Source organism: Populus nigra, chromosome 11, assembly GCF_951802175.1.
Source record: "Populus nigra chromosome 11, ddPopNigr1.1, whole genome shotgun sequence".
Classification (NCBI taxonomy): Eukaryota; Viridiplantae; Streptophyta; class Magnoliopsida; order Malpighiales; family Salicaceae; genus Populus; species Populus nigra.
In genome coordinates, this window is record NC_084862.1 from 10,283,998 (window position 1) to 10,355,648 (window position 71,651).

Genomic DNA, 71,651 nt, shown 5'->3' on the forward strand with positions numbered 1-71,651 from the left:
TTATATCTTTAACTCTATTTTATGTTCTTTTTCTTATTTCATTGCATTACACCTTAATTTTTATTATATTATTATTTTCAATTTATCTTAGGGTTTACAGTGTAAATAAAAAATACAGTTCTCAAGCTATAAGGTACAAACCTAAGCTAAAGAGAAATCTAGAGAAAACACTCTAATATGTTATGAAATCTAAATAATAGTCTTTTTTTCTTAAAATAAACTACACGTCCCTATTTAAATTAGTTCTAAGATCCGTTATAGAAAATGATTCCTAATTAAAACCCACCTAATTAATAGAATTCATCTAGAATTAGAAATTCTAAATAGTAAAATATTAATTAGATTAAAAGTTCTAATCTAAATAAAAAAAAGAATCCAAATACAATAAGGTAAACAAAGACAACTCCACATAATAACTTTCAAGCCTTATTTGAAGGCCTTTTGATCTCTGATCATCATGAAATTATAATTCAATAGTAAACAAGGCCTTCAAAGTTTTTTTTATCAAACTTTCAACTCGACTTAATAATTGGATTAAAAGTTATACTTGATTTACCAAACTGCACTAGGACTCTTCTAAAACTCTTTAAAACCTAGAAATATTAACTATTAATAAAATAATACAATAAACATTATTATGCCAAGAATATGGAAGAAATTTTCCTATGTCAGCATCAAATAGCTTAGAACAGATTTGAAGGCTAATAATACAAAAAACAATTAAAGAAAGTAGTTCATAATTTCTTCACAATCACACAAAATAATATAGATTTTAGAAAATAAAGAGTAAAAGCAATGAAATAAAAAAAGTCCCTAATCCATACAATCCAAAAGAATCATTTTAAAAAAAATCTAGTAGAAAACTAACAAAAATAAAAGAGAGAGAAAAAGTAAAACATGGGAAAGTAAAATAAAAAAAGAACTTAAGACTTAGATAAATCTTGAAATCTAACATTTTTATTACTTTTGATAGTATGTTGTTATTGTTTCAAAAAGGATTTGCCTAAAATATTATTATTCTTCTAAGTTATTTTAATATGAGATTTAAAATTAAATTGCTTACCTGAAATCAAAACTCTTAGTGAAAAAAGTTTTCCTATAGCATAACAATTGTTATCTTAGCAACACTATAATGCAAAAGTTACAAGAAAAATGCTAAAAACTCTTGGAATCGTATAAAAGAGAGGGGCCTGAAAAGATGTATGAACCAAGAAAAGGATGAAGATACAAAATAAACCTGTATTTTTTAAATTCTCATAATCAACTAAAAACAACAACAAAATTTGACACAATAATATCAAACACAATAAAATGATATATAGTAAAAATATATATGTTATAAAATAAATAAAAATAATATAAAACCTAAAAAAAAGTTATAGGTCACCCTTTACCTCGGTTGTATGGGTAGAATCACCTGCATGTGAAAAATTATAATTCTACCTTATAACTTTCTTTCTTGTTATTGATAACGGGCACCCTACTCACCATTAGAGTAGCCATTGCAATGATAGCCATAGTTGTTGTTGTGTTTTGCCCCTTTTAGTATCAAAAAATTATGACATTACCATAATTAGAAGGCTTAGATAGAGAAATATAAAAAAATTAACCTTGAATCCTTTTTTTTTTTATTCTTTTCAAGTATCCATAACTTTATCACTATAAACTCCCTTACAACTTATTTTTTCCAGACTCTTCTATTATCTCTTTCTTCATCGCTAGTTTAAGAAAATAGAAACATCTCTCTCCTCTAATTTTTGTGTCCCTTTACATTTCTAACTCCTCTAATCTTCAATTTTCACATTCCCTCTTATTTTTTTAGACCTTTATCTCTCATACACTCTTTATCCTTATCCCATTTAAGAGAGAAGGTTGAAAAAGTGGCAACCTTATCTCTATGTTACAAAAAAAATCTAATCCATCATTTTTCATTATCCAACATTATAATATTAGTTTCTTTTCTCTTAGTTTTTTTTATAATTATAATTTGTGATTTCAATTTAATTATAACTCCTACCATATTGCATACATGAGAGCAAACACACTATCCCCACAACAAAACAACACCCCTCTAAATCAATTAAAAAAGATAATTCGAAGTGTTAAAGGATGATATAGAAAAAGAAAAAAAAATTATGGGCCAAAATAAAATAAAATCACAACATTGGATGAATAATGAACTGTGAGCGAGTGAACATTAACATATAGTAAACAACCATCATTTTTTTTTTGTTTTTTAGTTTTTTTAGTAATTTGTATAATTGGTAATGATAATGTTGATGGTAATGGTAACTAAACCATTATCATAATCCAAGAATAATGATATCACCAATAGGATAGGACAACAACACATGCAAAAAATATTATGAAATAACTACTCAAAATTGTTGGGATTCCCAAAACATATAGATGTAGTAGTAACAATAATTTTTTTAAATATTAGGAGCCTAATAGATCTTGTTAGACAATCTAAGGTTGTTTAGGTTTGTGAAAAGATTACCCAAAAATCATATCTTCTTTTCAAGGCTTGATTAACTCTTTAATGTTGAATTATCATAAATTACAAGTCATTTAATTGTTTGACCTTTAACAATAATTCAAATGAACCACTATTGAGAAATATCTTAAAATCTTTTTAAGAGAGATGAATTGATATGCTTTGAGTGCTAACTCTCTCTTTTTTTATCCACTCTACCTATTTGTATAAGTGTACCTGATATATATAGTGTGTAAAGTACATTTATCGAGAAAGATATGAAACATAACATTCTATTTATAGGAAAAATCTAATAACTCTATTAATGATAAAATATAATTTTACCCCCTAAAAAATACACATATAAGATAATTTTAGAAATTTATACAATCAAGTCTCTACTTGATTTTTCCAAGTTTAGAATTGTAATCCTTTGTAATAATTATACTTTAGTCCTTAATTTTTAAAACTTATTTAAAATCAAGTTTCCCTTGATTAATCATCATAGGTTAATTCCTTACCTTTGGTTTTTAATGTGTTTGACCTATAATATGTTGGCCCAGGTATAAATCATAATCTTAATAAAAAAAAATAGGATTAAATAAGTTCAATAATTTATCTTATTATGAATTTAAATTTTGTTTGATTTGTATTTAAAGACCAAGTGTAACATTTAGCAATATATTATGATCCCTCAAATATTAAAAAGTTATATATAATTTGATTTAACCTTTAGTGATAAGTTTCTCGGTGTAATTAATATTATTTCATCAAGAATATTTCGGTGTAGTTATTGGAGTATGAAATGTGTTTACTCTATCAAATCATATTTATTCTCAAGACTATTGTCATTAATTTCTTTAATAAAATTTAAAACTCTTTTCAAATTTCATTCCGCATTGCACATGGATTTCACAATCAATATTATTAGAGAATAAGTGGAATTTTTTTTAATTCACTTAAAATGATGAGTCATCTTTTAATCACTCAAATACATTCATATAGTTCATATTGTAGTCAATACATGCATATGTTGTTACCCTTAATTAAGATAATGTATGGTCAATATTAAAGTATAACATTTTCTATATAAAGATACCTTAGTGATCTCAAGTCTAATGATTATTTACACAAATGTTATGTGAGACTTTTCACAGATACAAATGATTTCTTCATATAAAATCATCTGTAGGTCCATTAAGTATATATATCACTAGACAAACATCTTATATGCATAAATATTAAACAATAAAAACAAAATAAAAATCCTCTAAAATCTAAATGAAGCACGTAACCTATCATCTAAAAGAAAAAGAAGAAGAAGCAATATCTAAAAAAAAGAAATTATGAGTAAATTATCTTTAGTCCCTGGTTTAACGCAATTATAACTTGGTTTATTATATTTTAAAAGCTATGATTTAGTCCATCAGTGGTGGTTTGTTGGATGAAACATGTATTCAAATAATTAAATGATAGATTTAAGATTAAGAAAAAACTAACATATGATATAATATGAGAATGACCACCAAAGATTAAGGAGTTAAATTATAGATTTATAAACATGAAGGACTGCATTATAATAATATTAAGAATGTAAAAGTCAAAACTTATTTCCGGGAAAAATGCGGAGAGAGAAAAAGGGAAAAAAATAACAGAGAGAAAATCTAGAGAGAGGAAGAAAGATAACTTCAGTCCTTGTGTGTGTAAGAAAAAGATCAATAGAACACAGACACGTAGAGAGAGAAGCAATCAGGTTTAGAGAGAGAGAGAGAGGAGGTTGATTATGGATTTAATTAGTATTTATTTAAACCGACCATTTCAATATTTTCTTTCCAGATCATAGAGAGAGAGAGAGAGAGAGGGGTTTTAATAAATTAAAATAATAATAAGTAAATAAATAAATAGCAGATATTCGTGTGTATTAATTAGATCCTCTTGTATGATTAGATATATATAATCTGATTGTCGTAGTTATGTTCTGTGTGTTTATTATTAAAAATAAAGTCAGAAGAGAGAAATAATAATAATAATAATAATAGGTGAGAATTATTGTGAAATTTGGAGGGAAAAATTAGGGATTGATGGTGTTCGATTGTGGTGGATTGTGTTAGTGAAGAAGGGGATGACAGCCAAGCGAAGAGGATGAAACGTTCAAGAGCTATAAAATGCGACGGACATAATTGGGGAACCAAAGGCATGTATGTTATTTTAATTTTAGGGCTTCTTTTCTTTTTCTCTATTAATTTTTGTTTAATCGATTGTTTCTTATTGATTTTGGATTGTTTGGGGTTACTTAGTCGATTAGTTTTTTTTTCTTTTGCTCTATTGGTGTTTTTGGCGTATGTTTGGAAAGTCTTAGTTTTTGCTGATTCGATTGTGGTTTCGATGGTGCTTTTTCGTAGGCGAGGGCCATTAGACGAAACTCAGAAGAAGTGCATGGTGAGGAGAAAGGGTAATTTACGTTCTGTTTTTCTTTATCTTGTTTGCTCATTTCTTCACTCCTTTTCCCCATAGAGTTTACTTTAATTGGGAGCACCTTCCATTGAATGAAAATATGTATATGTATAGCATAACTAGATGAAATTGAATTCCGCAATTTGGTATCTCATCTGGATCGGTAGAATTTAAGATGCATTGATTCTTTTCTTTCATTGAAGTTATTCTAACGGAGTGTTTGGATAATAATCTAGCTATAAGTGTTATTTATATATTTCCTTGAGCCATGGTGTTTTTGTTTTATTTTATTTCTTTTTATTATCTTGAATGTGGACTCTCATTACCATTGATGGAACATAGTTAATCTATCAAATGCTGTATTCTGAATCAACTTTGAATTCAACCATTATTCTGAAGTCCTACAAGATTCCATATATTGCTGTCTCTCATATACTCGCCAATGAACTTGTTCAAATGATGAGCACCATTGCTAAACTAAGCTTTTGGAGACGTCTTGGGGCTAAGGAGAGAACACCTGTAGTAATATTGCTTGGGGTGCATTTACTTTACAGTGAAAGTTTTACATTTTTCAATTTTGTTCTTTCTTTGCTATTGTCTACATAACAATTTATTTTCTTGTTGATTCCTTTTACAACCTTCTTAGGTTAGGAGTTATGGGTTGCTTGATCTATTTTTTTTATTCTTTTTTTTTCCTGTCACATCAATACGTCTTGTTGGTAAGCTTATCCTTGATAGGAAGCGGGTTTCTAAAAGGAATGATCTTATCAAGCACAATGTCTTTTGTCTGTTTCTGGTGATCAAGCAAGCACAACATTGTATTTTCCAGTTCCATCTTATTATTTCTATAGATATAAAGGTGGTAGTTGCAAAACCTCTCACTACTAGAGCTAACCAATATATGTGTGTGTGTGTGTGTGTGTGATCAAGCAAGTCTTTTGTCTGTTTCTGGTGATCAAGCAAGCACAACATTGTATTTTCCAGTTCCATCTTATTATTTCTATAGATATAAAGGTGGTAGTTGCAAAACCTCTCACTACTAGAGCTAACCAATATGTATGGGTTGCACTCCTAGAGAAGATTGAAGGTGCTTTCAGAATGGGTTGCACTTTTGATAATCAAGGCATACTCAGAATGTGTGTGTATGGCATACATTTTGTTTTCTGTGTGTTGCTCCCTTCCTTGAGCATTGTAAAAGAGCAGTCGGCATTTGATAGGAGCTTGCTTATCATTGTTAAATGATTGAAGGTACTCTCAGAATTGGTTGCACTTTTGATAATCAAGGCATACATTTTGTTTTCTGTGGTACTCCCTTCTTTGGGCATTGTAGAAGAGCAGTCGGCATATGATAGGAGCTTGCTTATCATTGTTACCTTCACGAGGGTGTAAAAATAAGCTGTCATGGAATATTCTCTGTCATAGGAATACTGTCTTAGTTTTAATTAGGTACAAGTTGGTTTTCAACAGAGAAAACTTGTGATGTTGTATAGTTCTCCCTTGGTTTCAACCTAAAGACACAGTGATAGTTGATGCTCCTTGGCTATTTTAAACTCAGATAATTGAATTCTACCTTCTTTTTGTCTTTTTGAATAAATGTTTCCAATATGCTTGAAGTGCATAATCTTGAACTCTCTTAGGGGCCAATGGGAGAAGTCTTCTAGTTTGATTAAGGAGACAGTGAGCATTCCAGTTGAAGAAATATTCACTCTTGGACTGGTTGAAGCTTCCCACAATTACCTTTTTGCTTGCCATTCTTTTGTCTTCTGTTGTCTTAATACAAAACAGGGATTGGATGTATATGATTTTTGAGGAAATATGAATGTGTGGAAAAACTTTTGTTCTTTTGTTTCTCATGGAAGATAGGTGTTCAAAATGTTTCCTGGGGAGGATAAAGCAATTAGACCATCTGTTAACAAAAGGATTTTTGAAATGCATATTGGATGAGTTGTTGTCTTATGAAGAAGTGTTTCATTATGGAAGGACGCATCCTAATAGCACAATGGCTTACCACTCAACAAATATAAATAATTCCATGCTTTAAGCAGCACTGTCACAATTCAGTTGCTTTTGTTGTATCAGCAAGGCTTGATTGCTGATAAAGATGATTATGACAGCACGATCAGCCACAGGCAGCATGCAAGTAAATTAGTTCCCGCCCTTACATATGATAAGAAAACCACAGAAAAAGTGCTTATTAGCTTAAATGCAAACCTTATATAGTCTGGTTTTGTTTTTAAATGTATGCGCATGGAAATTTACTATTTGAGGGATAGTTAAAGTGCCCTTTTTTGGTTTCTTCATTAAAAAGGTGTGAATCCCCACCCTTGCTTTGTTTTTCTTATCTGATTACTCATATTCTGCTTTATTTTTACTAGGAATCATCAGAGGTTGAAAAAGGATTAGGCAAACCTTCCATGAGACGGAAAGTTCGTACCAGCGCTGAGTCTGGGACCTGTAATGTGTGCTCTGCTCCCTGTTCATCTTGTATGCATCTTAAGCTAGCCTGTATGGGATCAAAGGGTGATGAGTTTTCTGATGAAACCTGTCGTGTAACTGCATCAAGTCATTATTCTAATCATGATGGTGATGGTTTAGTCTCGTTTAAAAGTAGAGCACGTGACAGCTTACAGCATACCACCAGTGAAGCAAGCAACCTGCTCAGTGTCAGTTCAAGTCATGATTCTCTGTCTGAAAATGCAGAAAGTAAAGTAAACAGAAAGTCATCTGATGCTGATGCGTCAGCTGAGTCTCAGATGAGTCCGAAGATGTCCTCTGGTAGAGCTGTTGCAGAGGATCAGTTTTCTCCAAAAGCAGAGAGTTTTCCAGATCAGAAAACTTTCTCAAAGAACAATGTGGATTCTAAATCTGAAGAGGGCCATGATGATAACATGTCATGTGTTAGTAGAGCTAATGATGCAAGCAAAGTGGTTAGTTATTATAACAAGAATTTAGACATGAAAAATTGTTTGCACAGTTCAGCTTTAGAAGTGGAAGGATCTGGAAAGGCACCATTTTCTCATAAATCAGGTTCATTTGAGACTCCTTCAAATGATGTTGATGCTTGCACTAGCTCACCAAAGGTCCAGACTAAGTGCCTTTCCTCTAATTCAAATGGTAAACATTTAGATGAAGATCCAGCTTTACATGACCATGGAAAACGGTTTGAATGTCCAACAGAACAAGTCAATCTGTCATTGTCAAAAGAAGCATCAGCTAGTATTGATTGTGTTGGCAACTTGGCTGCACACAACATTGCTGATAACAATGCAAATGGTAAAAGTACCCTCAATGCAGATAGTTCCAAGGTTTCATGTAAAATCAATTCAAAATTAGAATTAGAGGCAGACGAAGATAGTGGGGACCAAGCAGATGAGGGTTTTAAATGTTCTGACCAAGTTGAACGAAAAGAGAAGTTGAATGAGTCAGATGAGTTAGCAGATATGCAGGAGCCTATGTTGCAATCTGCATCTGGGGATGAGAGTGACGAGTCTGAAATTCTGGAACATGATGTGAGTAATTTTTATATATTTGTTTAGGAAGAAGGATTGTACATGCATCTGCTTAATGAGTGCTTGATGAATGTTTACAGAACTTGTTTTTGCATTCTCTTTTCAATTTACACATCTTGCATTCTGGTGGTCTGAAAGTATTTTCTCCCATCCAGTTTATGTCTCTGGATCTCATATATGTGTGTGTTGCCTTCTTTCTGTTTTTTCTATTCTCTGTGGTATGCTCCTTAATTTCTGCCCTTGCAGTTTCTCCTTTGTCCTCTTCTGAACTATTTGCTTCCATGAAACAGGTAAAAGTGTGTGATATTTGCGGGGATGCAGGCCGGGAGGATTTTCTTGCTATATGTAGTAGGTGCACAGATGGTGCAGAACACATGTAAGAATATACAACTTTTGTCTATATATTCAGCTGGCAACCCAAACTGGTTATTTTTGCTTTTATCCTATCAATTGTTACATCACATTTTAACATGGCTATTGCTACTAATCAGCTATTGTATGCGAGAGATGCTTCAGAAACTTCCTGAAGGTGACTGGTTGTGTGAAGAATGCAAGTTGGCTGAGGAAGCTGAAAATCAAAAGCAAGGTAAAGCTGAAGTAGCAGTTCAAATTGTCATTTATTTTGGTGATAAAAAACCACTTCCTGGACACAAGCATTTTCATACTAGTATCCTTTCAAAATTAATTTGAATGTTCAGATGCTGAGGAAAAAAGGATGAATGTAGCAAGTACTCAGAGCTCTGGCAAGAGACATGCAGAACATATGGAGCTGGCTTCAGCACCCAAAAGGCAGGCAACTGAATCAAGTTTGGCATCACCCAAGTCATGCAGTCCTAGCAGAATAGCTGCAGTGTCTCGGGATACTTCATTCAAGAGCTTAGATAAGGGAAAAGTAAAGATTGCTCATCAAACATCTTTTGGCAATCGCTCCAATATTGATATTCCGGAAATTGCGCGCCCTTCTGTGAATGGTCCACATGTTCAAACCCCTAAGGGTAAGAATCAGAACCTTGTTGGCTCATGTTCCTTGCTGTTCATATTCACGTTGTACTATGTATAGAGGTTTTGAATGTTTGGCAATTTGGTTTTGCACCACTTCACAACTTTCAATGCAGTCCACAATTTATGTTTCATTAAAACAACATTAGATTTAGGATCCCATTTATGTGGATCTATGTTTCAATTTCAGATCCATTGGACAGCAATAGGTTAAATAATCAATATCTTCAATTCAGATTTTTGTTTGCGTTGTTGATGAACAAAAATGTTTACATAATTGGAATGCCTATCAAAAAATGGTTGACACGTAATAAATAGGGATGGAGAATTAGGATGTGATGTTTGGTCTGATAATAACTAAATACATGAAGAATTCATTAAGTGGTGTAAAAAAAACTAATATGTTCGCACCCTGCGTAATATAAGGTGGTTTTTGTTTCGGGGTAAAAATTTGGAGGTCAAGTGTTAAGTGGTGAAGTATTAATGGTGTAAAAAAGTTGTTGAAGGGTCAAGTGTCAATGATGTTTGATAGGTGAAAAAATATGTACAATGGTGGGACCTAATAAATTTTAAATTAAACATTTTAAAAATTATTTGTAAATAATGTCTGTTGGCGTGGCCTAATAATGATGTGCAAGTGTAAGTGGCAAATTGGGTGAGACCCCCCCCCCCCCCCCCCCCAACTAGGTTAACCTATGACCCCCCATTATAGGGGTTAATTCAAATGTTAGCCCCTTAAGTGTTTCCTCCAAATATGTTTTCAAATGAGATTAACCTAAAATTGATATGGACAGTTGAACAGACTCTATAGCTTTGCTCTTTCTAACATTTCTTAGAAACTTGGTTTATAATGTCAAGCATTAAGTCTTTTTTTTACAGGGGCCTTATTGAAGTCCAAGTCGTTCAACACCTTAAATTCCAAAATGAAAGTGAAACTTGTCGATGAAGTTCCTCAAAAGCATAAGGGCGCTAGAGAGAGTTCTCTTGATATGAAGGAGGGGGCTGCTAGAATGATGAGGAAAAGTATGTCATTTAAATCTGCGAGCTCAGGCCGATCCAGCACTAATGAGTTGAAAGTTAAAACGCTTTCATCCAAATTCTCTCACATTCAAGATTCAAGAGGATTGAAACAAGTGAAAGACCGGGATGCTGTTGATAGAAAAAAATTGTTGAGATTGGGTCGCCCTCCAGGTAGTTCAATGACAAGTAGTGCTGTTGTTTCAACACCTAAGGTCGATCAAGGGTTCACTCCTCGTGGTGAAAGTGTCATAGCATCATCCACAGGCAACAACAGAGAGTTGAAGTCCGCACAATCTAATGGAAAATTGGGTACCCTATCAAGATCAACTAGCAATGTAGGTTGTAAAGGTGCAGATACTCCAGTTACTTCAGGTATTTCTTGATTGATAGACTTGACAAAATATAATGTCGTCAGTTTTGCCTGATTGTATTTTGTGATGCACTTAATTTATTTTTTATTTTTTGGTAAGATAAACTAAGCTGCTATTTTATTTTTGCCAATTCAGTTCAAGCCTCATCTAAAAATGGAATAAGCAGTAATTCTGCGGAACAAAAATTGAACCAAATTAGCCCCAAGGATGAACCCTCATCCAGTTCTTGGAATGCTGCCAGTAATGCTACTGAAAATTTGCAAGATGGCCTACCTCAATCACGGGAATCATCAAATCAAGGTGAAAAGGCTAGGGAAAATTCTCTCAGTCGCTTGAGACCTACTGGTATCACTGGGTTGAAAAATGTCACTTGTCAAAAGTGCAAGGAAATTTGTCATGCTACAGAAAATTGCACTGTTGTTAGTCCTTTGGCTTCTGGTACTGACGTATCTGCTTCTAGAATTCCTAGAGAGGAGATGAGCAAAGGTAGAAAATTGAAAGCTGCAATTGAGGCTGTTGCTATGCTTAAGAAGCCTGGAATATACAGAAAGAAGAAAGAAATTGATCAATCCGATGGGTTGTCCTCATCAAATGTGGATGAAAGTGGCGAGATGGCTTCTCAAGATCAGCTCTCAGTTTTAAATAAGATGAGTGAAGGAACAGATGAAGGGCAAGCAAATATCGGTGCTTCTTCCTCTGAGTTTTGCAAATCGACAATTACTAATAATGTGAAGCAGCTTAATGAGCACTCCAATGATGCTGTTTGTCCTTTCAAGGTGGGGTCAGATTCTATCGCCCCTTATTTGGGAAAGCCTGTTCATGATTCAGCAGAAAACTCTGTCCTTACAAAGATGGGGTCAGACTCGACTTCCCCTTACTTGGGAAAGCCTGTTCATGCTTCTTCCTCTGAGTTCTGCAAATCAACAAATATTACTAATGTGAAGCAGCTGAATGAGCACTCCAAAGATGCTGTTTGTCCTTTCAAGGTGGGGTCAGATTCTATCACCCCTTATTTGGGAAAGCCTGTTCATGCTTCAGCAGAAAAGTCTGTCCTTACAAAGATGGAGTCAGATTCTACTGTCCCTTACTCGGGAAAGCTTGTTCATGCTTCTTCCTCTGAGTTCTGCAAATCAAAAAATATTAATAATGTGAAGCAGCATAATGAGCACTCCAATGAAGCTGTTTGTCCTTTCAAGGTGGGGTCAGATTCCATTGCCCCTTATTTGGGAAAGTCTGTTCATGCTTCAGCAGAGAAGTCTGTCCTTACAAAGATGTCAGCTATCCCAGAGCATGAATATATCTGGCAGTAAGTTTGTCTTTCTTAAAGTGTGTGCATTGACATTGCCTTTTCCTCCACATTCCTTCCTGCATGTCTTAAAAAATGCAATGTAGGTAAGCTTCTGTTATGTAAATACAGGGGGGTGTTTGAAGTGCATAGAGCTGAAAAGGTTATTGACTTATATGATGGAATTCAAGGACATCTATCTACTTGTGCATCTCCTAAAGTCCTTGATGTGGTTAGCAAATTCCCCCAGAAAATTAAGTTGGATGAAGTACCTCGCATAAGCACATGGCCGAGACAATTCCTTGTCACTGGTGCCAAAGAGGAAAATATTGCTCTTTACTTCTTTGCAAAGAATTTTGAAAGGTGAATATGCCTTTTCAGATTGAGTGTTTTTTACTTCATCTATTCATCTAATTGTTTTTTGTACTGCTCATGATACAGTTATGAGAACTACAAGAGATTGTTAGACAACATGATTAAAAAGGATTTGGCCCTCAAAGGATCATTTGAAGGTGTTGAATTCTTCATATTCCCATCCACACAGCTTCCAGAGAACTCACAGCGTAAGATTATTTGAAAATCATTTTATAAACACTGATTCCATGGCACCATAATCATTTCCTCATAGCATTTGTGTTTTAAACCATGAGATGTTTGTAAGACCTATACCATCAAATATTGCCCCATGGATGTTGATGGAGCACCCTATCCCAACCTTCCTGTGATTTTCATTGGTTGCAGACTCCTATTTGACACTTATTCTGGACTAAGTAAATGTTATTGTATAAAGTTTTTGGGACTTGCTTATGTTATTGTTTACTTGGTTTTCTAGAAAGATAGCACCTCATTACCTGTTGGAAGATGCATAAAAGTTCTGATTGTTTTAAGTTTTATGAAGTCTAAGACTTGTCATCTGAGGTAAAGATAGGTAAACAACAGTTTTATGAATGCACCAGCAGTTATATGGGCAAAAATGAAAGAACTGTATGCACATAAGAAATGATCAGCTAGCAGTTAAAATACACTAGGTTGCTGCTAGCTGGTCATTTGTGAAGCATGACAGTTCTTTTAAAATGTCAGTTATAGGTATTATTCTCCTTTTAAGAAGAGAAACAAATGGGATAGCCTAGTGAATTTGAAAGCACTGTCATGCTAACTAATAATGCATAAGTCAGCTGGCTAGCCTTTAGCTGCTTTTCTGGTAGGAATTTGTGAGGAGCTTGCATGTATGCTCAGAAGTCATGGAATTAAAATAATATAGTTTGTGATTATTATTTGCAGGCTGGAACATGTTATATTTCTTGTGGGGAGTGTTCAGGGGAAGGAGATCTGATTGTTCAGATTCATTCAAGAAGTTAGTTATGCCCAGTTTGAATGGGGTGCCCAGGGACAAAGACATTCCCGCTTCTGTCATGACTTCATCTGAGAATCTCTGTGTGCCTGAATGTATAGTTAAAAATACATCTGCATGTGACAGTCCATGTTCTTCTGATGTGCATCTTGCAGCAAATGCTCCTGAGAAACCAAGTGTTTCCTTAAATGGGAACTCTGATGACAAAGTATTTAATTCACAAACCAACCTAGAGAAGCAAGATGGTAAAGTTGACTCCAGATCGTTGACAAAGATTCGAGGAAGCAGTACCCCATGGTGCCCAGAAGCTAGATGCAGCAGTCCTTCCCTGGTAATTTTTTTTCCTCACACATGACAATTGACAAAACACTTGATTTGGTTGATATTACACCATGGCTTTATCTATGTTGGAGTCTTTGTGGAATGGCTACGGTGTCTGGTGCACTATAATGCCAACAATAAACATATGATGCAACACATAAACAGATTAGTTTTGGATTTTCTTCTATTTAATGTGACACTAGCCACCACTGATCAGCAATTTAGTAATCTTGTAAATTTCTCAAGTTTGTCATGCTTTGTTGTTTTGCCATATATTCAAAAATTTAAGTGGCAGCAACATTCTGGTTTTCTTTTATCTCCACAATCCAGTCAGACCATTAAGTACACATGCTACTTCAGAAAGGTGGCACAGATGACTTGCTTGAATGTGGTTTCGACATTTGCGATTCATTGTAATTCTATAAAGCATTTGGCTTTAGATTTTTTTTTCTTTCTATTCCTAAACTATTCCTTTTCCTGTATATATTAGCATTAGATTTTTGAATGACATATTTTCTTCATTGTAATTTGAATAATTGCACCTGTATTTTCTTGACGGTATGCATATGAATGATTTTGTTATTTAATGTGGTTATATTGCCTAAGGACCAGGATATTTTGTGCTCCTAAAGACAGCTTCCCACAACCTCTCATACAATATTAACATGCTATTTGCTCTCCCCAGAATACTTCATTGAAATCTCAACATTGTCTTCAGTCTGTGTTTGTTTTGAATTTTACATTCCTAAAAGTTGTTATCCAAATTCTCCACTTTAAAAGTTGTTTAGTTCTGATATTCAAACTGTCGTTCTTTGTTTTGAAGACAATCCAAGCAAGGCTGATGTTTCTATTTTCAAAAACTATTTACTGAGTTAGTGAACACGTTCTCTCAATTTTCTGTATAGGAATGATTTTGGAATAAAGATGTATTCTGGATTTAAAAGTCGACAAATTGTTTTCTAAAAATGAAATCAAACTAAGTCTCTCTGGAAATATGTTCCTAAATATGTACTTTTATTTTTTGTTCTTGTTCTCTCTTTTCCTGGGTGCTGCTTATATGTATGGGTTTCGGTGACTTTTCCTTAGTGCTGCTCATATATGTGGGTTTCGGTGAAGCTTGTTTCAAACTTCTTTTTCGCTTTCCTTTACAATTGAATGAACACTGACCCTTCTTTTTACAGGAAGAAGTTGGTCCTCCTAGGTGCAGTCTGGATGTGGACCCGAAACCCTGTACTGAGGTAACTTGGACTAATTCTGTCTCTGATGTGAAGGAGATACAAATTCATGAAGGTGCTTCATGTCTTGGAGAAGATATGCCATCCTTCAAGATTTTTGGTGTTGGTAGTCAAAATTCAGGCTGCAGGAGGATTTTTGGTGAGGATAAAATAGTTAGAACATTCAGTGACAAAGATAATATTATAGTTGAAAGGGACTTGAATGAAGATAACGTGAATATAGATGTGGAGACTTTCTCAGGGAAAGGTCCAAGGAAACGACCATTTTTGTATTTGTCAGATACTGCACCTCTGATTTCGAGTAGCATGACTCAAAAGGCTCCGTGGAACAAGGCAGATAATAATAATACGTTGGTGGATGGAGAGAGCATCAGTAAGAAGCTGAAGACGGGTTTTAGTGGGCTATATGGGGGTAGTGGTTCAAGAGATGAAAATTCTTTGAGCGGTAGTTTTACTTCACAGACATTTGATTTGGGTTCCAGCTCCTCCGTTGAGGAGAGGAGCTATGACAAAGCATCTGCTGAAAAGGTTATCTTGGAGGGCCTGGGAACTAGTGAAAGGTACTTCTTTCCCGTGGATTCAGATCCTGTCAAGGATAGTCGGTTGCCTGCTATCTCCATGCCCTGGAACTCATCAAATGATGAGGATCGAGTTCTTGATGGGATTCCAAATCTTGAGCTTGCCTTGGGAGCTGAGACGAAATCCCCAAACAAGGGAATCCTGCCTTTCTTTGGAATGGCTGAAAAAAATCATATCCAGAACAAGCCTCCAGACAAGGTAATGAACAAGGAAGAAGATGATGGTGTCTCTGCTTCCCTTTCCCTCTCTCTCTCATTCCCATTCCCGGACAAGGAACAAACTGTAAAACCTGTTTCAAAAACTGAGCAACTTGTGCCTGAAAGGTGTCATGTGAATACTTCACTGCTCCTCTTTAGGGGCCTTCCAGATATATAGGGCTATGGCGACTCTCACTGTGTACACATTGTGCCCCACATGGACGTGGTAAATGTGCCTCACACATAATGATGGTCTTCCATGGGCTTCATAGGAAAATCAATTTCCATCTGTTCATAAACCCACACAGGATTTACTAATAATTTTTCCCCTTTTAACATTTCTGAGCTCTTTGTTTATGAGTGCCATCGTCACGGCTGTTTGTATATAAAGAGATTTTAAGCCGGCACAGTTTTAAAATACCATTAGATATTTGCAACCTCGTGATCTTCTGCGTCCACCTCGCTCCCCCCCCCCCCCCCCCCCCCTCTTGTTTTCTGATTTTGCTTCTCGGTATTGGTGCAGTTGTCATTTTGAATTGTTTGTTGACAGGAAAATGGTAGTAACAGATGATGCTTGTGACAGATCCTCCCTCGTTATTCCTTGTATGAGACGACTATAAGCTGTCGAGGCAGGTGTTTTCGAGTAGAGTAATGCAGGCATATTCCAAAGAATGCGTCTTGTAATTGCTGGGCTAGTAAAATGCCTCTGGGAACTCCCCCAACGTTTTGGTACATCAGCGATGTGGTGGATTCTTTGGAATCAAACTCCTGTAATGATATAAATCCGTTCATGCTGTTCATATGTGCTTGGCCAGCGTACGCGCATGGTGCAATGGTACAGTAATAAGCTGCGTTCTGAGTCATATGCAACTGGGTGAAGTGAAGTGAAGTGAAGTGCCGCCGTCGACTTTCATGTGTGGACCCTGTAACCTCAACAGGAAAAGGTTGTCCATCGCAATCTTATGATGCGTGGATCAGTGGATGCTTGTATCTAAATTAACTCTAAGAAGTTTTTATATTTTTTTAGCATGGTAAAAAAATAATAAAATAATACAATTGAAAAAATAATTGGAAAATTAGTACACTTTAACAAGTCGCAAATGACATCATTTGAATTGTAAGACCTGATTCTTCCTCCCTTTCTCCCCCTCTCTTTCATGTCTCACAGCCACTACTCATCTCCTCTCACCACTACCTGTTTTTCTCCCTCCCCACCATAAAAAAACACTCTCAGTAGCACTAAAAGACTCACCTCTCTCTACATCACCCATCTCTCTCTCTTTCTCGGTATACCTGTGGCAACCTCACTCTCTCTCTCTTTACCAATGGCGGGTCCTCACTTTTCAGACCAAAATAGCCACGTAATATATGTTTAATTACTGTTAATTTGATTTTCAGTTAGGGTTTTAAATTAGAAATTAGGTTAATTAGATGTAATTTAAGTTGTTAATTATATTTAATAATATTATTTTTGTTAAATAATCAATTATTTTAGGTTGTCGTTGTTTGTGAATTAACAAAATTATGTGTTTGAAATGTTAGTGTTGATTTAGATTAAATTATGGATTATGTTAATTAGATATATTTTTAGTTGATAGTTAGGTTATTTTGTTAGATAATCAATGTTTTTTTGTTATTGTTGATTGTGAATTAAAAAAGTTATGTAATGGGAGAGTTAGTGTTGATTTATATTAAATTATGAATTATACTGAATTACATGTAAAATGATAATACTAGCTATTAAATACTTGAATATGATTGATAATTTTGTTATGGTAGCAGAATTTGATTAATGTAGGTGTTCGCCGATTAATTTATGTTTTGTTGTATTGTTTGACAAAATATCTGATAATTTAGGAATATTATACTTTCATGGTTATATCATTATCAATACTGATAATGATATCACTTATAATAGAGGAAGTCATGAATTCCTAACTACTACATAATACATGTTCCTTAACAAATTATCAAGAATGTTATATAATCTACTTGGATGGAATATATTTCAAACAGAAGTTGAAATTACTTAGAGAATGTTGCAAACCGGGGTTAGTCAAACTCGTTACGTTGGTATACCATTATGTAGTGATGGAAGTGTGAATTTAATGTTTGGGTTTGCGAGGATTAATGAGATTAATATGTTGGATCTCTACTTGAATAGTAGACCTAGACGAGGAATTATATTGATATACCAAATTATACTGATATTGGAGACAAGCTACACAATATTAGTCGCTACAGTAAGCGCAAGGGGAATTGGTTGGTAATTCATGTATCTTACCTTATCTTTAAGATGCTAGGAGAGATTATGTTTTTAAGTGACATCCAACGATTGATATAGATACTTACATGATATGGTATATGTCTATTACAAGGTATTTCATTACACTAATCTAGTCATGTTTTCTGAGATGTCTATGCAATCCGATACATTATGCCCCCCTAATATCTGAAATAGATTTGATTGGTATACAATATTTTTTTACAATTATTAAATACCAAATTAATTTTATTATGGATGATGACTAGTAATTGGTTTTTAATGTATGTATATAGATTAATTACTTGGTATAGGAAGTTTGGAAAGCAACAACAACTATTCGTGAAGGTGTCAATGAGATTGGACATATTGTGGTCAACACTACGCTCAATTTATATTGTGATGGACTTCAAGAGGTTGGGAAGATTGAGCGTCTTGAAACAACATTAGTGAAAGATGAGATTGCTTACTGTGAGAGCGTTGAGGATGTTGGTCCGTCCACGAGCATCCCAAGTTCGTCCATGAGTGGCCTAGGTCCATCCATGAGCTGGGATGATATTGGTCCTCCTCACACCTACATGGATATTACAAACCCGTCCTTGAGTTGGACGAGTTGGTGTAATGCTCCAAGCTCGTCCATGCTGATGAAACGTAGTATCATGTTCATGATCAAAACCATCAGATTCTTTATCTTTTTTTCTTTTTTCTTTTTTGCTATAAACTCATTTGAAGGTGAAATAACTTGTCCTACAAGTCTTTTGCTCTTGGGAGCTCTACAAAATAATTCATCTTAAAAGCTAGCTTATTTAATTTTCAATCCACTCATGTCATTCATAACCTCTCCAAATCTTGTGTTCATCATTTTTAATTGTTGTTGCATAGCCAAATAACCCCATTTTAGATTATTCCTATTATTTAGTGGTGATGATCTATTTTTGATTGACATCATTAAGATCTTAAAAAAACATTTTAGTATCAAGAAAAATATATTTTCATATACTTTCTCACGTGTTTACACTCAATACATGTCACTCCTTTTGTTTTTCATTTAAATTCTTGACTTTTCACTATAACAAGCTCACCTTTCGCCTTTTACTACTCAATCTAAAAAAAATAGTTTTTTAAGGAACTAATTCACAAAAAAAGTAGAAAAATTAACCACTTGGTAGTATAATCCAAAATAATATATAGACTCAAGAAGTAATAAAAAGCCGAAAACGATCAATATGAAACTATAAATACAAAATCACGAATAGCAAAATGAATTTGTGTGAAATATTAACGATGAAAAAAAAATTAGAGAATAAGAAAACAAATGAAATAAGACTCAAATAACCTAAATTAAGCAAAGACACCATATATATATATATATATATATATATATATATATATATATATATATATATATATATATATACTTTAGCTTAAACTAACAAGAAAGAAAATATTGATACAAAAACTACCCGTTATAATTTTCAGAAATAACCCAACAAAATACATCAAAATAATCCTAGAATCAAGATAAGTCACTAAGATGTCCCAAGAATCAAGAATTTTCAAATTTGAGTTGTCAAATATAAAATTTAATGAAAATCTCATATATTGTTTTTCAATTATATTTTGATCCCTTATTTTTCTTTTTCTTCTTTATTTTTTTACACTTAACTCGCTTGATTTTTTATTTTCTCTTTGCTCGTCATTTTTTTTATTTGTTTATATATATATTTCTCAAATATCAATACTAATAGATTGTAAGGATGCAAATAAAAATATAATTCAATTCATTTACTATCATAAAATTTTCAATATCTTAAGGGATTGTATAATAATAATTGAACTTATCTTTGATATCTTTCCGTGTTTTTTCTCTCTATTTATACTTTGAAAAAACATATATTATAAAACTTAATTTAAAACTCATAGCACTGATCTTTTATTACATAAATAAAAACAATGAAACAATTATATTGCAACAAGTTTTCACTCAAGTATTTTAATTAAAATATCCATTAATTTCTCTTGCTTGTGAGACCACATCAACGCATCGAGATGTAATATACAAATAAAAAAAAAACAACACATGTATCTTATTGTTTGGAAGGGACTGACTGACATTTATTGGATGGTTCTTCCATCAATGGAGCCTCTTTGTGCGGCCCTTGCACCATTAATATATAAAAAAGTAGCAAAAGACTCGTAAGATCGTTAGTTTTGAATCCAGCCCGCCGAACTGAAACCGGAATTATACTGAGTTGAAAAAAAAAAATACCCAGTTAAAATCCCAGTTATATCTTGTTAATTTTTATATATTTTTTATTAAAATAATATCATTTTGATTTAAAAAAAAAATTGACCCAGATGACTTGATGATCAAGTCAAAACCTGAAACTCGGACCTTGGACCAGGCCAGTCACCGGGCCGAGTTTGAAAACCATGCGTATGATTGTTATTTTAAAAAATCCATATAATAATCATTTATTCTTATTAGTTGAGGTGTGTACAAATTAGTCTGAATACTCATGTTAATCTAAAAATAAAAAATAAAGACTCATATGATTTAAAAAACAAGCCTTATTTAAAAAAATCCATGTAATAATCATTGATATTGTTTTTATTAATATGAAATATATTTAGAATAATAAAAAAAATCAATTGGAAATATGTTTGTAGGAAAAAATATTTTTAAGTTACATGCATGCATTAGATACGTAATTATTACAATGAGAATAATAAATATCTAAGTATTTTGTGGTAAAATCACTAAAAATGAGGGTTTTTTATATATATATATATATACCAGGGATAACATTTGAAAAACAAATAATGACATGTGATCAGTTGCTTACTCTATTCAAAACTAAGAGGTATTTTGATGTCAAAATAAATCATGCACACACCATATAACATAAATAATATATATTGGAGAAATGTATATATATATATATATATATATATATATATATATATATATGAATTGAAATTGGCATAATTAGAGATACAGGAACAAAATCAACTTAATTATTTGTAGATAAAAGAGCTATCAAAATCAACTTACGATTTTTGTATCGATATTAATAGAATTTATTTCGAGGATCCATATGTATAGTGTCAGAGATCAACTGGATTGGATTTTCCAATAGGCAAGCAAATAAACAGAAGACAAAAAAATTAAATAAAATAAAATTCTGAAGGCGGAGAACCCAAAGCAGGACGTGCTTTGGGCTCACCTGCAGAACTGTCTTTACATGGATGGCTTGGGGACTTCATCATCTTCACTTTACCATACTGCCCCTCACTCTTAAAAAAACAATAAATAAATAAATTTTATGTGAATAAAAAAATAAATTAAAAGCTTCACTGTGGATCAATTAATTGACATTAAAATTAATTGTAAATAAAAAAAATAATGTATATATTTACTTAAATAAAGTGAGAATTATATGTGTCAATAATACCAAAAAACATATTAGCGCTATCTAAAAACTAAATCAGAAAATTGAAAGATAAATATATATTAACATATCTAATTTCACATTTCGATCATAAATTTAATTGGATTTATTAACTTTATTTTTTAGAGTCAATTCTTTATGTAATTAAAAAATAATAAACATAAACAATCACACATTATCATGTTGAGCTGTACCAAAGAATATAAGTTAGTATTAGAAAAATATTATAATCTTATTTAAAAACCAAGTAAAAATAAAATTAAATGATATTTTATAAAAAAAATAACACAAAAATATTTTTAATTAGTTTCATTAAAATTAAATACATGTAGGTTGTGCATGTCACATGTATATTTAACTAATCTATCTTAATTAATTTAAATTCAAATCAGAAGAAGAAGAAGGAAAACAAAAGTTAAAAAGGGACTAGATGCCTAGATCTGACCTAATAAAAAAAAGCTATGTGTGGAGGCTTGGAAGATCAAACTCACTTGCTAGATCTTTATTAATTTGTTTTTTTTTTTTTTGAAATATAAAGATTGACAGCACATCATATGCCTATCCAATTTTTAAGTATCTAAGAGGTGACTTGAAAATCATGCATGGTAATTTTTATTTATTCAAAAACCCAGTTTTTAATATATTTTCACCTTAAACACCTAAAAATAACACCTTTATAATATAAAAAATCGATTCTCAAAAGAAAAAAACCCAAATCGATAAAATAAAAAATCAACTTGGAAAAGAAAAAATCCCCTAACCTCGATCTACTTTTTTCTTCAACATAGATGCCCTGGAACACCCAAATTGCTCTCTTATGGTTAAAAGAAATACTTTGACATCCAATTTGATTATTTTTTTTGATAGAATCCAACCAATTAACCTTTTTCTTTGTTATTTGCTGTTTTTTTAACCACTTTTACTTTTATCTTGAGCTCAGAAAATGAAACGTAAATAAAATGAAGTTTTGGATTAAAATATATAATTATCGAGTTAAAAGGATCAACAGAATTTTTAGACAAATCTTAAGGTTAAAAACCATCGACACACTTAAAAAGGAAAAAGAGCTACCATTTTTCTTCCTTTTTAGTTTTGATTTCCTAACTCTCAATCTCTTTCAAACAATCAAGTTGATTTTTTTGAAAACAAAATTGAGCACTAACTTAGAGACGTGATATTTTTTTAGACCACACTAATTCTATAGAAGTTAAATTAAAATAAATTATAAAATTTAATTTTTAATAAAACACAATATCAAAGGACATGATAAAAAAAATTAAATGGTAAAAAATTGAAGGACAGAGAAAAACCAAATTATTATGCAAACCCACCTTGGCTCGTGAGGAGATGAACAATAAAACCAAGAGCTTTGTTTGGGATTGTAATAATAGTGGCGGTTCAAAGTACTTTTAGTTTAGAAATACATTAAAATAAAGTTTTTTTATTTTTTTAAAAATTATTTTTGATATCAGTATATCAAAACGATCTGAAAACATAAAACAAAATTTATTTTTAAAACTTTTAAAAATATAATTTGCATCGTATTTTCAAATACTCCCTTATTACTGTTACTAGTAGAATATATATCTTCAATCAATATGATAATTGATTGTGTTTTTGTTTTTTTTTTTTGGTGGGGTTTCCTTTGAGAATTACTATATTTTCACAAGTTCTCCATTTAATGAAAAAAATGGCTTATGATACGGTGTAATTACAAGGATATAATTGGAAATTAACGCGGTGCTTGGAAACAGAAGAGCTAATCTAGCAGAGAGAATTGAGAACCAGCAGTGAGCATTCTTCTTCTTCTTCTTCTTCATTTTGGGCTTAAATAGGAGCGCGTTACAGTAAATTAAATAACACTATCTATCTTCTGAAAACTATTTTTCATTTCTTTTTCTCTCTAGACTATTAGATCTCCATGGCTACTTCTCTTGCTCCTGTTTCAATCTCATCAGGTATAAATATAACTTCTTCCTTCTCTTCCTTTTAGTTCGTAAAGGTTTTTTTTTTTTTTCTTGAACATATAATCTTCAATGGAGTACTATTATTAAATCTTTTTTATCATCACAACTGAAGTGCGAGGAGAGAATCCTGAGAGTTTGTTTAATTTTGGGTGCATGTAGGTGGATCTCAACTTAAGGCACGTCCCCTATGGTCGGCAAAATCCATTTCACTTGCCAAATCTCCAGGACTGGCAGTTGGAAGGAAATCAAATTCAGTGGGAACCAGCCCCAAGTTGGCAGTTCGTGCCCAATACAAGTATGCTTGTTGTTCTTGATTCCCACATCCATATTATTTGATATCAGAAACTGATAAGCCTTTTGAAAAATAGTCATCATGTTGGTATCCCTATTTCATGCCAAGAAATGCACGAATATGTTCATTTCCAACTGGGAGTTAAATGTGTTTGCCTACATTTTGAGTGTTAAATTTTTGCTTACGAAGTTGTTAATATTGGAGGGTTGTTGACTCAATTAGATCAGATCTCTGATATCCATTCTAACTTGGAAGAATTGAACCCCATTTGCATCCATCTCATTTTTCTTATCTGAGCCGAGCCCCTGGTTTTGTCTATTTATCATTTATGATGTTGTTTCGTTTCTCCCTTAGGCAGCTGTTGTTTAAAGCAGCCCTGTACTCTTTTGCTGTAACTCATCATCATCTTCTTTTGTTTCTCTCTGTTATATGCAGTGATGGTAGCAGCGGTGGCGGCGGTGATTTTGTTGCTGGTTTTCTTTTAGGAGGTGCTGTATTTGGAACTGTAGCATATATTTTTGCTCCTCAGGTGATTAGATTTCTTGCCCTTTAAGCTACAAAGTACTTAAATGCTTCGTATAAGGGACCTGAAATGTTGGCTGTTCATTGAAATAAATCATCCTGCCTGTCTCAAGTTGCGCAACCTTTGCACAACAATTGGTAAGTACATGTTGCATCGGGTCTAGTATAGGTCTGGATGTCTAAATGAAAGTAGTTGAATGTTCAATCTTCATGCTTCTCAAAAGGCGTTTGCTTGTTATGCAGATCTAACAGTAGAATCTGTATGATTGCCTGTCTTTTTTTTTTCATTTTACTTCTTGATAACAATGTATCCATAGCCTACTGACTACTAATAAAATTAAATAGCATCTCATACTATGCATGGCATATATTCAATATGCTTTATCTTGATATTTTCTTTGCTCAGCTGTTTGCTAGCCTTTTATTGCTCCTATTCTCCATAGTCTGACACGAGCTCTCCCCTTACCTTCCTGTTAACTAATCTAATGATCATGGCAGAACATAATTTCAGTTCGTCATTAAATAAACTATTAGAGTATCACTAGTGTTACCTTATTTCATTACTTGTAGCTGTCTGTATATATTTCTGTGATTTTTCTTTTATTTCCAGATGCTGCATGTCTCACCATGATGACTCATTATTACTGAAGTTCTGTGCAAGAAGAAAAATTGTTCATATATGCTTTATCAAAAATATTGTTGTTGGATGGAACCAAAACGGAGATGTTCTTTGTTACTCTTGTTTGAGAAATGCTTATGGTTTATTACTCTTTTGAAGTAAAGGGTGTTTCTAGTACGAGCTGGTTTCATGCTTGTTTCCTTGTATTGTTCAGATTAGAAGATCCCTGCTAAATGAAGATGAATATGGATTTCGGAAGGCCAAGCGGCCAATATACTATGATGAAGGTTTAGAGGTAATTACATTTTATTCATCATGCATCTTTTCTGCTTGTTGGATAGCTATGAAAGAAATTTAACATCGGACATCCTTCCTTTTTCTGGAAAAAGCAGAAGACCAGGAAGACCTTGAATGCAAAAATCAGCCAACTGAATTCTGCTATTGACAAAGTATCTTCTCGTCTGAGAGGTGGCAATAATTCTCCTCCTGTGCCTCTTGAAGCTGATCCTGAGATGGAAGCTACAATGTGAGATTCGTTTCTGTTTGTTCATAATAATTTCTGAGACCATGTAATGTTTGAAGATCAGCATGAACCATGTGTTTTTGCCATTACTGTTGATTAAAGGTTGCTTTTCGTGATGTTTAAATGAGAATATGAACGATGTAGTTAGCTGTTTTATTGGTCTAAAAGTTTAGGGATTATGTTTGAAAGCCATATAAACAGCATTCTACAGCTGCTTTAGACATTTTTTTCTGTCCATTCTCTTCTGATCAATGCTAGAACGAGTCCAGAAGTCTTGTTTACGAGACCAGATGACCTCTTTTATTGAGCTGTGACAGCATCACGGATCTTTGAATTGATCCTCAGGAATCATTTTCATATCTGTGATAGCACCATGCTGATTTTTTCACAGCTGCTTTAGACATTTTTTTCTGTCCATTCTCTTCTGATCAATGCTAGAACGAGTCCAGAAGTCTTGTTTACGAGACCAGATGACCTCTTTTATTGAGCTGTGACAGCATCACGGATCTTTGAATTGATCCTCAGGAATCATTTTCACATCTGTGATAGCACCATGCTGATTTTTTCACAGCTGCTTTAGACATTTTTTTCTGTCCATTCTCTTCTGATCAATGCTAGAACGAGTCCAGAAGTCTTGTTTACGAGACCAGATGACCTCTTTTATTGAGCTGTGACAGCATCACGGATCTTTGAATTGATCCTCAGGAATCATTTTCATATCTGTGATAGCACCATGCTGATTTTTTCTTTCTAGTTTCGTCCTGTTTATTCAATTGGTGCCCGAATTCTTGGTGTCCCTGTTGAGCCCTGGTTTTAAGTCTTAACAAAATATTTATGTATGAACTGCTACAAAAGGATGCTGGTAGGATGACATAAAACAGTTCTGTTTCCTTGACAATCTTCAAATATCGGCTTTAGTATTCTGAAGTTCTTGCGTCAATGTATTGGTTATGAGAGGTGTATGTGATAATTGACTGCTCAACTTCACACTACATGTACACACCATTGACTGAAGATTTTACCATATGATTGGGGCTTTAAGAGACAGGACCACGCGGGGTTTATGCATGCTTTGGTTGTTTCGAGGTCATTGATGGATTGAATGCCGGATTCCTCCTATCCCAGTAATCTAAAAGGCAAGAGTTTGGTAGCGTTGCTGTTTTTTGTTTTTAAATTTTTGAAATTAGTTTTTAAGAGAAAATAGAAGATACAGAGTAAACTAACAAGAAGGAAAAACGGAAGATATTTTTGTATATTATTTCTGTGTAGCTGCTGATGCTCGAGGGTATTTGGGAAAATTAAGTAGCAAAGTTTCAGAAAAGGAAAACTGGCAGGAAATATATACCATCACTTTTAGAGCACCTGCCAAATCAAAATCACTTTTTCATCAACTTCAACAAATTATGCCCGAATTGTTCTTGAGAAGTAGCAAAGCTTGAAACTATTCGATCCATCGATATTCAGTACTCGGGCGTACATCTTGCTAGACTTCGTGAGCATGTTTTCTAATCCTGGCAACTTTATTTCAGATGCTGTTTTATGAGCTATTTTTTTTTTACTTAGACATAAACATGGCCAGGCTTTATTAGCAGCTTAATCAATCAAATCTTGATGAGCACCTTCACACAATCTGGTTGCTTTAACAGCTCAAATGCTTTCTCGATATCTTGTAATGTAACTTCATGAGTCAAGAGTTCATCAAGATCGAATTCCTGTCAGAAATTAAGCAGACCTGCCATCAGTTTCTCTTAATTTATGGAGTTCCTCATTCCAGTGGTATGCTATTGTCAAGTAAGGTAAATGGTTTTATTTTTTTCTAAAACAAATAGGGGGCACCTTTCATTTTCTCATTCCACATGCTAATTTGATAAGGACATACCTTATTTTTGCATTTCTCCATGAGGATGGGAAGATCAGATTTTACTTTGAGCCCTCCAAAAATGGACCCCTTTAGGGTTCTTCCACTCAAAAGAGGAAAGTAATCGATCTTTACGCTGCTGATTCCTCCGCCTATAACAATTGCTTTTCCTTTTCCCTAACAACCAGCAACAAGGGAGAAACTCTTATTGAATGGTGGTTTTCCGAACATCACAAATTGAGTTAGAATATGATTAGCTGATTTTACTGCTTTCTTGTAGCAGAACAAAACAGAGCATGGATTAGAAGAGGAGAGGGATTATGGGCACACACACACACACACACACACACACACACACACACACCTCTTTTGTGGCTTGGATGGCTTGATTAATCAAGGACTCGGCACCAACGCACTCAAAGCAATAATCCACTCCCATTCCACCAGTCAGGTCTTTTATCATTTGTGAAATAGATTTATCCGAACACTCATCAGGGTTAATGAAATCGGTCATTCCAAAAGCTAGCCCCTTGTCTTTTTTCATGCTATTCTTATCAACGCCGATTATCTTAGCTGCCCCTAGCATTCGAGCTCCTTCTGTGACCTGCATTTACAGAGATTTTTGAGAGACAAATAAGGGCATCAGCAAAATATTCTACACCCTCTTCTTTTTTTTCTCAAGGAAAGGAAAGGAAAGGAAAGGAAAAGAACAAAACAAACCCCGAGTCCAACAGCTCCAAGGCCTAAAACAGCCACAGTTGATCCCATTTTAACCTGAGCTTCCTTCCAAGCTGCTCCAAATCCAGTTGAAAATCCACATGATAAAACACTGGCATGAGACAGAGGTATGCTTGGATCGATCTTGTTTACATAATTGGAATCAATAACCATGTATTCGGACCAGGTGGAGCAAGTAAACATGTGATACAACTTCTGCCCTTTGATGGACATTCTTGAAGTGCCATCTAACATTAGACCACTACGACTTAAAGGGTATGTCAGGCATAAATTGGTGTTCGCTGATGTACAATTCTCGCAGGCTTCACACTCTGCTAACATTGTCGGTATCACATAATCTCCTTCTTCAAGACCATTGACTTCATCCCCAAAGCTCTCCACCGTTCTTCATTGGGAGTACAATTCAAGTTAGTGTAAGATCAGCTCTTTATTCATCAAAAGCTAGCTAGCCCAGCTTTTGGGTACTAGTTTTGATATATGTAGTAAGAAGAGGGCTTACCCAACGCCTTCGTGGCCCAGGACTCGAGGAAAAAGTGGCTGGAAAAGGAGATAAAATGGTGAAACAAAGCAAGCTGGAGAGACATTAATAATAATTATGCAAGGATGGTCATGAAAATCAAGTAAATTGTATTACAACAGGATCTCCTTTGCGTCTGGCACGTAAGACATCAGTGTGACACACGCTTGCATATAGCATCCTCACTCGAACTTCAGTTGATTTTGGTGGTTCTATTTGTATCTCTTCAACCTTCAATGGCTCCCCACTTCCCCATATTACTGCCGCTGTCAGAAGAAGCCCAGATGGCAAGTTAACAACTGTAAGCAAAGGAATTATGTTTCTGTGGCTACGCGAGCACACATGAAGCAAACTCATTCATCAGCATACCTTTACATGTTATAATCTGTGAGCTGCGGCTCTTTGACATTGCCGAGGAATGCTTATGCAGTGCAGGCAACTAACAAATCTAAAGTAGGAGTTTTGATTTTAGAATATGGATTGCTGAGGAATGCTTTTGCTTATGCTGTGCAGGCAACTAACAAATCTAATGTAGAGAGAGAAAAGGGTAGAATGGGACAACTCCTCCGGTCCTCTCCTGACCTTAATTTAGGATTCGGACTCCTCCCTCCTCTATCTGTGTCTTATGCATTGTTACGGCAGTTGTTTTACAACGAGTGTTTATTTCTCTGTTTGAAATGTTTTTTTTTTTAATTATTTTTTATTTTAAAAATATTAAATTAATATTTTTTTAATTATTTATAGAAGATTTTGATGTTCTAATATTAAAAATAAAAATATTTAATATATTTTAAATTAAAAAGTATTTTTTAAAAACGCATCACAATACCAAACACATAAATTATTTTTTATTTGAAAAAAATATTAAATTAATATATTTTTTAATATTGGTAGAAGATATTGACATGTTAATGTCAAAAATAAAAAATAAATAAAAAATATTTTAATTTATTTAAAATTAAAACTTCTAATATGAGCTTTCAATTAGTTTATGATAAAAAACGTGTGGGGTCTAAATTAACGAGACTTGAAAACGACACCTATATAAGAAAAAGGTTGTCTTTCTTGTTTATGATACTTTGTCATAAAGAATAACAAGTCTATCGGTTTTGTTGGATTATTTTATATTAAAAATTAAAAATTAATTTATTAATGTTTGTCTTATTTGGTTTGGTTTAATTTTGGTATCATTTTGGTTATTTTATATTAAAAATAAAAAATTATATTATTTTTTAGGGTTTTTTTAGACTTTTTAATGGGCTTGATTTCAGTTTGATTTGGTTTTTTTTCAGTTTGGTTTTTATTATTTTTTCAGTTTGGTTCGGTTTTTCAGCTTCAGCTTTATGAAACCGAAGCAAATATTTTTTAAAATATTTTAATCGATTCAATTGATTTTTTTTATAATTTAGTTTTCTTAATTTTTTTTAATTTTTTTAATTTAATTAATTTTTTGATTTTTTTCTCACTCCTGGTCACAAACCTCATGTTTCATGCACCAAAATAGTTTAATGAATTCATCAGGAAATTAAAGGGATTCGTTCCAAAACAGTGATGCTAGCGTATGAAAACATTTAAATTGCGCTTTTATGTACAATTTATCACCTCATGATTGACCCAAGACCAAGTTGCTCAATAATAGAGCATGCCCTGTGGTCCCCATCAATATTAATAAACAGATGGACGAGATCATAGAGCATATATTTATATAGAGAAAATTATTGGTCACCGATCACCCACCACCACCTACTGACGTGTACATATTAGTACGGTACAAATATCATACACGATACTTGTGAAGTTAATTAGTTCTTGCTTCTGCTGTCGGAATTAATATAGTATTATGTTTTAAATTGAAACTTATGATACGAGCCTTCAATTAGTTTAAATAAAAATAATTTATGATAACATATGTCAAGAAATTATAATTCAAATTTTATAGTTATTTTTTTTAACAAATGATAGATGTTATTGATTAAAATTTAAATACATTGACACAGAAACAATTTATGTGAATTAACCATAACAATAATAATTAATAGATTAACAGGAAATGATAATAGAGTGATGGGCATGGTGGTGTCACCCTCTGTAAGAATATGAGCGGGTCTTATTTTTGGTTTGCTATCTAATAATCATGAATTTGAGCTATTTTAGAGTTATTAAGGGCTTATATAATTATTAATTTCAAGACATATAAAATTAGTCAACGTACACTGTTGATTAATTTTGCAAGTGCACGAATTGTAACAAGTAATAAAGTGATGAGTAGAGTATACTCTATAAAATTTCTAAACTTTTTGAAATTTATTAAGTACCGTAAAACCTTCAACAATTACAAAAGTTCCTAGAATATCTCTATCCTATAGGTTTCTTAAGGTATTTCAAATAATAACTAAAACAATTATCACTTCTTAGTCTCAAATTGAATTCCAAATCATGCAGATGTTGGCCAAACATACATACGCATTAAACATAGAATGAAATACTCAACAACTAATGTAATAATTCAATCAAAGAAATTGTTCACATATTCATAATAAGGTTACATAAAAAATTCAAGAATACAAGTATACTCCATAGTTAAATTAAAGAGAAACAAACTTGGTACGATGAACATTACTAAAAAGCAGAGAATGACAGTATAATAGATAGGTGCCCTCCAAACTTCTCTGATTTTCACCCCCCTATTTGTCTCTGTTTTTATCTTCACTTCGTCTTTGTTTTCCTCTCTCTTTTTGTGCCTCATCCTCTCTTCTTTTAGTGTATTATGTGGCTTCTCTATGTCTCTCTGTGTGCCCCGCTGAACCCCTCTTTTTCTCTTTTATATTCTGGTCTTTTTACCCCCGGATGAAAAGAAGAAAATTTCCTTCTCTGTTTCTTAATCCTTTCCTATCCGAGTATTGCGAGCCAGATTTGAGGTAGGAAACGTGCAAATTCAAAGATCTCTATTTCTGGAGAAATTGTAGAAAATCAAATCTTCTTTCTAACGACACCGATCTTGTAATTTTTAGACCTCTAAGACTTGAGATACGAGCCATAACCCTAGACAACATTTGGAGTGCAGGAAGTTCGCGTCTAATTTAATCCCTGCTTTTCGACTCGCTTTTAGGGCTTCAAAACAACAAAAATGAGTTCTATGCCCTTATATGTTTTATAGACCTTCATCTTAGATATTTGAAAATGATGGCGAACACCTGAAACTGAGTTGTATAACTTTCTTTGTAGCCCAAAATCAATCAATGTTTGGTTTTACTACCAGATTCTGCCTACTCAGTAATCTAATATCTGAAAACACATTAATTTCTCACGAGGTCAATAGTTCAAAAAAGGATCTAAAGTTTTATTTAACCTGTGCAACACATCCAAAATATTTCAAAATCAAGCATAAATGTGGAAAATATACATGATAAAAATTCCCTTATCATACACAGAAGCTAACCAAACATGTATGTTAATAATAATAATAATAAAGCAGAGACATTAAAGTTGTAAATAACAAAACTTGGACATTAAAGAGTGACGTGTTGTGCAGAGCAATGGTCTTCAATATAACTTTCAAGGTCATTGACGGATTGAATGCTGACAAGGATTAATTCTTGGTTTAGGAAATATTACAAATCAAGAAAACTAGAAATCAAGAAGAAGTTTAGGAAAGATTTTGATATATTTCTATTCTTAGGTTTACATCCTTAAAAAGGATTTATTGTACATGTATATATACAAGTTTTATGCAATAAAGAAAGAGCACAATTAATTGATACAAACAATTATCTCTAAACTAGCTAGACACTGTTGACATGGTATCAGAGCAGACGATCTGAATCTAAACCTTTTTCAATTCACAGATAACCTAAAACATTGGCAGAACCGAACCCACCAAACCATGCTTAGATTACAACCACAAATTCCAGAATCGACACTCAAACCAACTTTACCCAAAACCCTGACCTGCCAATTGTCGTCCCTGGAATCAAACTTAATGGCTAGAATTATGAACTATGTTCACAGATCATGGAGATGTTCATCTCTAGCAGAGACAAACTTGGATTAATCACCAACGAAATCAAACAACCAATACTTTCTGACCGACCCAACATACATTAAATGGAAAGCAAAAAATGCAATTGTTAAAGGTTGGATTATCAATTCCCTAACCCTAGATTTAATTGGGAATTTTATTAGGTTTCCTACAGCTAAAGGTGTTTGGGACGCCATTGCCACAACATACTTCGATGAAGGAGATAATGTTCAAGTATATGACCTAAAACAAAAAGTCAGTTGAATCACACAAGGAAAGGGTTCTTTAGAAGACTACTACACTGGCTTACAATTTCTCTAGCGAGAGATTGACTACAGACGCCCAAATCCCATGACATGCAATGAGGACATACAGAAATACAACAAATTAATTCAAGAATATCAAATTTATACCTTCTTCGATGGTTTGGATGACCAATTTGATCAGACCCGCTAAGACATTCTTAACAGATCCCTCTAACATCGATCGAGCAAGCCTTCGCTCAAGTAAGAAGAGAGAACACCAGACGAACAGTAATGATGGATGTCGCACGTGCCTCGCGTGGCGTCGATGATGATTTTTGTTGCTTGTTTGATTGATTTGGGAGTCGTCACCTAGTATTTGATTGAAGATTACTAAGAAACCTAATTAGTACTTAAAGCATGTTTTATAATAACAAGTCTGATACCATAAGATACCTTTAATTTATGGTAAATGTTCATCTTAAATGCAGGCCTATCACATAAATAAAAGGATTGATTGATGAGTTTAAATACGGAAATTGAAAGGACAACGAGAGGGCTAAATTTAGAAAAGAGATGCTGATTCAGTCCAAACTAGAACACTGTTCGATCATCGGGTTATATTTGGAGCTGTAGATCTTGGATTTAGGTCTGCCTTATATGGATAAAAAGTTAAGAAATAGGCCTAAAACTTTCATGGGTCCAAGATTTAAAAAGGCCATTTTCAAGTCCAAATTATAGCAACAACAGAGAAGTCTAAATCTGTCTTGCAGACCAGACACTGTTCAGGGTTCAACCCATATCTTGAGTTCTAGAAGTCCAAATTACCTAAACTTTTTTTTTCTAGAAATCTGAGACAATTTACTAGAACTTTCATGATTTAAGTCTGTTAAAATTATGACGTTATCAATGATGTTTTTGGCAGACAAGAAGATAAGGATTGTCACCAAGTCAAGATGTGGCCACCCACTCAACAATTAGTCAACAAATCAATAGTTTCGAATTTTGGCCTATAAAATGAGGCATTTGCCATGTAGTTAGGCATCTTGGTTTTCAGATCAAGATCATGCTCTTGCTCTCTCTTAATATTTTGTAATGCTTAAGTTTTGCTTATATTAATCTCTTGCTTATGCTTTTCATTTCCTTTCCTTGTTTATTTATATTTCTCTCTTTCATTATGTTTAGCTAAGTTTATCATGTCAAGGTGAAAAGGCTACACTAATGGTGTAAAAATAAGTATAATATAAACTCAACATGGACCTTAATGTTTGATACTAACATGTTTTATATTTGTTATCTTGTTCACTTTTAATACTTTGCTTGTTTAATCTAGATTTATGTTGTATAACCTTAGGTACAACAAATACTTGGCACTTTCATAGCCCAACCATATGGTATAACAGACACATGTGTTATGAAAAGAACTTGATTTGTTGTTAACATAAGTTATAATCATGAATGTCTGACAACATTTACAAGTATTAGCATTATTCGAATAAAATAACTAATGTAATCATGTTAACAATTTATAATCCGATTGGAACCTCATTTGTGTGTGGTTTCCAGTTAAGTAATAAAAAGAGTTTATACTATACTTGTTTGAAATACCATTAGTGGATCTTCTAACCTTGACAATTATTTTATCATTGTTTAATCCTTACATCAATATCACATCTCAAAGCTCTCTTTAACTTATTGTTGTTGTTATTTATAATTTATATAGTTAACCTCCCTATGGTTTGACCCTGATCTTGCCGGGTTATTTATTACTTCGACACTCCTGCACTTGGGAGAAGACATCAATCTTTTGGTAAACCCGGATGTACTGGTCTTTGTCAGAGATTCACGGGTTAGGGATTGGTTGTGACTAAGGAAGGTATTAGCACCCCTAGCGCACCTTAATTGAGGTAAGCTGCTTCGTGGTTTTGATATATTATAGAAGTTTTAAAGGTTTTGTCTTTTCATTAGATATCAGGAATACGTCTTACATATAAGCTCGTAATCCTTAACCATGAGTGAATAAAAACATTAAATTCTTCTTATCTTTTTAAATTTTTTTTGTCTTTTTGGTTTTATCATTAAAAAAAAACACATAAAAAAAGCTATAAACACCCACATACCACTTTTCACTATTTTTTCTCACACACCCACAACTACATATTATAAAAATAAAAAAATTCAAAATAAATCAAATACAATTCAAAAATTACAAAATAAACCCTAAAAATCCAGGAACTGTCGGAAAGCCTTCTAGGATCAACAGGAAAAGTGACTGGCATCTTCTCCACGTGCGGCTGCCACAAGAAAGTCCAAGTAAACATGGGGGTCTGGAGCAGTTTCCCCCCTCTTTCGTTCCTTACCGGCGGTAAAGATCACCGTCACTTACAACAAGAGAAAAACGCACAAACAACCTATTTTTTCAATCTTTTTTAGATCTGTCCAGTTTCTCTACCTTCTCCCTTCTCTGTTTGTTTTTCTTCTGCCAATGACAGATCTGGTGGTTGGGTCTTAATCCAAATCTTCTACATGAGGCTGAACATGAGAAGGAGAGCTGATTGACGAGGAAGGGGACGACGTTTGCCTGGAGGAGCCATAGGAAGAAAGTGGACAGATTTGGATTTGTAGGCGCCGTTGTGTTTGGGATGCTGCTGGAGGGTCTGACTCGATCTTGGCAAGCTAGCCGGTTGGTTCAGGAGAGAAGGGGTTATTGAGTCTGTCGGGTCTTTAAGGAGGTCGGTGTGCACAAAAGCTAAAGAAGGGAAGCCCTGCTGACTAAGGGCAAAAAGAAATGGGGAAACAATGAAGGTCAATCTATGGGGGGAAAATGAGAGGGCTGGGGGGCTAAGAGATGGGAGATCTCATGAGGAAGAGTAAGGGTGGAGCGGGAGAGGCGACAGGGAAGAAAGTGAGGGGTCCTGGTTCTGAGAGTGAGAGCCAAGAATCCAAATGGAAGGGGGTAGCGGCTTTCTCTCTACCAGTGATGAAGAAAAGATTGGGTTTTTAGAGTTTCCTTTTTTTCTAACCCTCAAATTTTTCTTTCCCCTTCAAATTTTCTCCGCCAATGGCCCCCCAAAATTTTTCTCCTCCTTTGTTTCAACATTTTCCATTGTATTTATAAATAAAATGTTGTTAGGTTTCCAAAAAGGTCCCTCAACTTTTCTTTTTTTGTTTTTTGTATTTTGAATTTATTTTGAAAATAGATAATATCAATGTCGATTCAAACGAGGAAAATCAATATCTTTAAAAATTACGCGTTAAAATCGAATGCATTTAAAAGACTTTTGAAATTTAAATTCTTTTGAGACGATGTTGAAAATGCTGAAAACAATGCAAATATATCAAGAATGCATTTTTTGGGTTTTCATTGTTGTTTCTATTTTTTTTTCAAATATTTATCAAAACATTGGGTCAAAATTGGGTAGCAACAGATGTCCCTTCTTTACAATGCTTACGAAGCAATACCTGCTCAATATTTTACATCGTAAGCTTGTAAAGAAAACAGAAACTCTTCCTGGCTTGCTGAGTTATCCACTCATCCAAGGACTTCACTTTTTAAAAGAAAATGGTCTCATTATTTTGGGTGACTTGCCCCCTTTGAAGAAAATTGGTCTATTTTTATGGGCAACCTGCCCACACACTCATACTAGTCTATTTTCATGTGCGACTTGCCCACACATACTTAGTTTGGTCTATTTTCAAGGGTGACCAGCCCACACACACTTACGTGGTCTATTTTCATAGGCAACCTGCCCACACATACTCACACTGGTCTATTTTTATGGGCGATCTGCCCTTTTGATTGGGTTAACCTAAGATCCCCTCTGTCGATCTCCTTTAACCAGAACCAAAATCTTTGCATGTAACTCGTTCAGCCTGAAATCTCAATCTTTACATGTAACTCGTTCAACCTGCCCACACATACTCACACTGGTCTATTTTTACGGGCGACCTGCCCTTTCGATTGGGTTAACCTAAGATCCCATCTGTCGATCTCTTTTAACCAGAACCAAAATCTTTGCATGTAACTCGTTCAACCTGAAATCTCATCTGACGATTCCCTTTAACCGAAGCTAAATTCTATGTGTGGTTGGGTTAACCTGAGATCCCATCTGGCGATCTCCTTTTACCAGAACCAAGAACCAGTGTGTAGCTCGGTCAACCTGAAATCCCATCTGGCGATTTCCTTTAACCAAAGCTAAATTATATATGTGATTAGGTTAACCTGAGATCCCATCTGGCAATCTCCTTTAACTAGAACCAAAGTCTGTGTATGGTTGGACTAAACTGAGATCCCATCTGGCTATCCCCTTTAACCAGAACCAAAGTTTATATGGTTGGGCTAACCTGAGATCCCTTCTAGCAATCCCCTTTAACCAGAACCAAAGTTTGTGTGTAGCTTAGTCAACTTGAAATCCTATCTAGCGATTCCCTTTAACCAATGCTAAACTCTGTGTGTGGTTGGGTTAACCTGAGATCCCATCTAGCGATTTTCTTTAACCAGAATCAATACAAAAATGTGTGTGTGGTCTTATTGTAATGGGTGACTTACCCAAGTGGAAAATGATGTGAAAAACGGTCTCATTGTAATGGGTGACCTACCCAGGTGAAAAAATGCAAAGATTTTCCAAAAATAGTCTCATTATAATGGGTGACCTACCCAGGTGGAAATGGTCTCATTATAATGGAAGACCTACCCAAATGGAAATATGAAAAACGATCTCATTGTAATAAGTGACCTACCTAGATGAAAGATGAATAGTGGTCTCATTGTAATGGGTGACCTACCCATATGAAAAATGCAAAGATGGTCTCATTATAATGGGTGATCTACCTAGATGGAAGATAAAAAATAGTTTCATTATAACGGGCGATCTACCCACATGGAAAATACAAAGATGGTCTCATTGTAATGGGTGACCTACCCAAGTGAAAAATGGTCTCATTATTATGGGTGACCTACCTAGGTGTAAGATGACTTACTTGGTTAGAAAAGTCTTGACAGGATGACCGGATAGGGCTGGAAAACTTAGTGTTTCCTGATTGCAAGGTTGACCTTAAAACTCTTCTTGATGACAGGGTTGATCTTTTTATTTCTTTGAGATTTTTCTAATGGTATAGTTCATCTCATCTTTTTCCCGTTCCAGGGTCAAAGTCATGATTCTTTGTTATTATCAACTCAATGATTCTTTCTGTCCATAATCTTACTGGACTTCATTGAGGATTTTCCTATAACAAATAAAAAATATATGTGCAATGCTTTGAGGTTGGATGACATGCATGCATCCTTACCTGATTTGAAATATAGGTCCCTCCTCTTCAATGCTCCATCGTCATAAGGTACCTTTGTTTATATTCTGAAGCCTTCTCTGTCTTTCTAATTTACCGGCTCATTTGCGTGTTAGCCTCTCATCAGCTGTAAGTGTAGTGCCCATCCTAGGCTGTCCGCGATGATTACTGCTTTCGTTGTTTATCAAGCTTGACAATACCCACAAGTGTGATGTTGCTTGATTCATCATGAAGGAGCTTAACAAATTGTTTATCTTCTAGATTCTATCAAGACTTGTTCTTTGATAGTTGTGTGTATCCTGCTGATACCTATCAAGAGGTTTTATAGTTTTGACCTCCTTCTAAATTGCCAATTAATCACAAACTTGCTTCTAGTGAGAACAAACCCTTCAAGTATATGCTATTATCAACCTTCATGGAAACTATCCAGACACGCATCTCATAGCTTGTAGTGAAAGCTTGCTTATTATATGTTCAATGTTTTTCTCAATGAGTTCTTCTCAACCTGTTTGATCAGATCGTGAAAAGAAATGCATTGGAATTATCAGTGATGTTCAATTTAGCACCCATATTCATGCGGTGAAGTGTGCCTTTGGGCTTTAAAATAGATGGTCTCATAGTTAGTCTTGGTGATATGCATCCTTTCAACATTCATTCAAAAGCAACCAAGTGATAACATCTTTCAGGAGTCATGACCATGTTTCAGAGGGTAAACCCAAGACGACGATATGAAGATGTCCTTCAGGTACAACTTGACTCTCAATTGCTATTGAGGTTTACTGGATTATAAACTGTTCTTGAACATCATTTCCTTTAATTGATCTGAGTGTGCTCATTCACTTATTATTTTCCTTTAAACCATATTGTTCTTAGTTCACTGATTCATCATTTGATCATCTTACCCCCAACTGATTTGAATATTATTTGTTTTTCTTTTTAGGGGCCATAATATTGCCCCCCGGCTACTCAACTTTTCAAGGAGTATCGAGAAGTGTTGATGTCATTTCTGTTAAGGATTTTACAAATTCAATTGATGTTCTTCTTGTTTGATAATCTTTCTTGTTCTGGAATCAAATCTCATATTTCAAAAGTCATGTCTATTCAAGTCTAATTGTTGAAATGAAATCAGAGATGTATTTTTTGAAAATCAAGCTTGTTTGGTCAAATACCCAATACATGCCATTCAATACATGTAGTCCTTTGATTAACTCATTGTAAGATTAAAATTGCTTTGTTTATAGTTCCTTGTGTCAATTTTAATCTCTAGTCTTGGGTATATCATTTGATGGCATGTGATGAGGTAACCTTCTATAAATTTCAAAATGCTCAAGTCAAAATTTAAGGCTTTATCAAGAAAGATTGTTTTCTTTTGAGCACTTATTTTATCAACATGCATAATAACTAGTAGCTTAATTCATGAAGTTATGACTCTTATGGAAAAACTCTTGAAGTTTTGAGAGCATCATTTATCAATTCAGATTGCTTACTTGATCAAAAAAGGCTTTTAAAAGCAATGTAGGCTATGGTTCATGGCTATGAAAGAAAGGAATTTCAAGGCTCAAAAGATGTTTAAGGGTTTCAAAGACCTAGGATCAACATCAATCATTCATCAATTCTTTTTCTCTTGTTATCTTTGTAGAGAAAGTGACATATAACCTTGTTAACCTCAAAAATCAGAATTACCTTAACATAGGTCACAATGCATATCTAACCTCTTCCTTGATGAATAACCAATCTAAATCATTTAAAGACATCAGAGACTTTATCATAGATATCAAAAGACAATGTTTGCAACCCAGTATTTTTTCTGGTATTGACTTTTGGCATTTGCTTTGTCTTTCCTTGATTGAAAATTCTTTTGCTCTACCTAGACTTGATAGGCATTCTCCTTCCTTTATCCTTGATTTGCCTTTAAGTATAAGCAATTTTCACCTTTTTTTTTTTTTTTTGCTTTCATAGCCTTCCTCAAAGTTTTCTTACATGCCCCAAGTCTATGGTTTCTATCTTTTAGCCCTCTCTCAATCATTGGATTTTCATTCTTAACATTCCTTTTACCAGTGATTCTATTATTGTCTTCATCTTTTCTAACAAAAGTCTCTTATTTTCCAAAGTGTGGGGTGTGATCCTAATCAGGGTTTCTTTTGAAAAGAATATTCTATCAGGCTCAAAATGGGATTGCAAGGGATATAATCTTTATAAAATGAAGGGATAACAAAGATGGTATTTTCTCATTTCAAGTAAGGTCGGTTAGAACTGATAAATTTTGACCTCATTTAGTATAATGATTGGGACTTGTAAAAATCAATGATTCACGAGTCCATAGCTATCGAATTTACTACATGTCATTATGTATACTGCTAAAACTTAAGTATATGGTGTGTGGTTTAATTTCATGTGTGAGTTCAAAATTGTTTGGTCACCTTATGCCATTTTAACAAGCATCGAGTTATTTTTGCAATCAAAACACTTTAAATCTTCAGGATTGATTAGCCTTAATCTTGCGTATTAGAGTTCGATCAAAATATTTTTCCAAAAATAAACTTTGAAAGAAACATCTTGTTATTTCAAAACAACAAAGAGACAAAAAAAAAAAAGAAATGTTTCGTTAAAGGATGAGATGTGATCCCAAAACAAAATGCAGAATATCACAAATCCATAACAAAATGATTGACAGTTTAACACCCTTCTTGGATTAACTTTTCTGACGACATCTGTGTTTGGCCAAGCATTTTCGATCACTTATCATTCCGAGGATGTTGTGGTGACAATATGGTTGATGACATCATCTTTCATAAACTCAACTTGCCTCTTGCTCACCATCCTTCGAAATCGATTCTTGAAATTCTTGCAATTATTCAACTAAAATGGCCACAGAACCCTACCATAATATTCACATCTCTTGTCTGGATTATACCACCAAAGGAACGGTGGTTGCATGGGATTTGTTGGAGTCGGGGCAACAAGTCTAGAATCTAACAGATGCTAGTCGACTAACTCAAGCGGTAGAGAGATGTCAATCTTGACAAAGACACTTAAGCGATTGATGCTATAGTAAGACCTATTATCTGAGGATTGTTGGAAACCTTCCAACAACAGGTAATCTTGGCAGTGCTAGGAAACATGTAGCATTGCCACTGCTGACTTGTGAAATCACGTGTTGTCTCTACTAAAGGAGAACTTGATGAATCTAAAACTCTTGTCTCCCTTTTTGATTCCTTACTGATGGTATAGCAAACAGACACCTCTAAAGGGAGTTTTTCTATGTTCAAGTTTCAATATTCTTCCTTTTCAGCCCAAGTCTATCTCTTCTCCCTATTTTTGTGTTTTAATGTTGACACTAGTGGGATAAAATTATAGATGATCTAAAACTACTTTCCAACAAGTGGTTGTGCAGACGTTCCCTTTCCATTTTTGAAGCTCAACACCTGTTCAAGCCGATTCATGAGTTTTGCTATTTCACATTTGCTGCCTTCAACTTTCTTATGACAATGAGTCTTTCTCTGATCCCTTTCTTCATTATTCATCTTCTTTCACAGTCCAGTGGAATAGACCTCAAATGGAGGAGCCTATGTTTTAACCTTGGAGCATACATGATAAATGTATGAACATGTTTCTATATGATGAACTCGTCCTTCAAGGGGTATCATATGGTCGTAACTCTTGTATGATGACAAATGAAGTTTTATTCTTGCTCAAAATAGAGCATATATCCTAAAGGCAGGTTCTAATCTTTTTACGTGAGACAGAGGGTAGGTTTACTACTTGGTCTCTATCAAAAGGGTCTCTCATTGTCCTAATGATCATCCTCTTGAAGGCAATATGAGGGCTTAGTAGGAAATGAAATCTCACATGTACCAATCCTTACTAGTCTAAGCACTCAGCGAAGAGTTGGGGTTTACACAAACTTAAACCTTGACTAAAAGTCGTAAAGTAAGTTCCTAGTCTCCCACCTAACATAAAGCTTATGCATGCTTTCAAAACTTAAAACATTTGATGCATGAAGAAACTCTATATAATGCATGAATAAAACAAGAATAAAATAAGACAAAACACAAAAAACTTAAACACATCAAAAACACAAAGCTTAGTCCAATATTGTCGAAATTTTCATTGTTTGTTATTTTGTTGCACATGCCCTATGCGGCGTTGGCAATTTTCATTGTTTGTTTGACTGATTTGGAAGTCGCCATCTAGTATTTGATTGAAGGTTACTAGGAAACCTGGATGTATTGGTCTTTATCAGAGATTCACGGGTAAGGGACTGGTTGTGACTAGGAAAGGTATTAACACCCCTAACTCAACCTACCTGAGGTAAGCTGCTTCGTGTTTTTGATATATTATAGAAGTTCTAAAGGTTTTGTCTTTACATCGAATATCAGGAATACGTCTTACATATAAGCTCGTACTCCTTAACCGTGAGCCAATTAAAACATTAAATTCTTCTTGTCTTTTTAAATTTTTTTTGTCCTTTGGTTTTATCATTAAAAAAAATGTAAAAAAAAGATATGAACGCCCACACACCATTTTTCACTATTTTTTCTCGCACACACCCACAACTACATATTACAAAAGTAACAAAAATTCAAAATAAATCAAATACAATTCAAAAATTACAAAATAAACCCCAAAAATCCAGGAACCGTCGGAAAGCCTTTTAGGATCTAGAGGAAAAGTGGCGGCGCAACTTCTCCACGCGTGGTCGTAATTGGCAGCTTTCAAGAAAAAAAACGCACAAACAACCTATTTTTTAATCTTTTTTAGATCTGTCCAGTTTCTCTACCTTCTCTCTTTTTTGTTTGTTTTTCTTCTGGCGATGGCAGATTTGGTGGTTGGGTCTCAGTCTAAATCTTCTACATGAGACTGAACTAGAGAAGGAGAGCCCATTGATGAGGAAGGGGACGGTGTTTGCGGGGAGGAGCTGGAGGAAGAAAGTGGACATATCTGGATCTATGGGCACCATTGTGTTTAAGATGTTGTTGGATAGTCTAACTCGATCTTGGTGAGATGGCCAGTTGGTTCAGGAAGGAAGGGGTTGCCGAGTTTGTTGGGTCTTTATGGAGGCTGGTGTGAACAGAGGCTGAAGAAGGGAAGCCCTGCTGGCTAAGGGAGAAAGGAAATGGGGAAACAATGGAGGTCAGTTTATGGGGGCAAAAGAAGAAGGCTAGGGGGCTGAGAGTGGGGAGATCTCGTGAAGGAGAGTGAGGGTGGAGCGAGAGAGGCGATGTGGAAGATAGTGAGGGACCCTGGTTCTGAGAATGGGAGGCAAGAATCCAAAGGGCCGGGTGGCGGCTCTCTCTCTACTAGTTATGAAGAAATGATTGGGTTTTTAGGGTTTCCCTTTTTTTTTAACCTTTAAATTTTTCTCCTCCTTTCAAATTTTCTTCGCCAATGGCCCCTCAAAATTTTTCTCCTCCCTTGTTTCAATATTTTCCACTATATTTATAAATAAAATGTTGCTAGGTTTCCAAACTAGCCCTTCAACTTTTCGTTTTTGTTTTTTGTATTTTGAATTTATTTTGAACACGGATAATATCAACGTCAATTCAAACGAGGAAAATCAATAACTTTGAAAATGACGCGTTAAAATCGAACACGTTTAAAAGACCTTTGAAATTTAAATTCTTTTGAGACAATGTTGAAAGTGCTAAAAACAATGCAAATATATCAATAATGCATTTTTGGGGTTTTCATTGTTTTTTTTTTTTGTTTTTTTCAAATATTTATCAAAACATTGGGTTAAAAATTGGGTAGCAACAATGGAGAAGAAAGGGGGAGATAGTTTTGGTTTACTAACAAGGGGCATAGATAGAAATTATGGTGAGATGAGAAGGGAAGGCATGGTAAACCTAGGACAACAGAAGGACAAAAGTCTTATAAGCCCGAACAGACGGGCTGGACCTGGTGGCAACTCATCCAAACCATTTTTTAGCCCATCATCTTCCAATAAACAGACTAGGCCTGGACCACATGGGTTGAATTCCAGCAGATAAATTTTTTCTAGACTAAAAGCCCAAGAGGGCAGATGCACTCATTGTGGCGGAAATAAACACACCAAAGACACTTGTTTTTAGCTACACAGGTATGCACAGTGGTTGTATGAACTGAAGGGAAAAGAAGAAGAATAGAATGACCACGCAACATTTATTACTCCTACAGAACCAAATACACTTGTGCCACTTGACAGTCAACCTTGGTCTTCAACTCAAGACCCAAGTATTATAGGTTCCACAAACTTAGTATCCAACGGTGAACCTATGATCATAATGACTTTAAAACAAAGTCAATTCCTCGATGGAAGGTCACATCAAATGCTAACGGTGATATATGTCGCACGTGTGTGGCGTCGCAACGATCGTCCACTCTCAGGTAGTATTGTATCCATCTGACAAATATGGGAAGACAAGGAATTCTTGTCTTTTATCGGTGGAAAAATAGAATGGGAGTTGCCACCTAGTACTTTGGTCACTATGAACCCTAACTGGTCTCAGAGATCGAGTACGGAGACTGGTTGCGTAAATGGAAGGTATTAACACCTCAAATTCGCTTTACCTAAAGTAAGCTGCATTTTTTATTGTCTAATATATGCTACGGTCTCATTATGTTTTCTAGTTATTGGTCTGTCTACGGTTTAAGAAAAGTTCTCATTGATAAAGAGATTCTTATCTCATCGGGTAAAACCTAATCATTCTATGTCAACTAAAGAAACTAATTTTAATATTAGAAGTACGTCTTACGTGTAAGTTCATAATCATAGATATTAAAATAAAACAAAATATTTTTTTTGGAATTTTAGAAATGTTGGCCTAATTCTCATGACTTTAATAAACTAGTTATTAAAGCCAAAATGCAAGCTAAAACATATTTTTTGAAGTTTTCTTTGTTGTATGAAAATACAATATGATTTTTTTTTAATCTTTGAGAGACTTAGCCGTATGCATGAAAACAAAAATATTTTTTTTTAATGTTTTGACAAAAACCAGGTATTTTAATATCAGATTTGTATCTTTATGGTACAAAAATACAAACCAATATTAAGCAAAATTCAGTACAAAAATAAGCAGGAAAATCATAAATTTTTAAAAATATATTTTTTTGAATTTTGTTTTGGACTAGGCCAGACCCGACCCAGTTATTTTGGGCTGGGCCGGACTTGTCCGGCCTAGGGAACAGTGGAGCAGCTCTCGACAGTTCACTTGCAGAATAGTGGAGATGGGGAGTAGAAGAAGAAGAAGGAAGAAGAGAGGGGCGGGGGAAAACAGACTGGGGGACTCCTCTTGGCGGTGCTGCTGGTGGCAGTGGAGAGGAGGAACAACGGTGGTAGCTGCTTTGGTGTAATGGATGTTCTTCCTTTGTTTTTTTTTTTTTGTTTTTCTTGTTTTTGCTTCTGCTCTATTAACAATGTTCTCCTTTCTCTACAATGACTTTGTGGCAGTGCTATTTGTGTTTCTTCTTCCAAACAAGGTGGTTATGTAATGGGGAATTGCAACGCTAGTCGAAGGTTCTTCTTCTTCTTCTTCTTTTGTGTGTTTTTTTGTTCTGTTTTCTTCTCTTCTCTCGTTTCTGTTGGTGGTGGAGCTGCTGTCGACAATGGCTCAAGGAGTTTCTCGTGGCGGCGATGAGGAAGGCAGGCGGTGGTGGTTCTTCTCTCTTCTGCTCTATTTTCTCTCTTTTCTCATCTCTGTATCTCAAGCAAAAATCATCTTTGTTTTTCAATCTTCCCTCTCTTCTTTCTCTCTATATCTGCCCCCTCTTTTGGCTCTTCTCTCCTGTCGGTATTTATAGGGAAAAAATAGGGAGAGAGGTCTATTACTCCTGTCCAGTCATAGCACAAGGGTAAGGTGGTCGAGCGACCACTGGGCAGCCGCCCGAGGGGCTTGTCCCCTCTGTTTTTTTATCTGGTGGTAGGCCATGGGTCAGAGCTTAGGCAAGTGGGGAGGGAGGGAGAAAGCGGGAAAAAATATAAGGGAGCAAAACTTCTCCTTCCCCAACCTCTGCGTGTGCAGAGGAAGAAGGAGAACAGTGCCATTCAAAACAACATTGTTTTGTGTTTTTTTTTTAAGAGAAGGAAATAAATGTGGGAGTAACCTAAAAAAAGTTATGACAATATATATCCGGTAACAAGGGGAGGAACAATAGAATTATCAACCACAATAGTGGAAGTATTGACCACATTTACTCTTCCTAATAGGGGTGTTCAAAAAAACCGATAAACCAATTAAAACGAGAAAACTAGAAAAAAATAACCGAAAAAATCGAATTGTGAAAAAAATTGATTAAAATTTTAAAAAAACCGATCGGTTCGGTTTGGTTTTGGTTTTTTAAGCCTGGAACCGAAAAAACTGAATTGAACTGAACCGAAAAAACCAGAAAAAAACCGAGCCAGACCGAGCCAAACTGAAAAAAACTGAGCCAAACCAAAAAAACCAAACCAAACTGGAAAAAACTGAGCCAAAACTGAAAAACCGAGCCAAATCGAAAAAACCGAGCCAAACCGGTTTGAACCGGTTTTTGTTTTAAAAAACCGAACAGAACCGAAACCGGTCGGTTTGAACTAGTTTTGGTTCGGTTTTGGTTTTTTTTAAAAAAATTTGGTTTGGTTACTTTTTTTGATAAAAATCGAACCGAATCGAAAATGAACACCCCTACTTCCTAATACTCTTTTTGTTCCTTCACTCTCCACTAAATTACTATCACTAGGGCAAGTAACAGAAGATTTAAATTGTTGCATGCTAATGTACTTGTCATTTTGTTTGTTTTAGGATGTTCTCATGAAAAAGATTTTTTATGGTACTAAGAGGAATGTGGATGATTTGGACCTTGGAAAACTTCATTCCACCCAATCATCACAGCGACAAGGACAAGACATTTAGTTATGGCATTACCAATTAGGATACAATCATTCAGCTATCTACAACATTTATTCCCTACTTTATTTGAAAAATTATGCTCTCTAGTTTTAAATGCAAGGATTGTATCCTAGGTAAAAGTCATCAAACAAATTACCCCATCAGTTATAATAAATGCAATGCACCATTTGAGATTATTCACTCTAACTTATGGGGCCCTGCACATGTTATGACTACTGCTTGCTTTAGATGGTTTGTCACCTTTATTGATGACTGTACAAGGGTCTCTTGAGTTTATATGTTGAAACATAAGAAAGATGTCCTACCAGTTTTTTAGTTTTTCAGAAATTTGAGACTGGTAGCTAAAGGATATACACAAAAATATGGCATTGACTATCAGGAAACGTTCTCACCAGTAACCAAATTGAACACAATTCGGATACTCCTATCATTTGCAGCAAACCTAGACTGGCCTTTACCTCAATTTGATGTAAAGAATGCATTTCTTCATGAAGATCTAGAGGAGGAAGTGTATATGGATGTTCCTTTTGGTTTTATTGGAAAAAAAAAGAAAAAAAATATGGTGTGTAGGCTTACAAAATCACTTTATGGACTGAAACAATCTCCCATAGCATGGTTTGGAAGATCCAGTCTAGCAATGCGAAAGCATGGATTTAGCCAAAGCAACTCGAACCATACACTATTTCTAAAAAGAAATGGGAGGAAAACAGTAGCCTTGATTTTTTATGTTGATGATATGATAGTCACAGAAAATGATGAAGAAGGAATTTCAGAATTACAAAGGTATCTAAGAAGTGAATTTAAAATGAAGGATCTTGGTGGGTTGAAGTATTTCTTGGGCATCGAAGTATACAGATCAAAACTGGGCATATTCCTCTCACAAAAGAAGTATGTACTGGACCTATTAGATGAGACAAATATGTTGGATTGCAAACATGTGGATACGCCAATCGTACAAAATCATTGTTTAGCAGAATATCTATACCAGGTTCCCACAAATAGAGAACGATATCAGAAATTGATGGGAAGATTCATCTACTTTTCACATACACGTCCTGATATCGCATATGCAGTTAGTCTAGTCATTCAATTCATGCACAACCCAAGTGAAGTACATATGGAGGCAACATTGCGAGTACTTAGATACTTAAAATCCTCTCCGGAAAGAGGAATTCTTTTCTCAAAGAATGATCATCGTAACATCATTGGTTATACTAATGCAGACTGGACAGGAAATCTGACTGACAAAAAGTCTACATCAGGATACTTTACCTTTGTTAGATGAAACTTGATGACCTAGAAAATTAAGAAGCAAAATATTGTTGCTTTATCTAGTGCTGAAGCAGAATTCAGAGGGATGACCGAAGGATTATGTGAAATACTATAGATAAAGGGGCTACTTAAAGAGTTAGGATATTCTATGGAGACTGAGATCAAGATGTATTGTGACAACAAAACCGCAATTGTCATAGCCAATAATCCAGTTCAATATAATTGAACTAAACATGTGGAACTAGATAGACATTTTATCAAGCAGAAACTCGATGAGAAGACCGTGAATTTTTCTTTTGTCAAATATGAGGATTAATTGGCAAATATACTTACTAAAGCAGTATCAAGTAAACTATTTCATTGCTCCCTCAACAAATTAGACATACGAGATATCTTTGCACCAACTTGAGGAGGAGTAGTGACAAGGATTAATTTTCGGTTTGAGAAATATTACAAATCAGGAAAACTAGAAATTAGGAACAAGTTTGGAAAAGATTTTGATATATTTCTATTCTTAGGTTTTCATCCTTAAAAAGGATTTATTGTACATGTATATATACAAGTTTTATGTAATAAAAAAAAAACATAATAAATTAATACAAACAATTATCTTTGAACTACCCAGACATTGTTGACAGCATTCCTCCTATCCCAGTAATCTACAAGGCAAGTGTTTGGTACCGTTGCTGTTTTTTGTTTTTAAAATTTTTGAAATTAGTTTTTAAGAGAAAAAAAACAGAAGATAAAGAATAAACTAACAAGAAGGAACAACGTAAGATATTTTTGTATATTATTTCTGTGTAGCTGCTGACGCTTAGGGTATTTGGGAAAACTAAGTAGCGAAGTTTCAGAATAGAAAATCCGGCAAGAAATACATACTATCACTTTTAGAGCACCTGCTAAATCAAATTACTTTTTCATCAACCTCAACAAATTATGCTCGAATTGCTCTTGAGAAGTAGCAAAGCTTGAAACAGTTGAAACTATTAGATATGCTGTTTTATGAGCTTTTTTTTTTTTTAACTCAGACACAAACATGGCCAGGAGGCTTTATTAGCAGCTTAATCAATCAAATCTTGATGAGCACCTTCACGCAATCTGGTTGCTTTAACAGCTCAAATGCTTTGTCGATATCTTGTAATGTAACTTCATGAGTCAAGAGTTCATCAAGATCGAATTCCTGTCAGAAATTAAGCAGACCTGCCATCAGTTGGCTTTCCTCATTCCAATGGTATGCTATTGTCAAGTAATGTAACTTCAATTTATACATTCATTCCACATGCTAATTTGATAAGGACATACCTTATTTTTGCATTTCTCCATGAGGATGGGAAGATCAGATTTTACTTTGAGCCCTCCAAAAATGGACCCCTTTAGGGTTCTTCCACTCAAAAGAGGAGCGTAATCGATCTTTACGCTGTTGATTCCTCCGCCTATAACAATTGCTTTTCCTTTTCCCTAACAACCAGCAACAAGGGAGAAACTCTTATTGAATGGTGGTTTTCCGAACATCACAAATTGAGTTAGAATATGATTAGCTGATTTTACTGCTTTCTTGTAGCAGAACAAAACAGAGCATGGGTAAGAAGAGGAGAGGGATTATGGGCATATATATATATATATATATATATACCTCTTTTGTGGCTTGGATGGCTTGATTAATCAAGGACTCGGCACCAACGCACTCAAAGCAATAATCCACTCCCATTCCACCAGTCAGGTCTTTTATCATTTGTGAAATAGATTTATCCGAACACTCATCAGGGTTAATGAAATCGGTCATTCCAAAAGCTAGCCCCTTGTCTTTTTTCATGCTATTCTTATCAACGCCGATTATCTTAGCTGCCCCTAGCATTCGAGCTCCTTCTGTGACCTGCATTTACAGAGATTTTTGAGAGACAAATAAGGGCATCAGAAAAATATTCTACACCCTCTTCTTTTTTTCTCAAGGAAAGGAAAGGAGCAAAACAAACCCCGAGTCCAACAGCTCCAAGGCCTAAAACAGCCACAGTTGATCCCATTTTAACCTGAGCTTCCTTCCAAGCTGCTCCAAATCCAGTTGAAAATCCACATGATAAAACACTGGCATGAGGCAGAGGTATGGTTGGATCGATCTTGTTTACATAATTGGAATCAATAACCATGTATTCGGACCAGGTGGAGCAAGTAAACATGTGATACAACTTCTGCCCTTTGATGGACATTCTTGAAGTGCCATCTAACATTAGACCACTACGGCTTAAAGGGTATGTCAGGCATAAATTGGTGTTCGCTGATGTACAATTCTCGCAGGCTTCACACTCTGCTAACATTGTTGGTATCACATAATCTCCTTCTTCAAGACCATTTACTTCATCCCCAAAGCTCTCCACCGTTCTACAATGGGAGTACAATTCAAGTTATTGTAAGATATCAGCTCTTTATTCATCAAAAGCTAGCTAGCCCAGCTTTGGGGTACTAGTTTTGATATATGTAGTAAAAAGAGGGCTTACCCTACGCCTTCGTGGCCCAGGACTCGAGGAAAAGGTGGCTGGAAAAGGAGATAAAATGGTGAAACAAAGTAAGCTGGACAGACATTAATAATAATTATGCGAGGATGATCATGAAAATCAAGTAAATTGTATTACAACGGGATCTCCTTTGCGCGTGGCAAGTAAGATATCAGTGTGACACACGCTTGCATATAGCATCCTCACTCGAACTTCAGTCGATTTTGGCGGTTCTATTTGTATCTCTTCAACCTTCAACGGCTCCCCACTTCCCCATATTACTGCCGCTGACAGACGAAGCCCAGATAGCAAGTTAATGACTGAAAGCAAAGGAATTATGTTTCTGTGGCTACGCGAGCGCACATGAAGCAAACTCATTCATCAGCATACCTTTACATGTTATAATCTGTGAGCTGCGGCTCGTTGACATTGCCGAGGAATGCTTATGCTGTGCAGGCAGCTAACAAATCTAAAGTAGTAGTTTTGATTTTAGAATATGGATTGCTGAGGAATGCTTATTCTTATGCTGTGCAGGCTAACAAATCTAATGTAGAGAGAGAAAACGGTAATCGGACACCTCCTTCGTATCTCATCTAAGATTGAAAATATTTTTAATTCAAAAATATTTTAAAATAATATTTTTATATTTTAAAAATTATTTTAACATCAAAGTATTAAAATAATTTAAATATACTAAAAAAATATTAATTTAAAAAAATAAAAAATTTTTATTTTTTTAAAATATACTTTTAAAATTCAAAAACAGACAGAACCTCGGACTCTCCCTCATTTGATCGCGTATCTTATAAAATGTATTTTTTAAATTATTTTTTATAAAAAAATAGTAAATTAATTTTTTTAACATATATTAAGAAATTATAATTTAAATTTTATATTTAATTTTTTATATATATTTTTTTGTCAAATAGATATCAACGTCTTAATTTTTCAATTTATGTGTTGATTTTTTAACAAATGATAGAACATTATTGATTAAAATTAAAAAAAATTAAAAACATCGACACAGAAACAATTTACGTGGATTAACCATAAAAATTAGGTCTGATTTAATATTGTGTATTGATTGATTCAACAGAAATAATGATTAATAGAATAATGGGAATGGATAAAAGTGCGTGGCGTCACCCTGTCTAAAAATAAGAGCTCGTCCAGAAATACTAAAATGGATAAATGACGTGTGTGGGGTCTAAATTAACGAGACTTGAAAATGATACCTCACCAAATAATTATCAATACTTTTTTTATATATTATAAAAAAGATAGTGTTTATTGATTAGGATTCTTTGTCATAAAAAATAACAATTATGTGTCATTATATTTTGTTTAGTTTGATTTTTATTTATATAAATAATTAAATTTAAATTTTATAAAATATAAAAACAAATTGAAACTAAACCAAAATTAATTCAAACAAATCAATTTCAGTTCGGTTTAATTATTTTATATTAAAAACTAAAATTCAATTGATCAGTTTTGATTTTGTTAGATTTGAATTTGTTATTTTATATTAAAAATAAAAATTTATATTAATTTTTGAGATTCTTTTAAATTTTTTAATGAGATTAGTTTGGTTTGATTTAGTTTTGCACAATTAAAAATTATTGATGACCGAGCACCCACCACCACCTACTGACGTGTACATATTAGTATGGTACAAATATAATACACGATACTTGTGAAATTAATTAGTTCTTGCTTCTGCTGTCGGAATTAATATAGTATTATGTTATAGATCATTGCTTTGCCCACCACATCACTTATTGATGTCCAAGTTTTGTTGCCTTCAAGTTTAATGTCTTATTTTTGTGTTTGAATTGGTTTTAAAAATTATTTTTTATTTAAAAAATATTATTTTAGTGTTTTTAAAAAGATTTTAATGTATTTTTAAAAAGATTTTAATGTCCTGATATTAAAAATAAAAAAATAAAAAAAATATTTTGATGTATTTTAAATTGAATTTTTTTTAAAAAATAAACACAAATTATTATTTTAAAAAAATATTAAATTGACATTTTTAAATAGTTTTAGAAAATTTTGACATGATAATATTAAAAATAAAAAATAAAAATATATATTTTTAAAAAGCAAGCACTGCACTACCAAACATGGACTTAAATTATTTTTTATACCAAGTGAAAAGCATGAATAAAAGCAATTTTAATTGAGTCATTTAAAAAAAAACAATATATAATAACATTTCAAGCCAAATATAATATTTTTAAAAGTAACCACTACACTACCAAACATGGACTTAAATTATTTTTTATACCAAGTGAAAAGCATGATATAAAACCAATTTTAATTAAGTCATTTTAAAAAAAAACAATATATAATAACATTTCAAGTCAAATATAATATTTTTAAAATTAACCACTACACTACCAAACATGGACTTAAATTATTTTTTATACCAAGTGAAAAGCATGAATAAAAGCAATTTTAATTGAGTCATTTAAAAAAAAACAATATATAATAACATTTCAAGCCAAATATAATATTTTTAAAAGTAACCACCACACTACCAAACATGGACTTAAATTATTTTTTATATCAAGTGAAAAGTATGATATAAAAACAATTTTAATTGAGTCATTAAAAAAAAACAATATATAATAACATTTCAAGCCTAATATAATATTTTTAAAAGGTAACCACCACACTTAGATTATTTTTTGTACCAAGTGAAAAGTAGAGTAAACCTCAATTGAGTTATTTTAAAAAAAATAATATGTAATAATAATATTTCAAGCCAAAGATAACCTCATAAGGTAAGTGATGAGACATTTTAGATAAGGTAAATCCTTTTGTTTATGATAAAATGCCCTTTTAATTAAATAAAATTAATCAAATGCTTTTCAACCCTTAGATCAGTTTAAAGGAATCTCCACCGTTCAACAATAAATGAGACATATATCTTACGAAGAAGAACATACCATTTATTTCTCATGTCTTTCATTACTCAATTACCAATTATCATAAATAATAATTAAAAAAAAGAAGAAGAAGAAGAAGAAGGAAGATTAAGCGAGAGGAGGGAGGAGAACACCGGTTCACTGCAAGCCCGTCCTTTACAATGGTCTGGGTCACGTCTAAAGGCATCTTACATGAAGCTTATATCATAGTGAATTCACCTGAACACATTTTATTTTATTTAGATTTTGAAATCGTTTATGGTAGTTTATAATGAATCTCAAATAGTTAGAATATAAAAATCCAAATTTAGGTTTAGCAATATGCTGAACCCGAAAAGATACAAGCCTAGTATTATATCAGATTCAAAACACTTAAGTTTTATGATTAGTCGAACTTAACTTGCGATTGGTGAAATGTCAAAACTAATATATTTAAATTTAATTGTCAGTCAAACCAAATAAAATTTAGAATTATTGATATATCAAAATCAATATACTTGCGTTTGCATTACCTACCTCAAACCACTTTATATATATATATATATATATATATATATATATATATATATATAAAACAAAATTAAAACATAACAATTATGCTTTGTTTACGCCCACAAACTAATATGTACAAGGTGATAACATTTTATCTCGATATAATAATCATTAAAATAGAATTATTTATAATAACTATAACGTTATTGATATATTAATAGACAAAGACATTTTAATTATACAATATAAAAATTAAAATATTAGTATATTAGATCAAATGTTTTTTTCAAGTTTTTTTGTTTGAATTACTTCAAGATTTTTTAATTACAAATATTACTAAATATAAGGAATTAAAATAAAAATTTTAAAATTTATCACATTTTTTTTTTATTTGATCATATATGTTTCAATTATACAATCAAACTAACTTTGTTTTTAATAAAAAAAAAAAAGAGTCAAGACACTTTGTTTTTCTAATCCTAAACAATTGCTTATTTATGCATTGCAAAACAACAAAGCTTTATTTATTTTTTAAAAAATAAAAAATAAAAAGACGTGAAACTTTCTTATAATTGCACGATAGGAAGAAAATTGTTTTAATTTTTACCAATGCTTATGAGAAAATCATGAAAAAATATCTTAAAATTAGTTTTAGGCTTTTTATGTTAAATATATGTGAGCTTTGTATTTTCTAACTATTTGCTATTTAACTAATCCATGTTGAATTACTAATAAATATTAAATGTACATTGAATAATCCACCTATGAACCAATGTCATAAAAAAAACTAAGTAACAATTAGTTGATATTAACTTATTGTTGTAGAATTATAAAAAATAAATAATCACTTGATAATGAAGTTGTATTATCAAACAATTAATATCCATCATTAAAAAGTTATACAAAAAACAAGTTCAAATGTAAATAGAAAGCCATCTCAAGGATGGGAACAAAACATGAAAATCAACTAATCACACACCTGACCACCATAATTAAACCTTAGAGGCGGAGCCAAGTCTACACCAATCCAACATATTTATATTATTAGAGATTGGTAAAAAAATTAAAAAATTAATTAAACTGAGAAAATTAAAAAACAATTTATATTTAAATTTTAAAAAAATTGACTGATTGGATTCAGTTTTATAAGCCTGAAACTGAAAAAACTGAATCGAATCGAACCCAAATAAAAAAAACTAGAAAAAAATTGAGCCAAACCAGAAAAAACCAAGCCAAAACCGAGTCAAACCGAAAAAACCGATTCAAACCGGTTTGAATACGTTTTTGTCCTCAAAAACAGAACCAAACTGAAACCGGTCAGTTTGAATCAATTTCAGTTTGGTTTCAATTTTTTTAATTCAGTTTAGTTATTTTTTTTAATAAAAACTGAATCGAATAAAAAATTATCACCTCTAATATGCATACCACAAGCCCTGCGAATGGGTCCTGACCACTTTGTTTCACGCGCCTAGCTAGAGCATCTTCAATTTTATTATGATTTGGTCCCTTTATATTTTCTTTTATTGCATTGTAGTCCATAGTCTAATAATTTAGGTAAATAAATCTTCTTCTTCTTCTTTTCTTAATTTGACATCGGCACATATTTTTTATGATGCATTGTTATTTTGAGGATGATTATTTAATACTTTTTTATGAAAATTTAGGTGATTTATCAATGTCAAAATAATTAAATTAGGCTTAATTGAATAAAACTGAGTTTGGGATCCCTTAAATTCGTTAGAAATTATAATTTACATTATATATATATATATATATATATATATATATATATATATATATATATATATATATATAGTTGATAACACTTTAAGTCTTTTGTAATTCTGCATTTTCCCTATAACATTTTGTGATTTGATCGTTGAAGGGTACATTTTGTAATTCTGCATTTTGAGGATGGATTTTGTGTTTGGATTTAGAATTTGACTTGCGCTCTCCATTGTTCTAATTAAAGGTGATTATTTTTGCTTTAATTTAGTTTTTATATATAAAAAAAAGATAATAAAACTAAAATTATTTTAAAAAAAATCAAAATTAGATCAAACTGACTAATTTTAGTTCGGTTTTTTAGAACAAAAACGAGTTCAAATAGGTTTTAGCTCAGTTTTTGCGGTTCGAGTTTGATTTGATTTTTTCGGTTTCAGGTTTATAAAACCAAAACCAAACTATTTATTTTTTTAAATTTTAATTTTTTTTTTCACGATTTAATTTAATTTTTTTTTTAATTTAATCAGTTTTTTCATTTTTATCTCACCTCTTGTTCTAATAAATTCCGGCAACTTTACCGTGATTTAAACTAATCGGAGATCGTGCCGGTATCCAAAGTAACAATTGTTTTCAAATATTTATTGATGATACTGATTGTTTTTTAAATATTTATCACATCAAAAAAATACAACAAATGTTTGTCGCGTGTCGGAAAAATAGATATATATATATATACCAAGAAAAAAGTGGAGACACAAATCCAAAGAGCTGCGTTGTGGCAATCAAAGAACCTCTCCTTCCATTCCATATATTATCCGTCTGCTAGTAATCCAAAATAAATCCACCACACAACACCCTCTTTCTTTTTTCTTTTACAACTCTTCAAATATCTAACCAGACTGAATTTCATTGTTTTTGAGAAGATCCCATCAACATCCTCCGTTTTTTTTTTTTTTTTTTTTTTTATGTTTTATGAGATGAAGTATGCGCAAAATCCTCTCCACAACAGAACCATCACCGTAGCATATGGAAGGCAATGAAAACACCACTCACAAGGTGCACAGTTGTTTATCCTTTATACCTCTTGGGGTTTCATTTTCATGGTTTTCCCCCCCAACTTAGTTTCTTTGAAGGCATTGATTTCCGTTTTTCTTTTCCTTAATTATGAGAAATAGTTGGGAAAACATAATAAATGGAAAGGATTGTCTATAATTCATGGCATGGCATCCTAGAGAATAGTTTGTCTTCTCAAGTATAATAATTGGTTGAACGGATTTCTTAATATTCTTTGATGTACATGTGAATCTGGTTGCTCTTGTTTACACCACAATGAAAGTTATTTTACTGTTAAAGTTTTCCTTCATTCATGATTTGTAGTACAGCTACCTGGAACTAGTTTTCCAATGAGTAATGGTCAATGGGTAAGCTTTAAGAAGCTTTGTTTGATTACTTAGATATTATACAAAAGCAAGGATTCAGGATTTTTATTCAACTTTCAGGCTAGCTGATTGGTCTGATTCGTAGTTGTGTAAATTTAATCTCTTGTTGATAATAAAGTTATGCTTGCTTCTATAACAGATATGCCATACCATGAGAGCTTGTCCCTTACAACTTCGTACAGTTTGCTGCTGCATATTTGGCATCCTGCAATCTTAAATGCTCCTCTGTTTTGTTGCTTATAACTGTCAACTGTTAATATATTGGGCCAGCTTCATTTTTTAGTCTCATTCATTTGTCTCTATGATGGCGTGCTTCCTGATCACACTTTTTTTTCTCTCAACAATTCACTTTATTTTGTATTCAGGTGCTAATATGTAGTTAGTTATGCATGATGCATTTACGAAATGTAAAATGTAAGACACCTTTTAAACTATGAGATAGGATATTTTACCAATGGCGTCTAAGTTAAAAGATTCAAGAATTACTCTTTTTTTTTTTCCGGGCTGGGGGATTGGGTGTTCAATAACGGAATCATGAAACCAGAAACTTGATTTTCCAAAAACCATCGTATTCTAATCTACGTCCAGGTTTTGTCAGATTGTTGGTTCCTTCCCTCTGGTTTGGCAAGTGGCCGTTGCACTTGCCTTCCAACCTGTGTATGAGTTTTTGAATATCACATGACAACAGAATATTGAATTTTCCATTAATAAGAAGGTGGTTTCTATGAGTCACATGGTCATATGACAAGTAAAGTACTATAGGATAAAGAGTATTGTGCTGAAGCAGATTATAGAATCAAAGATAATGATAAAACACCAAAGAAAAATGCTTGAATCTTTTCTGGTTAAGGACATCATTTTTCCCCAGAAGTTGTGTTATCCTCTTTGTTTGTTTGTTAAGTAGCAAAATTAGAGAATAGTTGCAAATCATAACCCTGTTTATCTGTTGTTTATTCCTATTTATGTGGTCTCAGGGACCGTTTAACGATGACTTCAGGTGCCATGCCTCTATCCTGTTATTCACAATACTTTCTTGTTGTGTGATAAGTTGACATACTTTCTCATTGTGGATATTTTAGGTCACACTTTTGTCTACATCGTCTTATGATAAACCCTTACTCTTTGTAGGATTACTACAAAATTTTGGAGGTTGATTATGATGCAACAGATGAGAAGATAAGACTAAATTACCGAAGGCTTGCATTGGTTAGTGGTGCATCTGTTCTGAGCAGCTTCTTAAGTGAGCTTTTTAATTCTTGATTGAATAATCGTTTTTTTTAATAACTTTGGCATTGACTAAGAAAATTTCTTGATATTTTTGTTTGATTGTAGAAGTGGCATCCTGATAAGCACAAGGGGGATAATGCAGTTACTACCAAATTTCAAGAGATCAACGAAGCTTACAATGGTAATTCTCATGTATGCACATAAGACCAAGCCCTTAATTCTTAACACTGTGTATTGTTTCCAGGGCTAAAATTGGGGAAATCTTGCTTATCATTCTGGTCAATTACATTATTTATTGTTTTTAGCAATTATTGTGTTCTTTTATTAAAAGTTTCTTGCAAAATGCATATGAGGATGCAAGCAAACTTTTTAGATGAATTATTATTAATTTACATATAAAATGTAGCTGCTATCATTTAACTTCACTATTCAAGGTCTTCGAAATATGTGTTGGATAATTGAAAATGTGAGTGCTGCTTAAAAAAAGAAAACAAAAGAAAGAAGACATTTTATAGTGATAGATGTACTATATTTCCTGCGCTTGTCAGTTGAGATGTGCATGCACATGCACCCCTAGAGAGAGATTTTCACACATGCACACATAACAAACAATGTTTACGAGACATATATATCCATGTATAAGGTTATCCAGTTTTTGGGAGAAAGATGTGTGTGCGCGCACACACACAAATATACATATTTTTAATTTGGGATCTCCTTATTTATATATAGGTAGAGCACATTTCTTGTAACATAAAGAGAACTTTGCAGAAAGTAATAATTATCTTATTTCCAATCCACATATCCCTTTTGGCTTAAACAAATTTATGCATATGTTGATGTCTTAAAGGTAACTGCTGTGACAATAGATGATACAATAGCAATGTCTAGAGGTACTACAGAATGGCAAGTCTTCAATTTGATGACTTCTGCTCGTATATTTTCTTACTCGTATTTTCTTCTGCAGTATTGAGGGATCCAGATAAACGCTTCGATTATGACTTAACTGGAATATATGAGATTGATAAGTATACTTTGCGGGTAAGAATTTTGATATTGTTAATTCTAGATGGCAGGATTACACTTGTCTTGGCCGATGTCAAAGGTCTATTTGGGTATAATATATTGATGCTAATATTGAAACTCTGTAATTGCAATGCAGGAATATCTGACCAGATTTAAAGGAATGATACTTACGTGCAATGGTCTTGGTATTGGTAATACATCAATATGGTAATCGCTTAATGTCTTTCTCTAATGAAATTTCCTTGGAAGAGTGCTTCATGTTCAATGAACTTGTCTTGGCTTTATGCTAGATGGGATGTCAATGGAGTTCTCCTGTCATATGGAACCGTAATTAGAAGGATGCCTATATGGTTTATGGTGAATTTACCGGAATTGAAATTGTGGGGATGCATGAATGATCATATTGGTAATATTTTCTTTAAGAAATACTGTGGAAGAAATGAAAGTTAGAGTAATCTAGTTATAGTATAGTGATGAAGGCGAAAACAAATACAGGATAAAAATTGCTGGTATCTTCTTATCTGGACCTCGATTTCAGAATAAAATCCAGGATCTCCACTAAATCAACTTTTTTAATTGGAGTGGGAAGCCCATGTCCTAATTGTCTGAATTTCTTAACCAGGAAACCCCCTAGATTTTCAATCAAGTTGGACAGAGTTGACTTATGCAAAGTCGCCACCCAAAGCTTCTTTTGTAGTGGTCAGTGGCCACTTATATGACACTTTTTCTGTCCTGCTAATTAAAGTCTCCAATGGGTTAGTACATATTAGCTTGATGGAATAGGTCAGGCTAGTTAGAATGATTTGTTTTCTTGATGTTGGGATCAGAAATAGAAGGGGTGGGAAACACAAATTTATATGCAACTGATCACAACTGAAGTTGTTTCAAAACCTCAAGTATTTGTTGCAATTTGAAGAGGATGGTGGTTGAGAACAATATCGAGGGAAGTGTAAGGGTTTATGGTGGAAATAAGGATATGAGTTTTTTTTTTATTAACAGTACCGGTTTCAGTGTGATTTCTTCAATATAACATTTGCTTGTCATTGGGTTGTACAAATACCTCTTAATGTGGTCAATCGATTCATAAACAAAGTTGGTGTAAAATTCTAAGACTAAGGAGTTCTTGGCAGGAAGATGTACAAATCCAGCACAATAAAAACTTATGATGGTCCAAAGTTCAGTGTTTAAGTTACAAATTCAAGTTTTAGCAAACCTCCTTTTCATCTTTCTTAGTTTTCATTAATGCATGGCTTTTGAAAATCGAAGAGCAGATGCAAAAGATATATATAATTTTTTAATGGCTCGTAAACTTGTTTTGTAACTACTGCTTCTTTTGAAGTTTAGAAGCTCAATCAAATTTTGATCTGTATATGAGTAAGTGAAAATCTTCTGCATGATCGTTCAGTTCCATCCTTGTTAGGTTTTTATGCTATAGTATGGTCATTGTTGGTGATTGTACCATGCTTGAAGCCTTGATACTAGGCAAGCACTTTTGAACTTAGGAGATATAGGCAATCGAATCTGGATCATAAGTTTAAAGTGTCATTTAGAGGTATGAACCATGAACTTTCTCTTGAAACTTTACATGATAAACTCCTGGACTTAATCCCTGATGGAATTCTCATCCGAGTTAAAACCCCATGTTCATTTGTTAGCAGTTTCCCTTGTCAATGTTTGAACCAATATTCTGAAACTGCATCAGTGAGCTATTTGCCATCTTAAGAATTCTATTCGACAAAGCAACCTTCTTGCAACTGTGGCCATTTTGTGGTTAATCTAAAATTTTGAATAACTTTCATTGTATAGCTTCCATTATTAGTTACAAACACTGTTATGGTTCAGGACCCAGCAACTGACTGAAATCAAAGAGTTTGCAGAGAAATAAGGAGCAAATCCAGTATTTAACCTTTGTAAGTCGCCCTTTATCATGATCTGCTTGATTTCACCCATGGTGAGTATTTTAGTTTACATGAACCTTGAATTAATTTTGTCCACTGAAGTTGCTTTATTGATTTGAAGCAGGGATGAAAACATGGATACCATTGTGTGAAAACAACATGGGAACAGGTTCGCCATAAATGAAGGTGGAGGAGCTTCTTGCCATGTTACATCAAGGATGAAAACTTGAATCCAAATTATTGCCAGCATTCTTGTATCTTGTTTTTCTTTATCATACATTCCATGCACAGTCAAGTATGTCATTAGCCTATTGATTTTGTTTTCAAATGAGCACAAAGTCACTACTTTGTTTTGTTCCTCTTTCTTTTCACCATCATGGACAGACCAAAATTTAGTTTCAAGTTGGATATCATGAATTCCTAGCATGAACAACTGTCGTGCAGGCTGTCTGAACAAGTTGTCTGAAGTTACGGAAATCTTAGGACAAGGAAAAAGAAAGATAAAATGTAGTACTGTTTGCCATGTAAAAATAAAGCTAAAAATATTTTTAGAAAGCATTCTACATTAATAATCATACATTACACAAATGATCTAACTTCTTTAGGAAAAAGAAGGCTAATAACCTATATTTTTTATAATAATAAATAAAAATAATGATATTTTCAAGTTTATAAGTGAAAGTTATACATATTCATTAGATTTCTGTGCTGCAGATAAGCAGAAGAAATTAGCAAATCCATGCCCACAAATCTTTAAACAATGATGAACGTTCAGGTTTACATTCTTCTGCTGAAATTTAACAAGCTAAAACACAACCAAAGCATGGAGGATGGAACTATAAAGGGATATAAAGGGTTAGGGTTGTTTTTCAAAGTGTTTTTTTTTAAAAAAAATATATTAAAATAATTTTTTTTATTTTAAAAAAATTATTTTTAATATCAACATATTAAAATGATTTAAAAATACTATAAAAATATTAATTTAAAGTAAAGAAAAAAATTAAAATATTTTAATGTTTGTTAAAATATTTTAATTTTTTTTAAATATTTTTTAAACATAAAAACAAATAAGATAAGGGATAATTTCTATTCAAGAACCCTTCACGTGAATTTTGAAGAACTTCGATTAAAAAAAAGAGAAAAAGTACCAAGATATATAGATGAGGATTTCTTAATATTCCAAGTCAGATTCCTTCACCGTGATAGGCTGTTTGTGCTTAGTCCGACAATCAGCAAGGGACGATCCATGTTGCGACCTCGTATACAAATAGGGAAGAAAATCAGATTCCTTCACTCCTATTGGTTGTTTATCCTTAAACGATTTGTCAATCATCATAATTATTATCCCATCTTTTATTATCGTAATAATTATACTTTTCTATAATACTTTTTTGATATTGTAATTAGTATTTTATCTTATGTGCTTTTTTTTAAATTTCAGTTTTTTTTTAATTTTATCATTTAATATTATATTTATTTTGGATTGAGTTTTTTAATTTATTTTTATTTTTATTATATAGAGTTATCCTCATCTATGACTTTGATTGTGAGTTTGACAAGTTAATTTGAATATTTTTAGGTTTTTTTAATTTTTTTTTTTAAAAAATTATTATTCAACATTAAATCAAGTGAAGATATAATTTTTGTCAACCAATTCAAGTACATCAAGGAACTTCTCAAAAATTTTGGATTGGAATCACTTTGAACAAATCTAACACTAATAAGCACCACCACCAAGATCAACGAGGATGAAAATAGTATATGGATGTTAAATGATATCTAGTTATGATCACAAACTTATTATATTTAACTGCTAGTCATTTTGATATCATATTTAGTGTATGTTTATGTATTAGATTTTAAGCTACTTCTAAAAAGACACCTTAATGTCATTAAAAGAATTTTCAAGTATTTTAAAGCACTTTTGAATTAGGTCTTTGGTACCTCAAATAAAAAGTATGAGTATGATAAGTTATTCAGATTCTAATTTTGTTGTATTGTCAATTAAAAATATACTAGCAATATATGCTAATTTCTAGGAAATGTGTTAGTATCATACGTAATAAACATAATTTGGTTGCCACTTCCACTATAAAAGCTGAATATATTGTTTCATGATCATGTTATGCCTAAGTCTTATGGATAAAACAAACATTGAAAGACTTTGATCTCTAGTTGTATCATATTTCAATATATTATGATAATACTAGTGTCATAAACTTGACCAAAAGCTCCATCCAACTCTCTAGAACCAAGCATATAGAAATTAGCATCACATTATCAATGATCATATGCATGAAGGTGATATTTCAATTGTTTGAGACCATGGACAACAAAGTGAATGATATCTTCAACAAACCCTTTAATGAAGATCAATTTTGCTTGTTGCCACTTGAATTAGCAATTGGTAACCTTCATTGAGCTCAACTTTACTTTTAAATGTCATTTGGTTAATTTTTCCTTTTCATTTGGTAGTCATTTAATTTTTTTTTTTTTCATATTCTTAGTATGGTTATTATTGTAATTTATGAATAACATGCATCATATCTTGTATAATTTGATCATAATGAGAAAAGGCAAGAGCACCAAGAATGTATTCAACATGTTTAAAGTTTTCATAATTTGGCTTTAAAAAGTATTTGCAATTAAAGAATTAAGTTGCAGACATTAGGTATACCAAATAAATAAACATGAAGGAAATTATAAAGGTAAATTTTAGTTAAAAAATAGAGGTTATGTATACCAGAAAACTCTTTTGATAAACAAAACATCAAGGTGAGAAATTGGACATCTTGGATTGTCATTGATGTTATTTTGACCGATTGTGTTGTACCTTTTTTGCGATACATTTCAAGTTGTAAAATATGTTGCACTCTCCCTCCACTTAGATATAAATAGTACTTCATCATTTATCTTTCTATCTACCACATTTTCTCCTTATATTTTCAGCCAAAATTTTATTTAAATTAATCCTTCTTACTTAGTTAAACTACTCACTTTTTCCAGCACCTGTTTTCTCACTCTCACTTTTTACTCTCACTAAAGCTTTAAAGGTTCATAAACTTGTGTTGCTTAACCATACCTTTAAGACTGATGTTTAAAGCTAAAAGGAAGCTAAAATTTTCAGCCTCCAAATATAAAAAACCTAAAAGCATGAAGGAACAACTTTGAACTCCCAAATAATGCTCATGGTTAGCTAAGACAACAACACTTCCTTCACTATCATGGTAATGTTTTCAAGTCCTTTTATTAGGCATGACTTCTTTGTGTTAGATGTAGCTTATAAGAAGTACAATATTAGCATCTAAAAAAGACCAATGCTTAAAAGTCAATGAGTGGTCTTCCATGAGTTAATGGACTTTTTAGATGTTATAAAAATCTTTGTGAATTCTAGCTGGACACACTTTGCAAAGATTCAAACAAACATCTATCTAGATATAGTGAGAGAATCTTATGCCAATCTTACCTTAAAGGAAGACAACTCATTGCTAAATTTATCATGTCACAAAAATGATTAATAAACATCCTATTACCATCTTATGTAAGTTCATATATGATATTTTTTAGCTCTATAAATAGTTATGATGTGTTTATTGAGAAAAGTCATATTGATATCTTTCTAGAATTATCTTTTGACATATAATATGTCATTTTTTTAATCATAATACAAAAAAATTTAATGTTATGACTAGGTATTCATCTCATTTGATTACTTCAAAGTTCAAACCATTTTTTGTATAAATTGGTTGCTAAATTTATTCAGTCTATCGTTTATAGAAAAGTCATATTAGTTAATCTACTATATGAATGATGGCTTGTCTTAAGATAAGGAATAAGACTAACTAGCCAGGATTGATCCTAATAACTATGGCTAATTTCAAATCCATTCAAGTTTTCACTTATGTATGTGTCTATTTTTACTTAAATATTCAGCATTAAAGGATTGAGACTATTTATCACATAATATCTTTAAATGATAAAAATTAGCAAATTAATAAGACATATTTCTCTAAGAGCTTGATAGGTATGATATTAGATAAGAAAAGTTTATTTAAAAGAAATCAAATAAGACATCTACTTACGACATATTAGTTGCTTCGATTGATGCACTAGCCAAAAGTATGACTATGCAACAAGAACTTATTATCAATATTTGAGCTCAAGTGATACCTCTACTTCATTCAAAGGCTACACGTGATTTTCTCGACATTTTACTATCAAATAAAAATGGCTATAAGCTAGCTAAACAATGGTTATGTTTTTTCTGAAAAAATGGAAGAGGAAGTCCCAATGGAACCAACTTAGAATGAAGTCTAAGCATTTTTATGTGTCTTTACAAATTATCATCATTGATTAATCTCATTTTCATTCATTTTATTTTTTTTTAACTATTTCTATTTGGGTATGTAATCTTAAACATTTGATTTTTTTTCGTGCCTTTCTAAAATCTAGGATAATCATTCATGTGGATCTTTTTTGTGATTAAAAGGTTAGGGTATATTTTTGGTATGAATATTCATAGAAAAGATATATTAATGATACTTTACTTTCATATGGTATTTAAATACTTAAGATATTTGGATACTTCTTTTTGTAGCATGAATTTCATCTTTATGATAGTTAGCTATTTCAATTATCTGCATATAACTAATTAAATAGTAGCATACACCTTTATATTTCAACTTCATTTATGTTCTTATGACATTGTTTGGTAGTGCCTATATGGTTTTACATCTTGATGTATTATGTTCTCATGTCATGGACTTGTGTTTATTGATTTTAAAATTATTATATTGTTGAAATCTTTTTCACATCCTCTGAGCATCTAGTATAATTGATAAAGAAGAATATTACATTTGATAGGGGGAGCAATCATATATATATATATATATATATATATATATATATATATATATATATATATTGTTGGCATGCTAATAATTGCAAAAGTATTAATGGTTTGTCATCATAAAAAATATAAAAATGTTGGTCCATAAGTATTTTTTTACTCCTAGTTTTGATTATTAAAATCATTAATTGGTTACTAGTCATTCCATTAAGGTTGTGTTGATATAGGTTCAATATATGCATTATATCTCAAGGATTATCGACAAGTCTTGAAATTGTGCTAAAAACATAACTTGATTGATGGGATAATATACTTTAAGTTTAATCTTAGTTATTAAACATGACTAAGTCTTTTTAAGAACTAGTTTAACTTGTAAAATAAACTTTCTATACATATAATACTCTCCTATAAAATTGGCCTTAAAACACCTTATGCCTACTCTTAAAGAGCCTAAGACCCTTTATACACTAAATGACCATACAGATACATTCCTAAGGCCCCTTGCAAGCTATAAAGTATGCAGGACATCATTTAACCAAATAAGATATAAAATTCCAAAGACACCTAGTAAACCAGACAACCTTACCAAATAAAGTTATCTTTAAAATCTATAGTATACTAGGTGACTTTCCTAACTAAATGGTTGGCCACCTTATCATTTGAGTGAGCTGAAATTATTCATGGTTTCTTACTATTAAATGTGTAAGAGTCACACCCTCTATAAACTAAATTATAATTATGTCCTTACACCAATATTTGAATCTAAAATTACTTTATCTTTTTTTTTCAACCAGGAAAAACAAGACAAACATTTCAAATATCTCACTCTATAGCCTCACTCTTACTTCATGGATGATATTTTTTTGCATCATTTAGCTAAAACCAAGCATATACCAGACTTCTAAAATTTAGATTTTTTGACTTGTTTTGTCTTATGCTAAACGACTACTAGATGCTTTTTTTCTATAAATAGGCCTTTTCTTACAACTTTTACAGGGTTGTTGTAATCATTGATCTACAAATTTTATTCTTATATAATTATATCCTTTGCATTTGACCTTATTCATGATTATTCTCTTGCACATTAATTGCACCTCTTACCTCACCTAAAAAGAGTTAGATTACACTTACTAAAGACTTGAGATTTTTTATTGTAATTTATTTTTCAAAATGAGTATTATTTTCATTCTTTTTTAGTAAAACCTATTGTTGAATTGTATATCACTATAACTGCTTGGTTTTTGGTTGTGAGCTTTTATAAGAACTCGTATAAGATTCGATCTATATCTGTGAAAAAGACTACTTTGGGTTTGACCTTGAGCCTGGTCTAAAAGGTTCCATTGGTTTCAATCATTTATTTTTATGAAAATGATTAGTGGGTTTGATCTTGAGCCTTGTGTAAAAGGATTGGTTGGTTTCAATCTTTTTTGTGAAAAAGATTGGGTCGGTTTAATCTTGAGCTTTGTGTAAAAGGATCGGTTGAAAAGGTTTGAATTTAAAACTTGTAAAAGAATTCATTGTAAGGTGTGGACTAGCCTATAAAATACACTGTAAGTGAAAATAGAAGCCTAAGCTTACTATTTAGGGAGTGAAGTAGGTGGTTAGTATCAAACCATAATAAAATCCTTATCTTTTTTTCTTTTTTTTTGCATTATCATTTACTTGTTGTTTTGTGTGGATAAACTTGATGTTGTCATATAAGTATGTGATGAAAAATTTATTTTCATGCGTTAGTATGTTTAAAAAGGTTATTGTGTGGCGTGATTGAAGATTTTACATATTGATTTTGATATGATCAATCAACTAGAAGAAATTTGATGATGGTCATTGATACAAATGTTACAGACTTTTTTGGGATGACAATTAGCAAGGAACAATATGTGTTGTAACCACATATAATTCTTTAGTTTCCACAAATAAGATTTTACCATAAATAGATTTAGTGATTCTTTAGGATTGTCAACTAAATGTCAATGCTCTTCTTATCAACTCTAACACATCTTTAATTTAGATATTCCATAAGATTTTCATGCTAGTATATTTAAGAAATTAACTTCTAGATATTCATAAGGCTAGTTTTTTCTAATATAAAAATTGTCAACTAATTGCCTTATTGTGTCATAAAGTTAAGAAATCTAGATAAAAGATTTTCACAAGTGAGAACATCTCTCTTATCATATGTCAACAACAAAAGAAGATAGTGTGCATTTTCAGAAAATATGTAATACCTACCATTTAGTAGGGCTATAAATGAGAAGAACTAATCAAAATTTCATTTATAATAATTGAAAGAATTTTTTTTATTCAAAGGCTAAAGGTGAAGTAGAAATCTCTTCTTTGGCTAGCACACTGGTTAATATGAAAATTCTAAGTACTTTTTTCATTGATGATGTTGATCTAGATAAATAGCAAATAATGTTAAGTAACCTTGGTAGAAGGTTTCAACTAGTGAAAGCTCTCTTATTAGAATGAAAAAAACATTTTCTTCTAGAACATAATTTATTTTGTAAAAGAAATCTAAATGGAATAACATATAACAAGAGAGGAGGATCTAGGTAATATAGTTGAGTACAAAACTCCCACCATTTTAGCTCTTAAAGAAGAAGAATATTTTGCAATAAAATGATGTCCACATTTATGCTATAACAAAACTAAAGGCATTCTCAAAGAAATTTTCACCTTCTTGAATTCCTAATATTAGAAAAAGGGTTTTACATTGAAAATTTAAATATATCATGCTAATTTTCTTGGTAGCTTGTGATTCTACTCATGATTGGTGTGCTATAAACCAATACTTTTCTTATAAGGAGTATGAAGATAACAAAAAAAGTTAATTAAAAAATTGTCTTGGTTTCTATAAATCTCTCCCTTGAATATCTAGCTTCATTTTATTCTTAAGAAGTTGCTGGGCATGTTCTTTTTTTATTTGTTTTTGCATTGACTAAAACACTTTATAAATTGACTTGATTCTAAATGCTGACATTATTAGACATGCACTACAAGAAAAGGTTCTAATACAATTCTAGACAAACATTATAGGACAAAACATATAATATAGTATAATATAAACAAACACTACATGAGTAAATTCTAATTACAATGCCAAATAGACACTTTAAGACAAAATAGATGGAATTATATTTATTCATATACTTTTAGAGAGAATTTCAAAGAAACTTAAATCTTTCTCTTCATTTCATACAAGTACACTATGCAAATACACTTCAATCATAATTGAAGAATTTATATGGTAGTTATTGTAGAAATATTAAGAAATGGCATTTTATACTTTATAGTGTGAAGAATTGGTTTGTTAATAATAGCTTAGTGAGAGAAATAGGTAAAATAAATTCTCATCCAAGACTTAATAGTTTGTTTACTCTTAGTCTAGGCAAAGTCCATTTCGTTGTGATAGGAATGAAAAGGAACAAACAAATTTTAACCAATGCAATAGGAATATTAATTGTTGTTCGAAAGACTCTACCTCCTTTATTTATTTTAAAGTGCAAAAAACTTTAAATAGATATTTCAACCACTCAAGTAAAGAATTGTTACAAATAATAAAAAGACTAATAAGTTTAGATAGAATATCTAAATATATGGTAGATAACATGATACTAATTTTTGTTTTTTGTTTTTTTTTCTTTTACTTTTGGTAAATCTAAAGGCAATCTCTCACTTTATACTAAGGAAAACATTTGAGAAAAATGACAAATATGCCACAATTTTCATCTATGAAAATTAAAGAAGGTCCTGCAAACTCTTTTGTTTAGTGAGATCCATCAATAGCTATAGTTAAAATTAAGAAAAAAAACTAATTGCCCTAGAAAAGAATTATGGAGCTCCTCACAAAGCATTGTTGACTCAAACAGTGCTCTTCATTATTTTTTTTTCCTTTTAGCATTATTTATTTGTCAATAATTTTTTCAATTTATCCTTACAACTTGTGTTAGATGGATTTTAGGATTCATGATCTATTTTAATTAGCTTCCAATAGAATTCTCGATGTGTCAAAAAATATTACTTCGTTGATTTTATTTTTGATTTGGTAAGATCAAATTTGGTTTTATTGATTAAAACAATTGAAGTTTGAGGACCATATTTGATCATAAAGAAAAAATATAACCTATTTTTTTTCTTTTGTTGTTCATGAGGCATGTATTTTTAATTTAGCGCGCAGCTCATGAAAAATAAAATTTTAGTCCCTAAATTTGTTTCATGTTTGGTCCCTCTTTGATGAGGATTTTACATTTTCATCAAAAACTTCATTTTATTCACGTTTCAGCCCCTGAGTTTGGGAGAGGAGAACTAGTCACAGGAAAATAGCAAAAAGAGAGAAGGTTGATGGTTGGCCTAGTTCCGATGACAAAACAAGTTGTTCTTGGTATAAACATGTTTCATTTGACATGAGGAGTTTCATTAAAGTGTTTTTTGCCTTTATCTTCCTGAAAAAAGTAGATTGGAGTTTACAAAGAAATTTTTTCTGACTTGCTTTTGTGGATTTGGACCAATTTAAAGGTTTTTCGAGTTGAAAGATTGATCTTTTAAGCTTATGAGAGTGATTATTAGATATTTTTAGGTCCAAAAAACCCGACTTAATTTTCCAACCAACTCTTCTATGATAACGCGTTGTCTGATTTTTACTTTTTTGTATAAAGGCATCATTTCTTGTGTCTTTGAAGTTAAGAAAAAATCGAAACAAAACATCCAGGCCTTTTTAATTTATGGGCCAAACGTCTTATCCCTAGAGCTGTTCACGGTTCGGTTCTTTTCGGTTGGACTACAAAAACCAACCGAACCGAGTAACTTAAAGTTTGAAAATTTTAAACCGGACTGAACCAAAAACCGATTCAAACTGAACCGGTTTGGTTCGGTGAAATTCGTTTTTTTTGCCATAAAACCAGGAAATCTAATCCTCTCCTATAAGAATAGAAAACTCTTCATATCTGTTTGCTATATAGACGATTACAATTGTCATCTCTATTTTAGAATTATTAGGACGATTGCATGCAATTATATTTCGGTTTAGCTAGAATCTTGTTGTTCAAATCCTGCAAATATAGCAAAGCCCCAAAAGTTTTAACATCCCGATTAATAAGAATATTTTTTGGTAAAGAAATTTACAAAACGAAAGAAAAAGATAAACCAGATTGAGGAGGCCAGCCTTCTCTTATGGGCACTGGTTGTAATCACACTTTTCACTAGGCCACCAATCTATCATCAGTTTTTGCTACAGAAGTTACCTCTTTAGCAAAAAGACAAACCAGATCTTCTCGATAGCTTGCGCAGAAATAAAGAGAGGAGCTAAGGAGATGGAGATGTGGGTTTTTGTTCGACTTG

At 32.8% G+C, this 71,651-nt stretch overlaps 5 protein-coding genes across 15 annotated transcripts; 3 read left to right on the plus strand and 2 right to left on the minus strand.

Moving 5' to 3' along the window:
- Nucleotides 1-4,160: 4,160 nt before the first annotated feature.
- On the plus strand, nt 4,161-16,234 carry LOC133668817 (protein PARALOG OF AIPP2-like). Of its 2 annotated transcripts, none has more exons than XM_062088830.1 (12): nt 4,161-4,674; nt 4,879-4,915; nt 7,306-8,439; nt 8,730-8,815; nt 8,931-9,025; nt 9,138-9,434; nt 10,318-10,830; nt 10,965-12,135; nt 12,247-12,477; nt 12,556-12,677; nt 13,396-13,796; nt 14,968-16,234. In XM_062088830.1, exons 1-12 carry the CDS (start codon nt 4,619-4,621, stop codon nt 15,973-15,975), a joined length of 5,151 nt encoding a protein of 1,716 aa, XP_061944814.1. In that variant the 5' UTR covers nt 4,161-4,618; the 3' UTR covers nt 15,976-16,234. The 2 variants fall into 2 exon arrangements, with proteins under 2 accessions (XP_061944814.1, XP_061944815.1); XM_062088831.1 differs by having other exon boundaries at nt 4,162-4,670.
- A 6,968-nt stretch (nt 16,235-23,202) lies between these two features.
- LOC133668578 (uncharacterized) lies at nt 23,203-25,658 on the plus strand. Its single transcript, XM_062088519.1, has 6 exons — nt 23,203-23,302; nt 23,420-23,470; nt 23,639-23,774; nt 24,207-24,300; nt 25,127-25,207; nt 25,305-25,658. Exons 2-6 carry the CDS (start codon nt 23,434-23,436, stop codon nt 25,440-25,442), a joined length of 486 nt encoding a protein of 161 aa, XP_061944503.1. The 5' UTR covers nt 23,203-23,302; nt 23,420-23,433; the 3' UTR covers nt 25,443-25,658.
- A 1,128-nt stretch (nt 25,659-26,786) lies between these two features.
- LOC133668577 (8-hydroxygeraniol oxidoreductase-like) lies at nt 26,787-29,181 on the minus strand. Its single transcript, XM_062088518.1, has 7 exons — nt 28,918-29,181; nt 28,666-28,814; nt 28,531-28,568; nt 28,014-28,416; nt 27,658-27,897; nt 27,315-27,470; nt 26,787-27,147 (listed from the first exon to the last, which is right to left on the minus strand). The coding sequence occupies exons 1-7, from the start codon at nt 28,955-28,957 to the stop codon at nt 27,037-27,039; spliced, it is 1,137 nt and encodes a 378-aa protein (XP_061944502.1). The 5' UTR covers nt 28,958-29,181; the 3' UTR covers nt 26,787-27,036.
- A 19,817-nt stretch (nt 29,182-48,998) lies between these two features.
- On the minus strand, nt 48,999-51,274 carry LOC133668163 (8-hydroxygeraniol oxidoreductase-like). The gene is made up of 7 exons (XM_062087900.1): nt 51,113-51,274; nt 50,861-51,009; nt 50,726-50,763; nt 50,207-50,609; nt 49,867-50,106; nt 49,536-49,691; nt 48,999-49,413 (listed from the first exon to the last, which is right to left on the minus strand). Exons 1-7 carry the CDS (start codon nt 51,150-51,152, stop codon nt 49,303-49,305), a joined length of 1,137 nt encoding a protein of 378 aa, XP_061943884.1. The 5' UTR covers nt 51,153-51,274; the 3' UTR covers nt 48,999-49,302.
- Nucleotides 51,275-56,621: 5,347 nt separating this feature from the next.
- LOC133668491 (uncharacterized) lies at nt 56,622-61,821 on the plus strand. 10 transcript variants are annotated; one of them, XR_009833719.1, is made up of 8 exons: nt 56,622-56,928; nt 58,440-58,517; nt 58,644-58,719; nt 59,506-59,579; nt 59,701-59,755; nt 59,855-59,970; nt 61,407-61,474; nt 61,584-61,821. XR_009833719.1 is itself a non-coding variant. In XM_062088376.1 (7 exons), exons 1-6 carry the CDS (start codon nt 56,899-56,901, stop codon nt 61,447-61,449), a joined length of 372 nt encoding a protein of 123 aa, XP_061944360.1. In that variant the 5' UTR covers nt 56,623-56,898; the 3' UTR covers nt 61,450-61,474; nt 61,584-61,821. The 10 variants fall into 10 exon arrangements, 2 of the variants coding, with proteins under 2 accessions (XP_061944360.1, XP_061944359.1); XR_009833718.1 differs by having other exon boundaries at nt 61,587-61,821; XR_009833721.1 differs by having other exon boundaries at nt 56,623-56,928; nt 59,701-59,771; nt 61,587-61,821.
- The last annotated feature ends 9,830 nt before the right edge of the window (nt 61,822-71,651 follow it).

Excerpts from the sequence above, each read along its gene's own strand:
- LOC133668163 (XM_062087900.1), bottom strand. The coding sequence starts at position 51,152 with ATGTCAACGAGCCGCAGCTCACAGATTATAACATGTAAAG. Across the intron at positions 50,610-50,725 it reads CTGGGCCACGAAGGCGTAGG|AACGGTGGAGAGCTTTGGGG; the intron begins GTAAGCCCTCTT and ends CTCCCATTGTAG. Across the intron at positions 50,107-50,206 it reads TTGGAGCTGTTGGACTCGGG|GTCACAGAAGGAGCTCGAAT; the intron begins GTTTGTTTTGCT and ends CTGTAAATGCAG.
- LOC133668578 (XM_062088519.1), top strand. The coding sequence starts at position 23,434 with ATGGCTACTTCTCTTGCTCCTGTTTCAATCTCATCAG. Across the intron at positions 23,775-24,206 it reads GCAGTTCGTGCCCAATACAA|TGATGGTAGCAGCGGTGGCG; the intron begins GTATGCTTGTTG and ends TGTTATATGCAG. Across the intron at positions 25,208-25,304 it reads ACTATGATGAAGGTTTAGAG|AAGACCAGGAAGACCTTGAA; the intron begins GTAATTACATTT and ends TGGAAAAAGCAG.
- LOC133668491 (XM_062088376.1), top strand. The coding sequence starts at position 56,899 with ATGGAAGGCAATGAAAACACCACTCACAAG. Across the intron at positions 58,518-58,643 it reads ATTACCGAAGGCTTGCATTG|AAGTGGCATCCTGATAAGCA; the intron begins GTTAGTGGTGCA and ends GTTTGATTGTAG. Across the intron at positions 59,580-59,700 it reads TTGATAAGTATACTTTGCGG|GAATATCTGACCAGATTTAA; the intron begins GTAAGAATTTTG and ends ATTGCAATGCAG.
- LOC133668817 (XM_062088830.1), top strand. The coding sequence starts at position 4,619 with ATGAAACGTTCAAGAGCTATAAAATGCGACGGACATAATTGGGGAACC. Across the intron at positions 9,026-9,137 it reads AGCTGAAAATCAAAAGCAAG|ATGCTGAGGAAAAAAGGATG; the intron begins GTAAAGCTGAAG and ends TTGAATGTTCAG. Across the intron at positions 13,797-14,967 it reads GATGCAGCAGTCCTTCCCTG|GAAGAAGTTGGTCCTCCTAG; the intron begins GTAATTTTTTTT and ends TTCTTTTTACAG.
- LOC133668577 (XM_062088518.1), bottom strand. The coding sequence starts at position 28,957 with ATGTCAAAGAGCCGCAGCTCACAGATTATAACATGTAAAG. Across the intron at positions 28,569-28,665 it reads GACGCAAAGGAGATCCTGTT|CCACTTTTTCCTCGAGTCCT; the intron begins GTAATACAATTT and ends CTCCTTTTCCAG. Across the intron at positions 28,417-28,530 it reads CTGGGCCACGAAGGCGTTGG|AACGGTGGAGAGCTTTGGGG; the intron begins GTAAGCCCTCTT and ends CTCCCAATGAAG.